The 72,089-nt window shown below is 37.2% G+C and overlaps 3 protein-coding genes, 1 long non-coding RNA gene, 6 other non-coding genes and 1 pseudogene across 14 annotated transcripts; all 11 read left to right on the forward strand.

Moving 5' to 3' along the window:
* The first annotated feature begins 12,990 nt into the window (after positions 1-12,990).
* On the forward strand, positions 12,991-17,061 carry LOC113289654. Of its 3 annotated transcripts, none has more exons than XM_026538980.1 (2): positions 12,991-13,676; positions 14,040-17,061. In XM_026538980.1, exon 2 carries the CDS (start codon positions 14,720-14,722, stop codon positions 15,758-15,760), a length of 1,041 nt encoding a protein of 346 aa, XP_026394765.1. In that variant the 5' UTR covers positions 12,991-13,676; positions 14,040-14,719; the 3' UTR covers positions 15,761-17,061. The 3 variants fall into 2 exon arrangements, with proteins under 3 accessions (XP_026394764.1, XP_026394765.1, XP_026394766.1); XM_026538979.1 differs by having other exon boundaries at positions 12,991-13,929.
* Positions 17,062-26,408: 9,347 nt separating this feature from the next.
* LOC113289656 lies at positions 26,409-30,657 on the forward strand. Its single transcript, XR_003331079.1, has 2 exons — positions 26,409-26,490; positions 30,136-30,657. It is a non-coding gene; the product is annotated as an uncharacterized LOC113289656 (long non-coding RNA).
* LOC113292229 lies at positions 26,938-27,027 on the forward strand. The gene has a single exon (XR_003331725.1). It is a non-coding gene; the product is annotated as a small nucleolar RNA Z223 (small nucleolar RNA).
* On the forward strand, positions 27,094-27,207 carry LOC113292238. Its single transcript, XR_003331733.1, has one exon. It is a non-coding gene; the product is annotated as a small nucleolar RNA Z278 (small nucleolar RNA).
* LOC113292291 lies at positions 27,625-27,701 on the forward strand (annotated as a pseudogene).
* Positions 27,949-28,096, forward strand: LOC113292286. The gene has a single exon (XR_003331770.1). It is a non-coding gene; the product is annotated as a small nucleolar RNA snoR2/U65 (small nucleolar RNA).
* LOC113292287 lies at positions 28,996-29,143 on the forward strand. Its single transcript, XR_003331771.1, has one exon. It is a non-coding gene; the product is annotated as a small nucleolar RNA snoR2/U65 (small nucleolar RNA).
* Positions 29,177-29,260, forward strand: LOC113292272. Its single transcript, XR_003331757.1, has one exon. It is a non-coding gene; the product is annotated as a small nucleolar RNA snoR77Y (small nucleolar RNA).
* On the forward strand, positions 30,008-30,098 carry LOC113291994. Its single transcript, XR_003331685.1, has one exon. It is a non-coding gene; the product is annotated as a small nucleolar RNA SNORD96 family (small nucleolar RNA).
* A 13,883-nt stretch (positions 30,658-44,540) lies between the features above and the next one.
* On the forward strand, positions 44,541-45,633 carry LOC113291615. Its single transcript, XM_026541129.1, has 2 exons — positions 44,541-44,547; positions 44,609-45,633. Exons 1-2 carry the CDS (start codon positions 44,541-44,543, stop codon positions 45,631-45,633), a joined length of 1,032 nt encoding a protein of 343 aa, XP_026396914.1.
* Positions 45,634-46,190: 557 nt separating this feature from the next.
* LOC113289657 (60S ribosomal protein L27) lies at positions 46,191-47,896 on the forward strand. 3 transcript variants are annotated; one of them, XM_026538984.1, is made up of 2 exons: positions 46,191-46,326; positions 47,184-47,896. In XM_026538984.1, the coding sequence occupies exon 2, from the start codon at positions 47,213-47,215 to the stop codon at positions 47,618-47,620; it is 408 nt and encodes a 135-aa protein (XP_026394769.1). In that variant the 5' UTR covers positions 46,191-46,326; positions 47,184-47,212; the 3' UTR covers positions 47,621-47,896. The 3 variants fall into 3 exon arrangements, with proteins under 3 accessions (XP_026394769.1, XP_026394767.1, XP_026394768.1); XM_026538982.1 differs by having other exon boundaries at positions 46,243-46,326; positions 47,179-47,896; XM_026538983.1 differs by having other exon boundaries at positions 46,256-46,326; positions 47,109-47,896.
* Positions 47,897-72,089: the final 24,193 nt, after the last annotated feature.

Raw genomic sequence — 72,089 nt, forward strand, 5'->3', positions numbered from 1 at the left:
TAAAGACCTCTAAGAACCGTTCTACCATGTCAGAAAATATGTTCAACATACAACGCTGAAAGGTCACAGGGGCATTACATAGCCCGAAAGGCATGCGTCTATACGCAAAGGTAACAAAGGGACAGGTAAAAGTGGTTTTCTCTTGGTCTTATGGGGCAATAACAACCTGAATATAACCGTAGTACCAATCTAAAAAGCAATAATGGATACGTCCAGCTAATCTCTCTAGCATTTGGTCGATGAAGGGAAGGGGAAAGTGGTCCTTCCTAGTGACCTTGTTCAATTTTCTATAGTCAATACAGACATGCCAACCCGTGGTCACCCGGGTTGGGATTAACTCATTATTCTCATTCTGGACTACAGTAATACCAGATTTCTTGGGAACAACCTGAACGGGGCTGACCCACTTACTGTCTGAAATGGGGTAGATAATGCCTGCATCTAACAGCTTAAGAACCTCGGTTCGAACTACTTCTTTCATATTAGGGTTCAGTCAACGTTGCATCTCCCTAGAAGGTTTGGTGTCACTCTCTAAATAGATATAATGCATACAATCAGTAGGACTTATACCCTTAATGTCTGCTATGGTCCATCCTAAAGCTTCCTTGTTATTTTGAAGGACGGTTACTAGCCTACTTTCCTGATCACTATCAAAGTCGGATGCTATAATCACAGGTAAAGTTTCAGATGGGCCTAAAAACACATACTTCAGGGTATCTAGTAATGGTTTAAGGTCCAACTTAGGAGGATCTTCTAAAGAAGGAACTAGGGTTGACTTAGAAACTGGTAGTGGTCTGAACTTAGGTTTCCATCCATTATTAGTGTCTAACAAAGGGGTTGAGTCTAACAAAGCATTCACCTCATTAATCACATTATCATCATCAAAATCAATCCCAAAGTGAGCTAGGCATTTCTCTAATGGATCTTCTGACAAGGTGTGTGGTAATGACTCCTCGACTAATGTTCCTATCATGTTCACCTCTTCTATGTTCGAGTCATCTAGTTCAGAGGGTATCTTACTAATATTAAAAATGTTCAGCTCAATAGTCATATTACCAAAAGACAAATTCATAATACCGTTTCGAAAATTGATGATCGTATTGGATGTAGCTAAAAACGGGCGACCAAAAATCACTGGTAACTTGTTCTCTGGGTCAGGGACAGGTTGGGTATCTAGGATAACAAAATCCACAGGATATATAAACTTGTCGACCTCTATAAGAACATCCTCGATCACACCACGAGGAATTTTAACGGACCTATCAGCTAACTGAAGTGCCATCTGGGTAGGTTTCATCTCACCAAGTCCTAGCTTAAGGTACACATGGTATGGAAGTAAGTTCACACTGGATCCTAAGTCAAGCAAAGCTTTCTCGACATGGTATTTACCTATTGTGCAAGAAATGGTAGGGGACCCTGGGTATTTATACTTAAGAGTAGTGGTATTCTGAATAATAGAACTCACATGACTATCTAGGAAGGCTTTCTTCTGGACATTAAGTTTTCGCTTTCGCGTACACATATCCTTAAGAAACTTGGCATAAGCGGGAATCTTCTTAATCACATCTAATAATGGAAGGTTGATAGTTACCTGCTTAAAAACCTCCAATATATTATTAAAGTTGGACTCCCTCTTAGTTGGAACTAGCAGCTGTGGGAATGGGGCTCTAGGAACAAATTCGGGCTCAATATGACCCTCATTGGTCTCTTTATAGACTCTATCAGTATCCTCGGTTTCTGGTTCAGAAGGGTGAACTACAGCATGTTCACTATCAGGCATGGAAACCTTGTTGTCTATCACTCTACCACTCCTAAGGGTTTTAATAGCATTTACATGTTCGGATGGTCTTTCACCTATTTCATTAATTCCTCTAGGGTTGGGTTGAGTTTGACTAGGAAACTTACCTCTTTCTCTTAAAGACTCATTTATTTGACTAACCTGGGTTTTGAACTCGGAAATAACCTGAGAGTTAGCCTGACCTATTCTCTTATTTTCTTCTAAACCTTGAGCGACAGATTGCTGAAACTGCACAATGTTACGAGCTAACAAAGCAAGAGACTCTTCTAAACTCATAATCTTCTTATCCGAAGGGTTCTGAAACTGTGCTGGAGCTGAAGGATTCTTAGTATAGCCAAAACCTGGGGGAACCTGAGAGTTACTAGACTGACCTTGATTCTGGCCCTTAGACAAAGAAAGGTTGGGATGGTTTCTCTAGACAGGGTTATAGGTTTCTGAATATGGGTCAAACTTCTGACGGTTATCGAATCTAGTGTTGTTATAAAGAGCATTGGCTTTCTCCTCAACAGTATGGCCTTCCCAAGAAGGCTCTATTCTACCACTATTACCACTAGAATGACCTAATTCTAAGGCTTCTAACCTTATGGCTATGGCTGGTATTTTAGCATCTGACTCATAACATGCTTCTACCCTATTGACATTTCCTCTACTTAGAAGAATTGTTTTTTGGGGTTCCCTACTATTTTCCTATTGTTGGGTGTTATCGACGATTTCATTCAAAAATGTCATCGCCTCATCAAGAGTTTTATTTTCAAACCCACCTGTGCATAAGGACTCAACCATGGTTGTTGATGAATAATCTAAACCCTCGTAGAGGATCTGAACTAACCTAACCATCTCTAAACCATGATGAGTACATTGAGATATTAAGTCATTGAACCTTTCTAAATACCTATATAAAGATTCTCCCTCTTGTTGAGCAAAAGTACAGATTTGTGTCCTAATAGACGATGTTTTGTGCCTTGGGAAAAACTTCTGTATAAAGGCAGATGTAAGTTGGTCATAGGTTTCAATTGACTAATAAGCCAAACTATACAGCCAAGATTTGGCTTTATCTTTTAAGGAAAAGGGGAATAACCTAAGTTTCAACACATCATCACTAAGGTTTTTAATTTTCAGAGTACTACAAACTTCTTCAAATTCCCTAACATGAAAATAGGGATTCTCATTCTCTTTTCCTAAAAAGATTGGGAGCATCTGTAAAGTCCCAGGTTTAAGTTCATAGTTTGCCTCGGTTTCAGCTAACTTGATATAAGACGGACGAAAGGTCCTAGTTTGGTTTAATAAAGCTTTCAAAGTTGCCATTTCTGGCACTACCGAAGGACTAGGAGTACGTTCTTCACTAATTGTCAAGTTTTCAAAGCTGAAATTTCCAAAGGTTGGGCTCTCTAAAGAAGAGTCTTTGAGCTCCCCGCCTTCACAAGAAGAACTACAAGGTTTATTACTAATCAAACGACCTAGAGTGTTTCTTTTCCAAGCCCGCTCTTTAATAACCTTGGGCATACACTAGAAAAACAAAAGAAAAAGAAAGAAATCCTAAAAAGAAGGGAAGTTCTATGGAAACACAAACAAGGCTGACTCCACCACAGCAAACCTACTGATTTCTAGCAAACAAAAAGCATGATGCCTTAACTTAGATTGTTTCTAGACCAGCTTCTAATCCTTCGAAAGAGAATTCGTTACAATTTAAGCAAACCCCTCTGGAATCAATCCGAGTTTAAGTAAGTTGAATCGAGACGAGGGAAGCTCAGTGGATCTTTGATACCCAAGGCCTCACCGGCGTTACAAGGCGGCTTATTCAACTCACAGAAACCATCATGAACTTTGAAGCATGCTTAAAAGAGTAACCAATATTTTTCGAATGACTTTCCTATTAAGCTCGTTACCCTATAGGTCTCGTTTTAGTCAAATTTTAGGCTTAGGTTCGCGTTTGGTTTTGTTTTCCTAAGGCGGGAAAGAAGGGAACGGTGATGAAATCCGAACCTTTATCTTGTATGGCCAGTCCTTTCCCTTTACTAGGAAATTAAAGCAGCCGTTTTCAAATCCTCAGCATATATGCAAACGAAGGAATACAGTAACTCGCTGACAGGGTATTCACGAGTGTTTCGACAAACTTACCTCCCGTACCAGACGGGGGATGAACCGTTGTAGTCGACTCGGGCCACGACTCCTATGTCATGTACGAACTCGAGGGGCCTAGGCGATATCGTAATCGCCGTCCTTCTCTCTAAACAATTGATATTTAAACTACCTTTCCGTGGGGTTTAAAAAAATAAATAAAGTCCCAAAGTCCACAGTCCAAAAATATAGTGCAAAAGAAAAATATAATCTAAAAAAAAAATTCTAAAAAAAAAAAGAAAAATGTCTCTCTCTATCTTTTTTTTTCTTTCGCTCTTTTCGCTTTGTCTTTAACTCCAAATCTTTAAGTATTCACCAAAAGTTTTGGCAAATTTTTCTTTTGCTCCAAATTCCAGAATCTGTAGTAAAAAGATAAAAATCCAAAAACGTAAAGTAGAACAAACAAATAAAAAAAAATAAAAAATAAAAGTAAATCTAAAAACTCCAGCTTAAAGACAAATCCCCGGCAGCGGCGCCAAAAATTGATGTGATTTTCAATGATGTTGTAGTAGTAGGTTCGTTGAGACTTGTGAAAGCAATAGATTTATGACTTAATTTTAAAACAAAGAAAATAAATGTTGATATGTTGTGAAAATTATGGAGAGGCTAGAGTTAGGATTTCACCATTCATCAATACTTACGTGGTTCTAAATTAATTTATATCATGCAATTTAAACAATTGATTCGATTCTAAAGTATTGCCAAAATCAGATTCCCAAAATATCAAATGTTAGTCGCAAGTATAACGCATCAAGAGTCTAAAACTAAACATGCATCATCAAGAGAAAACACATTTGATTAACAAGAGTCATTTAATTTATTTTTATCAATGCAATTAATCATATAAAAATATTGCATAAATTTATAAAATAAATATTACCACATAATTCTTGAAAGAATGGCTTCCTCCGTCGCCCCAAGGATTGGGTTTAGCTCATCATTAGGAAAACACGCTCAAAATTCATTTTTATTGCTCAAAGGTGGTGTACAAATGATGAAATGGGAGAGAAATCAATTAAAAACGGCTTTGTAACAGTTATAAGTGTTACAAACTGAACTGTTACAGGGAATGATAGAACCTAACTATCGTTGACACTGTAGCAAAACGACTGCCTCTGTGGGTCTATGTTCTTCGTGTTCTTCAGATTATGCCGCAGCAGAAAATATTTCTCTGCAGCTCTGATTTACGCACTGTTCTTCTGCAAACTCCCCAAACTCTCCATACCTCTCGACAATGTCCCAGGCCTCTATATATACTCAACAGATCCTCCAAATATCAACAATAACTCCAAAATCCTCCGCAATCACTCTCTGCAATTTTTCGAGATATTATTCCCTTATATTTTTCTTCTCTCCATTCTCATGCGTCTGGATATAGTTGGCACACTCCAATATAATTTATTCTTCATCCAAACACATAGTAGATGGATTATAGCAAACTCATGTCACACGCAGATACAGCAAGCGGCTCGGAAAATCCCGAAAATATTTTTTCTTTGTTTTACATGGAAATCTTCTTTTTGAGTTAATCCAAGTCATATACCTTCCCTATTTAGATGAAACAGGGTTATACTAATCCATATCACATGAAGAATCCGGACAAATCTCCTCCAATACCGAACCAGAAGTCTCGGGTTTTACGTGGAAATCTTCCACACGGCTAACCAACCCAATTCAGTTGATTCTGATGCTCATACCATGCCTGGTAATCTGATTTAAGCTATCCCAAATAGTTTCAACCATTGAATCTCCTTAATACACGCGCAAACCACTAACCCTAATTTTGTTCTTCCGCTGCAAAACTTTCCCGCCAAAACTTGGAATTTGAATGAAGAAGATGACCTCCCCCTAACAGAGATGAGGGCGCGTTTAGCAGGTGACGCCCTGGGGTGCAAATAGTGATTGATGTGCCCCTTAGTAATTGAGGTGACCCTTAACCAAAGTGAGAGTCCGCATAGCAAATGTCCTCCGGGTGCTTTAGACAACTTTTCGAGCCGATTTTTCCAAAAATGTTTATTCCCCAAAAATACCTACACACACATAAAACACCATAATAAATACAAAAATGAGCACTAACAATACAGAAATCGAGGACAACTTAGACACAAAATGTGTCTATCAGTCCCGGTCGAATGTACTCCTGATCATGATTTTTGGGTTCTCAGGGATCATGATATCGACAATATCATTGGTGGTAGATACTCAAATACTAAGACACGAGGTCAGCTTCAAAACCTATGCAACTTTGTATGCTACCTGTCTCAAGATGAGCCTAAAAATATTGATGAAGCTCTGAATGATCCTGCCTGGGTTAGTGTTATGCATGATGAGCTTAATCAATTCAAGCAATAAGAAGTTTGGAATCTTGTTTGTTGTCCATCCATTGTAAATATTATTGGTACCAAGTGGATATTCAAGAACAAGTCGGATGAATTTGGAACCGTGGTTCGAAATAAAGCAAGACTTTTTTCTCAAGGCTACTCACAGATTGAAGGAATATACTTTGACGAAACCTTCGCTCATGTTTCACGTCTTGAGTCCAGATATTTGCTATTAGGTCATGCTTGTTTTCTCTAGATTAAGCTATATCAAATGGATGTAAAATCCGCATTCTTGAATGGGTGCCTTAAGGAAGAGGTCTATGTAGCTCAACCTAAAGGATTTGAATGTCCAGAAAATCCCGATTATATCTTTAAGATCAATAAGGCATTATATGGATTAAAACAAGCTCCATGAGCAGGGTATGAAAATCTTAAAACTTCTCTTCTTATAAAAGGTTTTGTTAGAGGAGGTGCTGATAAGACGCTTTTTATAAAATAAAGTGGAAAGGATGTTTTAATGGCTCATATTTATGTAGATGACATCATCTATGGATCATTATCCAGGAAACTTTCTGAAGAATTCCAAACCTACTTCGGAAGGAATTCGAAATGATTATTGTTGGTGAATTAAAGTATTTTCTTAGGATTAAAAATTCAACAACATAAGGACGGAATTTATATTTCTCAAGAGAAATATCCCAAGGAACTTGTTAAAAAGTTTGGTCTAGAAAGTTCCACTCCATAGCTCATTCCCATGGCTATTAATGGGAAATTACGGCGAGACGAGAATGGTGTCAAAGTTGACCAAAAAAATTATAGATCCATTTTTGGTAATCTGTTATATCTTACGACAACTAGATCATACATTTTATTTACTGTTGGTTGTCATGCAAGATTTCAAGCAGAACCAAAAGAATTTCATCTTGTTGCTGTAAAAAGAAGCACCTTTGATACTAACACTAAATTTACTGCATATTATGATGCAGATTGGGAAGGTTGTGTATAAGATAATAAGAGTACATCAGGAGGACTGTTTCATGTGGGTTTAAATCTTGTAGCTAGCTTGGCATAACAAGAAACGAAACTCTCAGTCCTTGTCAACATGTGAAGCCGAATACATTGCTGCAGGTTCGTGTTCAACTTTTGTGGATGAAACAAATATTCACTGATTATGGAATAGATTCTGAAACTATGAAAATATTTTGTGATAACTCGAGTGCGATTCGAATTACTGAGAATCTTGTTGAGCACTTAAGAACAAAGCACATTTACATAAGATATCATTTTATAAGAGAACTCTTTGAGAATGGTATTGCCAAATTTGAGTTTTTTGCCTTTTGAATAATAATTGGATGATATTCTTACAAACCTTTAGATACCCGAACCTTTCAGAGTCTTCAACAAGTTATAAGTGTTGTTCTAGTTCATTAACTAAATCTAGTTATTGCCCCTGATCGTGTTCATATATATTTTGGGCAATCTAACTTGAGTTTAAATATCTTTCAATATATGAGATTTTGGTTTGTTATCTTGTACATCTTCCAACCAATATATTATATGAAACATGACATTGTGATGGTATTTTGCTCGGTGTTTAGTAAAAGGTGAAGCTTATTTTATGAGATTTGTTCTTTGCTATCATTATTTGGTGTTTAGAACATATATCTCATATTTTCTCATAGATTAAGCTCTTTCATTCTTGCAAAATAGAAGTAAACTATTTTGAGAATGTCAGTTTTTGATCTCTCCATGATTACACTTTTTTGTGAGTTGCTACAGGATTTCGTAAGATGTTCTTTAGGGATCGACTTACTTCCTTGATTGTGCCACCACCAGGAATAAGTGGTGAACTTTAATCTCTATGTTCATACATGGATAGAGAAGTTATAATTTTTATGTTGAGTCATATCGCACTAATTGTTCTATTGTTTGTAACTGAAGTAGAGATTAGTTTGTGTTGATGATTTTTCTTACGAAAATATTGTATCTTAGTGCCTCTAACATTGAGATCGCTATTTTTAACTTGTTTATTCGTAAATGGCGAGAGGAGAAAAAAAATATTGGATACAAATTTATTTTATTCGTAACTGGCGAATAAATTTAAAGTCCATGAAAATCTTTATCATGTGATTAGAGTAAAGGTCGTATTGTCGTTCTTTGGGGAATGACATAAATGGGGGAGAGTTCTTTTGAACTTGTGCTTAATGGTAATATCTTTGTGGAGAGTGCATATGTGGAATTGTAGGAGATGCTCGTGCCTTATGCCTCCTTGACGCAATCCGAGATTTTCGTTCAAATTGTATAAACTAAAGGTTGGTATGTATTCTCTAGTCTTGAAATTCTTTTGATTAATTCATGATTTCCCGATTTTTTAACTTTGCTAATTTTGTTGACGAAAAGGGGAAGAATTATTAAATAGTATCTTACTACATTACATATGGCTTTACTGAGCATCATGTAAGGGGGAGTGAATTATTATCTATAGATTTTACCTATTGTGCAAAAGTAGTATGTATTGACTAAGGGGAAGAACATATCACCGCAGTATTGCTTCAAAATTGTGGTGCAATTAAATTTTAAGGAAGGTAACAATACTATGTTTGTGTATAACGACTAATGAGTAGACTGTATTTACCTCATTCTATAAAATCTCTAACGAGTATTCTCATAAGTTGTTATCGCTACAGATCTTTAACAACAAAGTGCTGAACAAATATTAGAAAAACTTGAAGTACGAAGAATTCAAGACGTGTGTTGAAGAACCAAGGAAACCAAGAATAGTGGATTGAGTTAAAAGTTTATTTATTGTATCCACATGTATTGAATAGTTTGTTAGAGCATTGCTCGATTAAACCCATAAGTTTTTACATCTCAAGCTTGTTGTCAATGTTAGGTGATCAAAACTATTTCTTGATTTCTAGTCTACCAAGTCAAGTTTCGGATATGTTAGAATTGTAGTTGAGTATTAGATATCACCCTTGAAAACTGAAGATCGACGAAGACATTTGGAGAACTTTTTTGTCAAGTATCTAAAGATTGAACCATTCTATTTTACTCACTATACCATCATTCTATCTATTGAGACTATGTCGTATGATTTATGGTAGAATTACGAAGAAGATGTTTCAAGTCAAGCTTATCTTGTGAAAATTCTCGAAATATGTTTTAGTGATTAAATGTTCAAAAGTCCTTAACATTATTAGTTCTATGAATTTATTTTGTGGATCAATTGAAAATTGCTCATGCAAGTGATTATATTACTTGGGAATGTTTCAAACATCATAAGAGAGAAATATGGACTTACTTATATTTATACTCAGGGTATCTTGGAGAACTCTGTTTGCAAATCATAAATATCTCAGATATAGAAATACAGGAAGGTTGGCGAACCAGTTCGCAAACCACAAGTTCAGTTGGGAACATTTCACAAACTCGATTGGAGAATCATGGTGAACTGAATTTTATAAGTTGGATAAATAGATTCGCGAACCCAGTTCACGAATCGTGGTCAACCGAGTTCTGTAGTCTAGCAGGGTTAAAAAACCCGGTTCACGAACCGTAACATCCTGACTCGTGAACAAGCCCTACGGTTGGCAAACCATTGTACCAACTGTCCCGACAATGTCTAGCAGATGCTTAAAGACTTATTATTTTAATATGTTAATATTGCTGGACATCTCTTAAACACTTCTAAGACTTTATTGATTACTCAAACACTTATGTTTTTGTGTCACGATTAATTAATTAGGTATTTAAATGAATATCAAATAACTTTCAGTTCCTTGGCTAACTTGCCAAACCGAACAGTCATTATACACGGTTCCATAACCTAACCTATGTGTATAATCTTCTATTATATTTTGAAGACTTAAAGTGTTTGCTTGATTTATAAGCTAACCATGGCCTTTGAAAACTATAAATAGAGCATATATGTCGACTGGGAAAATCAATCCCTGACACTTTGTGTCGACTGTGATTTCTCGAGATAGATATCTAAAGACTAAGCTTAGTTGATCTTTTGAAAATTGTTCTTGAGAGGTGGTTAAGAATCTAGGATGCTTTTTGTGAGTCATAAGTTTCAGATTTGTGAGGTCTGCTAGCTTTTTCTATTACAAACAGATTTCCACACCTTGATATTTGATCTAAATGGAAATAAAAAAGGCTTAAATGTTAGAGGCAGAAAGGTATCAAAAGTCTTCACTTCGGCTAAAGCAAATCTTAGGCTGTAAAGGACGCCATCTAAGGGAATCAAGTGCATAGAATGTTGCAAGGTTTAAGAGATGTAAGGAGTGATGATAAATGAATCACTTGGAGGGTGGATTCGGTCTCAACTACATTCCATTACGAAGTCTGATAGTAGGCTAGTGTCTGTAGCGGCTTAATACAGTATGATGTTCAATCTGGACGAGGTCCCGGGATTTTTCTGCTATTGTAGCTTCATAGTTAAAAAAATTCATGTGTGTACTTATTACTTTTCCGCATCTTTTGATTGTTAAAAATACTACATGCGTTCATACTCCTATCAAAATGGAAGTTGGGCGTATCTGGTATCCCCTACATTATCAGTAGTTTTACTAAATAGATTATAATTATAATTAGACATGCCCGGCTCCGGCGACTTTTTCTGGCGACTGTAAACCAGAAAAATTCTCCAGATTCCTTCGGACCATACTTGTTTTCCATGATTTCCAGTTCGATTTTCTGTTTCCTCTTTGTTTCGTTTTCGTTATTGGTTTTCAATCTTTACGAAAATATTTTGTTTGCCCCTATTTTACTTTTCGTTTCTTTTTCGTTAGGGTTTCTTTTTCATTTTTAGGATTTTTCCGTATTATCATGCCTAGGAACACCAGGCTCTCTTCTTCTCGGTCTCAGAGTGACTCTTCTGGTGCCGCGCTTATAAAGTTGCAGATTGTTCATCGTCTTCCACCTCCGAGTCCTTGGGAGCTGGTTTTGACGGTCCTGTCATTGTCCATTTAAAGGTTTCGACGGCTGCTGTGATGGCGTCAATGGAAGGGGTATGTCAAGGGATCTTTCCTCAAACATTTGCACGACAAACACCTTTACAATGATAAAAACAGGGTTACTTGTAAAGATATCCACCGATTCAAGGATTTACCAGGCCTGGGAGAGGGTTCTTCGTCGCCTTCGTATGTGGCTTTGTGGAAAATGTATGCACTTGCATGCTTGGAGATAGCCCTGCAAAGGTAAGGGTGGTGCAGTTCACGGAGAGGTTATTGCTGGACCTGTGAATGATACAGATTCAGGCCTTGTTCATGGTTTGCTTAAACCATTGGACGTTGACGCACCTGCTGCTGTTTTGCCTGATGTCTCTGCGTGTAATATGACTATCGCAAGGGAAGGTGAATTCTCTTTAGAATTGATTCATTCGGCATTTTAGAGACAAGTCTTAACTGTCTCTTGCATTCCTAACCAATGCAGGCTTGCATTTTCGAGAACCCTTAAGTTCTGTCTCGACAAGGTACTGGCAAGTCCGGATAATATCTCTATCTGGGTTTGATTACTTCTTCTTACCATCGGCACATTGCAAGTTTACAGACCCAAGTGTTCTGCTGAGGAGAAATCAGGGATGGGAAGGAAGCTACAAGTCAAAGCTATTAATGAAGCTCTTGCGGACTGGAAGGATAATACTAGCTTCTATGCTCTAGTCCGTGGATTGATTCACAGCCCTGCCCCTTTACCGCGTAAACATCCGCCAAAGAAGAAGCAAGATACTGCCAATTTGAACGCGTGTAGGAAGAAAATGAGTTGTGGGCACTTTTCAACTGCAGTTCGGGTATTGTCTTCCAGTGGTGTTGCTCCTCGCAACGAATCCACCTTTGCTGAATTACAAGAGAAATATCCAACAGCCAACCCCCTTTTATTCCGTAGGAACCGGTTAGTGTGGACTCTATTGTGGTTGATTCTAGGGAGGTTCTTGGTGCCATCAAGAGTTTTCCTAAAGGAACTTCTTGCGGTCGAGACGGTTTGCGTGCACAACATATAATAAACGCATTGGGGGTGCTGCAACTGCATTAGCGGACGAGTTGGTGGCTTCAATTACAGGGGTTGTCAATGTATGGTTGGCAGGTAATTGTCCCAATGGCCTAACAGAGTTCATAACTAGTGCACCTCTTACACCATTATTGAAGCCGGGGGTGGTCTTAGGCCTATAGTTGTTGGTACCATTTGGCATAGATTGGTGTCTAAGATGGTTGCTTTCTCCGTTGGCAAGGCTACGACTTCTTACTTGAGAGATCATCAATTTGGTGTTGGTTTGCCCGTTGGTGGTGAGAGTATTTTACACGCTGTAAATAGCTTGCTAGAACTGAAGGGTCAATCGGTTAATTTGTCAATGCTACTTGTTGACTTTTTAAACGCCTTCAATATGGTAAGCCGATTTCATCTCATTAAGGAAGTTCGACTTTAATATCCAGGTATTTCTCGTTGGGTGGAATTTTGTTATAATAGGCCTGCTAGAATTTATTATGATCAATATATTGTCATATCCCTAGCCTAAGGGGAGGATGCCCCATATCCGATCTTGGTCCCTCTTTAGCCTTTTGTGTTAAATATCTGTTAGTAGTAATTAATTATAGACTAGTTAGTTAATTAGTGGTTAATTATTATTATAAGGGGTGTGTCGGATGTGACCACCTGGTCTCTTCGTAGCCGTTAGATCCTAGGTTAGAAGGAGTGAAGCTTTATAAGCTATGGAGTCTGTAAGATGAAGGTTTATGAAAAATATAATCAAGAGATCGATTTATCGATTTAGGCTTTGGTTCAGTGGAATCAAGGAGGTTACTCTGTATTAACGTAAGTCTCGATCCAATTTTGTTATTTTACAACCCAGTACATAACAATTGGTATCAGAGCAGCCACGATCCATGGGGATTTGAAGGCAAGGTTCGATTTTACTAATCAAATGTTTATGGAGTTGAATGCTCAATGGGATCGTGCAGCTGATCAAGATGAGAAGTGTGAGTTGTTGAAAGGGATTACCTCTCTATATCGGCAATTAAACTGGATATTCGCCCAAATGTATGGTATTGATTTGGTTGAAAAAGCTGATCCAGAAAAAGATAATAGAAGAACTGAGGAAATAGCTTCTTCAGTACCTACTCAACCACCACCTGAGGAACAGTTAGTTGAAGAAGATGTTACTGAAATCCAAGAAGTCAAATCAATCCCTCATGTTATTGAAGAGGAGAAGTTCGATTTGTCTGATGTTGTGAGTTCTTCATTCAAAGAAGTCGAATCAATTCCTGTTGGAGTTGAAGTCAAGAATGATTCGACCAAGAGTGTGAATTTACAACTTGAAGAAGTAACTGAAGCTGCAGTGAATAACTTCCCCAGGATAAGTCAGGTTGGATCTGGTGAAACAAGGTGTGAAGAAAATGAAACTTTGAAGGAGTTCGTCATTGGTAACAACAAAGTAATTAGTAAGAATCGTTCTGCTCTTCTTCCTGATTATACTCGGTTATTGTTTGATCGTGGAAAAGATTTCAAACTCATTAAACGTTTTTCTTACTTAGCTGGAATTTTATGAGTTTGGTTTTGATTCAATTACTTCATGATCCTCTGCATTATATGTTTGTTCGATTTTGATGATCAATGACAATGATAATTGTGTTCATGATCTGGTAACGAAACTTGGGTACCAATCAGCTTGGCCGTTTAGTGAATCAATTATAGGTATGTTGTGTAAAGGTGGTGTTACTAGTACTGCAGGGATGTTGTTTGATACAATTACTGAGAGTAAATATGTGAATTTAAGTGGTGGTGTGGTTGATTTTCTTTTGCAGCTCAAAATGGGCAGAGTATTTGATCATGGGAGAGATATCAAAGCGATGGAAGGATATTTTTGTATTGATAGTTTTTATGATTTCCATGATTATACGATTACTTCCTGCGAGCTTGTTCTTAATGGTCAGATTCATGGTCTGGTGTAATTGTTTGTATACCAACTAATGAGAATGATTGTAATAAGCTCCTGAGCATCAAAAGAAGTTGCAAGGAGTTCCGTGAAGGGAGAGAAGAGGTTAAGGATATATTGGTAATGGTGAATGATGCCGAGAGAATAATACATGAGTTACTAGAAGAAAGGTTGAATAGAAATGTCAACAACTCTATGCTACTTGTATGCAAACACTGTGAAGCTGGTGGTGCTTGTTGTTATCAGCTACTTAAGGGAACTGAATCGCCATCAAACAACTTGTATGCACAAGTGCTGATGTGCTTGAATTCAGTTGGAGTCTCACTTGATGGCGTTTATGATTTCTATGTCGATACAATTATCTTTTGTGATTTGTTGTTTTCGAATTGGATTGGGACTTTACTTACCAATCAAGGTGAGTATTGTGACTATACCCAGGTGTTTGATCAAATGAAGGAGATGTGGGGAGAAGCATTTTCTCTATTGAAGCAGAAGTATGAGCTGATAATTACTGCTAATTTTCATCTTAAATCAGTTTGAATTCCGTTGATGCAGTTGGGTAGTTGTGAAGCTATCAATGAGCTTATTCCAGCTGCCGAGGTCTTAAAACTGCAGTTTGTTGGTCTCTTCCATCATGATGTGCTAATGTTGGTGGACCTCTTGAGGTGGAAATTTAAATCGTTTTCAACTGAATTAATGAGTATGGGAACTTTTGGTGGATATACTTGGGTCTTCGCAGGACTGGCAGGAGGATTACATAGCTTGGTTGATGATAGATGTAGTGTATGGAGTTTTAGTTGGAGTTTGAATCGCTTATTATTGCATTCCAGGAGTGGTTTGTATACGAAGAGGGGAGGAAGGCATGAGAAATATGTGTATTGTGACTACTGTGAAGTTTTCATTTTAAGGTCTCAAGGTACACATCAAACTCCATTCGATACGTCAACTATATTCTATCATTGGTTCTATCAAGTACACTTTAGCTTCCATGTTTATCACATGCTGCAACCATGGGGAGATGGTGTTATTTGTTTGTATCATTTGCTTCATGAATCTCTTATCTTATCAAATAAGATATCCACCCAAGTGACTGAAGTCAGCAAAACAAAAGTGTCCACACATGTGTTCTATGGCAGTCTTATCATTCTGGACAAAGGTATACAGGTATTTCTTAACTTGGACCTAAGTGATCCTAATTTCTTCCTTTACGCACAAAATGAATGGTATTCTTATATTCTTCTGTGGAGATGGAATGATGGGGTCTGTGGTTACCTTCATTTTGATTATAATCGGCCAATATTTGATTGTGGGAAGGAGTTCAAATTCAGTATACAGAATTCCTACTCCGTTAAATGTGATTCCACAATTCGAGGTACTAATTGCAATGGAAGTGGTGAAAAGCTGCAACAAGTTTTTATTTTCTGTACTAAATTGATTGAGAAAATGACAAGGCAGAGTGGGTTTAGCAGAGCAAAGGAGCGGGTTGCTCAATGGTTGGTTAGAGATATCAATTTTCTCACGCCAATAGTTAAGGCTCAAAAGAGTTTAGTTACAGCCAGTTCAAACTCAATCCACAAACTACTGAATTGAGCATGTGTAATAGTTTACGGATTAGTTCATATAATTATGGATAATCTAACGGTTGGTGCTATTAGAATTTTTGAGGACCCAAATGAAGTGTTTGATCAAGCGCAGGATAGTCGAAGATGCAGTTTCAGTGGTGATTTAGGTTCCCTAATATGGCTGCTGAAATGTGGGATAACTATTTGTAAGAAAATTCTGTATGAAGAATCATTTAAGGTTGTAGCTGACCAACAAGAAGGTGATAGTTGTATGCTTGCAAGGGTAGTGGGACCCCGGTCAGTATTCACTATATTTCACATTCCGGATATGTTAAGAATAACAGCCTTGTTGAGTGGAAGTTCAGATTGGTTTCATCTGAGTTGTGTCAGATGCGAATTGTTAGTTGGGATTATAAAAGAAAAATGTTCTCGACAAGCTTATGGAGTAGCAGAAAGTGTGGTATTACTATATGGCTTGTGGCTGAGCTACCTGGAGCCCTTGGCCACATGAGTAGTTGTCGTTGGTTGGTTGATCGAGGTAAAATGCTTGAACCCAGGAATGGCGGGATAGGCACATCAAGATTTCTTGTGAAAGGGGTGAAGATAATATTCTTTCCCAAGGGAATGAAAGAATCTGACTTGGTTGTTACTGAAGTTGTTGTGCAGTTACCGGATACTTGCCTTGTTCTGAAGTGTCGTTATGAGTGCATACCAAGCTGGAAGTGGTGAAGTTTATGGCTGTGTTTGCTGGTGGGCATACAAGTTCAATCAACTTCCTAAATGGCAAGTAATCTATCTACAGGGAAAGGATGGCTTTATTGTAAGGTACAAGGCTTGAGAAGTTCCTTATGAAGAAGAAGGCATGGAGCAACATTTTCATATCATGGATTTTATTGCTTCCCAAGATGTAATTTTTGAGGATAGTGGGCCAAGTATTGCTATGAAAGTCTTCCACCTGCACCTGCCAAGATCATCGACGACAACCTTGCTACTCAGTTTTTCATCCTTGAGGACAAGGATATTTAAAAGGGGTAGGTATGTCATATCCCCATCCTAAGGGGAGGATGCCCCATATCCGATCTTGGTCTGTCTTTAGCCTTTTGTGTTAAATATCTGTTAGTAGTAATTAATTATAGACTAGTTAGTTAATTAGTGGTTAATGATTATTATAAGGGGTGTGTCGGATGTGACCACCTGGGCTCTTCGTAGCCGTTAGATCCTAGGTTAGAAGGAGTGAAGATTTATAGGCTATGGAGTCTGTAAGATGAAGGTTTATGAAAAATATAATCAAGAGATCGATTTATCGATTTAGGCTTTGGTTCAGCGGAATCAAGGAGGTTACTCTGTGTTAACGTAAGTCTCGATCCAATCTTGTTATTGTACAACCCAGTATATAACATATATCTTGCCTTCGACACTTGATGTTCAACAAGGGGATCCACTTGGTCCGCTGCTGTTTGCCTTGACTGTCCATCCACTCGTGAAAACTATTGCCTCTCAGTGCAAACTTGATTTACATGCATGGTACCTGAACGATGGAACTATTATTGGTGACACTCTTGAGGGTTGCTAAGGCTCTGAGGATTATAGAGTCTGAAGTCCCAGGCAAAGGTTTACATCTTAACATAAAGCAAATAGAGGTTTTTTGGCCGACGATCGATCCCAGAAGTTTCGATAATAATATTTTTCTTCAAGATAATGGCAGACCGTCTAATGGTGTTAAACTCTTGGGTGGAACGGTGAGTTTGGATTTGAATTTTATTAGTAACATGACACTGGCTAGAGTCCACAAGACTATCCAATTAATGTCCGCCATCAAAAAACTCAAAGACCCTCAGAGTGAGATGTTATTACTTCGCAACTGCACCGATGTGTCCAGACTATACTTTGCTATGCGCATTACCAACCCTGAAGCTTTACAACAAGCCTCCGAGCTTTTTGATAATTATTTGTTTCAGTACTTGAGACTTCTAGTCACTGATGATGGGGCAGGGTTTGGGCCTTTGCAACAGAGAATCGCTACTCCTCCCATCAAGGAAGGTGGCCTTGGCATTTACACTATGTCCGAGACCCATAACTATTGTTATTTGGCTTTTCAGAGTCAGACGGTTTCGGTCCAAAAGGTGATTCTTGGTAATTCATTATCTTCAGACAAAGGTTATGCTTATCAGTCGGCTTTACAGAACTTCATCCAGGTATGTGGTTTACCTTCTAACTATTGCGTTGATGATACTTCCCTCCCTTCTATGCACTCCCTGGCAGTCACTTATTTTGACGCAGTTAAGAAGCAAATCCCAAACCAATTTTCAATGTTTGCAAGAGTTTCAATTTTGTGGCAGTGTAACCGTGTTAAACACGCTCAAGATTATCTTTTGGAAGTACCCATTAGTTGCTTGAATCAATGCCTTGGACCAAGACAGTTTAGAGCCGTTGTTTGTTATCGTCTTGGTATTCCCTTGTTTGCCGAAGGTGGCTTATTCAAGCTGTAATAGACCCATGGATATTTTTGGTGATCACGCTCTTCATTGTGCTAAAGATGTTGGGATCAAGTTTCGACATGGCCTGGTACGTGATGTAGTGGTTGATATCCTTTTCAAGGCCGGTGTACCCGCTCGCAAAGAAGCCGCCTTGGTTTCTTGTCTGATGATAATAGAGACTTGCGCCCTGCTGACATTCTTGTTCTCAACTAGGATAATGTCCAAGATGTTTGTATGGATGTTACAGGAGTCTCGCCCTTCACAGATGACGGTGTTCGCTCTTTTGCCCCAGGCCAAGCTATTTCTAATGATGTTAGGCGTAAACATACCAAATATCTAGACCAATGTGTTTCACATGGTTATGGTTTGGGCGTCTTAGCCTTCACTACGTTAGGGGAACTTGGTGATGATACTTTGTTTTTTTAAGAGATTGAAGAATTGTCTAGTTAGTAATCATGTCAGTAGCGGTGTAGGTAAATTTCTTTTTTATAGACTAGGCGTTGCTATTCAGAAGGGGGTTGGTGCTCAGCTTGTTGCTAGGCTCCCAACCAAAGTTTTGTACGATCCCATTGATTAAATAAAAAAAATTTTGTGTATTTTACACTAAATTTAAAAATATGTCTATTTTTGTCATTAGCTACATCACCGACACGTTGAAATACCAATTTTCCAAACAAAATTTATATTCTGTTAATTTCACAATGTTTTCAAAATTTAGCTGACCAAACAATCTGTCGCTTTATTTTCAAAGAACATCACAACAACACACAACATAACATATCACTTTTCAAAAACCCACGTCAATTCCAAACTCGCCTTTATTTTCAAAGCACATCACAACAACATACAGTATAACATAAAATCACTTTTCAAAAACCCACGTCAATTACAAACTTGCCTTTAGTATCGTTCGATAGATAACTATCGCTCGCCTATGCAAATCAAAGAGGGAGTTTCCGAAATATTACTGTGATTAATCATCTCTTTTTTTCAGACCGCCTTTGTTAAGGATAACAATACTAATGAATATAACACTGTTCTGGAAAAAAAAAAAAAGGATTAGGTCAAGCGAAAGTCAACCCCTAAGTCAACTTAGTCAACCTTGATTTTCAATTTTTTTTTCTTTGACCTGATTTGGTTTTACTTGTTTTAATCGATCGATTTAATCCCTTACCTTCTATCTCTTGTATTAATTGTGATTTCTCGAGGGGTTTTCTTTTTGTTTTCTCTCTGTTTTTAATGCCTAATTTCATTATCCTATTGTAAATCTCTGGCTTTAATTCAGTCTTTTTCCTTTAATGGCAGGTTAATATTCTCATCCTTGTTGTCACGCATTGGTGCAACAGTTATGTCCCATCACATCATGGATTTTCTTCACAGTTGGCAATCTCAAAGTTGGCATCTTCAAAGTTGCCTTTTTATTGCAGTGGTGCAGGTGTTGTTCATCATTATCTCTTTACTTCATAGTTATCTGAATTAGGTTTATCAAATGAGTTATTCTATATCACCTTTATGGAAGTATGTCTACGTTGTTATCCATGGTTCTTCACAAGCTTTGATATCCTCAAATGTTTATGTGTTTTTGAATTTTTTAAACCTTATCATCTATACCTATCTTCATTACATCTTGACACCTCTTTGTGATCTCAAATTTAAAAGTCATACATATCTTCAGTTCTTCTTGACACCTCCGTCAGAATTTTCCTATAAAAAGCATATTACCAACTATCATTTCTTTCATACCCAACTCTGCTCTTACAATCTTTTTCACTTCTTCATTATGATGGCTAGACCTGTTATGAATAATATTACTCAGCGAATGGAAGATGTTTCAATCAGTGAAGAACCCCTTAGAAGAAGGGTGGTGATGCATTCTTATACTGCAATTTTAGCTGGAGTTAGAGATTGGAGGTATAGTCTTGCTGGTAAACTATATGCTCCTGGTACTATGACCTGGCAAGATGCTGAGCGTGCTGCTAAATTCATTTGGCCTCACTTAAAAAGACATTATCGATGGACGGTTCAGGTGCGTAATTTAGAACCTAATATATTTGTTATCGAATTTCAAGTTTCTGATGATAAAGAAGCAATTCTTTTTGGAGCTGCTTGGAATTTTGATGGTCATTTGATTGTGCTTAAAGATTGGAACCCAGCTATGGATTATCACCAACTTGATTTTTCAGTTTCTCCTTACTGGTTAGAGTACAAATACTTGTTACTTGAATTTACTTATGCTGATATCTTACGTATGATGGGTAACATTGCGGGTGAAGTTCGAGTTGTTGAGCCTGATGAAGTAAACCCTCATACTTCTTCTAAATATAGGGCTTTAGTTCTCATTAATGTTAACACTCCTCTCATTACTAGAATTACTGCAGCTAATGCTGGTGGTGTAACTAGATGGATTGGGTTCTTTTATGAGAAACAACCATATCATCTATGCTCTGAATGTAAGGTGCCAAATCATGAAGCAAATGATTGTGCTGACATGGATCATAAAAGGATGGAAATGGAAGGAACTGTTATAGGCTTTGGATTTGCCGAACTAATTTTGCTTCCCTAAAGAAACCCTCAACAGGAAGGTAAACCTTTTCTCCAACATGGCTCTCAAAGGCGTGGCAGGCATCTCAACCTAATGATCAAGAGCAACCTCGGCCTTTTGATAGGATGCATATTTTGATTTTCTCAGCTACTGACTATGGTTCTGAAGCTTCGTCATCTTACAACAATCGATCTCAACCTTCTACTTCAGTGATTCCGGTATCAACTCTATCAAGTGATGGTGCTAGTACTAATGGTGCTAGTACTAATGGTACTAGGAAAATATATCGATGTTGTCCTACCTTGGTGATATCTTATGAGCCTCAAGATACTGCTGCTGATTTTGAAAACAATATTATTACTACTCAAGATGATGAAACTGTCTCCGTGCAAGGTGATAATGATCAAGAAAATGTGTGGGACATTGCTGCTGCTAATGCTACTGCTGCTCAGAATCATACTGATGCATGGAAACAGGTGTTTATCTTCCTATTTCTTTATTTGTTATTTTCTGATTTTGTCTTTTCGAAGTTTTGTTTTTATCACTTTTTCCATAACTGCTTTTTTAATCCTACAAATATGAATATTTTTTTTTTGGAATTGTCAAGGTATAAGAAACCCTCACACTAGAGATTATCTGAAATTTTGCTTAAGTCACCATGATCCAGATATCTTCTTTTTGTCAGAAACTAAAACCCAACCTAACAATATGAGATTTTATCTTTCTAATACTAGATATCCTCATTATTGGTTTTATCCTGCTATTGGCATATCTGGTGGTATTGCTTTAGCCTAGAAAGATGGAGTAGATGTTGAAATTATGCATACTACTAGTGACACAATTCATGCTATAATCCATACTCATACTCATAACTCTGGCTTCTTAATTACTTTCATGTATGGTGCGCATAATGCAATTGATAACAATAATCAGTGGCAGTATCTTTTGGACATGCATAGTTTTGTTGATCTTCCTTGGGCTCTTTTTGGGGATTTGAATTTTACTATGTCCAACTCTGAAACTCATAGTCATGCTAGTCATACACATCATGCTAGTCATATTAGAAATTTTGTCCAACAGTTAGGACTTATTGATTTGGGTTATATGGGTTCAGATACCACTTGGTCTAATCACAGATCTGGCATTGATCATGTTGCTTCTAAACTAGATAGAGCACTTGTTAATCCTCAGTGGATTAATAGTTATAATGATGCTTATCTTCAACATCATGTTCCTATTGCATCTGATCATAGCCCCATCCTTTTACACACCATCCCTAGCTCAGTTAAGAATTCTCCTTTTAAATTATACAAATGCTGGTTAAGATTTCCTTCATGCATCGATACTATCACTCAAAGTTGGAATCAAATTTTTTTGGGTTCTCCTTCTTATCAATTTTCAAGCAAGTTAAAGTTTACTAGAACTCAACTACAACAATGGAAAAGGCTGAATTTTGGTAACATTGAAGCAACAATTCATAACATTCAGACTCAACTTCAGACGTGCTATGACAACAATGTTCCTTTTAATGAACTCGAGGTTCAACAGTTAAGTACTTCTCTGCAGAATTGGCTTTCAATACAAAGGGAATATTTCATGCAGCAGGCGGGTGACAAGTTTTTAGAAGCTGATAGGAATACTTCTTACTCTCACTCTTTGGCAAACTTCAATAAGAGGAGATCAAATATACAAGTTATTCAAGGCCCTCTTGGTATCTGGTATGACTCTCGAGCTGAAATTGAAGATGTGTTTCTTTCTCATTTTCGAAATATTATTGCAATTTCTAACCCTTCAGTTAATCAAGACATTATACAGCTGTTCCAACCTTGCATTTATGAAGATGGAAATTTGAAACTTTCTCGTCTTCCGGATGCTCAAGAGATTAAAGAAGATGTTTTTAGTATCATATCTTGGGCTTCTCCGGGGAATGACGGATTTCCAGCAGCCTTTTATCACCAATATTGGGATACGGTTAGTACTGAGGTAATCTCTATGGTCCATCATTTTTTTGCCAATAGACATATGCTCAAGGCAATTAATCACACTTACCAAGTCCTCATTCCTAAAGTACAGTATCCTCAAACCCCTGCAGACTACAAACCAATTAGTCTTTGTAACGTTAGCTATAAAATCATCTCAAAATTTTTAGCTAATCGTTTAAAACCTCTTCTGTCGAAAATTATTTCTCCAACTCAAACTGCATATGTTTCTGGTGGACACATTCATGATAATGTCGTCATTTCCCATGAGTTACTGCATACTATGAAGACGAAGAAAATAAAAAAAAGCTATTGTTGGCATGAAATTAGATATGTCGAAAGCATTCGACAGGGTTGAGTGGAATTTTTTGCTTTCTATTTTTCAACAGTTGGGATTTAATTCTGATTGGGTGGATATGATTCAGCAATGTGTTTCAACAACAAATATATCTCTTCTTATCAATGGTGTACCAAGTGCTTCATTTTTTCCTTCTCGAGGCATCCGTCAAGGTGACCCTTTGTCACCTTACTTGTTTCTTTTTGTCATGGAGGCTTTTTCTTGACTATTACAATCTAATATTGACTCTGGTTCTCTTGAAGGTCTCAAAATCAATAGACATTACCCTGTGATTAATCAACTCCTTTTCGCAGATGATTGTTTGTTACTCCTTTAGGAAAGCTCTGCTCAGATACTTCATCTTAAACATCTCTTTGAATTGTTTGGTCAAGTTTCAGGTCAGGTGATAAACATGCAGAAATCAACAATATTTTTTGGTAAGCATACTTCTAATTCTCAAAAAACAAGTATTTCTGGCATCCTCAATATGAATTTTATGGGTTTAGGTGAGAATTACTTGGGCATCCCCCTTTTATTACACAGATCTCGTCAGAAAAAACTGTCAAGGCATTTTAGACAATGTGACTCATCGTCTGCAAGGCTGGCACAATAAACAGTTAATCAGGCAGGAAGAACAATTCATGTGAACAATGTTCTTAGTTCCATGGGAATGTATCAGATGCAAGTTTTTAAAATTCCTGGCTCTACTATTCATCAAATGGATAAGATTCAGAGACAGTATTGGTGGAATAACTTTAATACTCAACATGCTTCTAATTTTATTTCTTGGTATAAGATGAAAGTTCCTAAAAGACGGGGAGGTTTGGGTTTAAAACATCTGACTAATTATAATGCAGCTTTTCTAGCCAAGATGGCCTGGAATTTGATTCACAATCAAGATGCTTTTTATGCCAGAATTTTAAAAGGTAAATACTTCCCTTATTTTGATCTTCAATATTCTCCACCGCCTGACACAAAGAATTCCAGTTGGTTGTGGCAAAGTTTATGTTATGGCCTGCAAATTATAATGGAAAATGCTAAGTGGCAAGTGGGTGATGGTTCAACTATTAACATTTGGACCTCAAACTGGATTCCTTCCATGTCTACTGCTCTTCAAGGTTGGGATGAATTACATCTTCATGACGTACAATGGGTTTCTCAATTGATTGATTTACCTGAAGCATAATGGAATATTAAACTTCTACACCAAATTTTTTACCCCTGACCAGGTAAATTCAATCTTAACTATTCCCATTCAACTAGATCAACCAGATTCTCTTATTTGGCCTTTCACATCAACGGGTATCTTTACCACTTCTTCAACTTACAAAATGCTCTGTGCTAAGGATTCTCCAAATGATATGTCACTAAACTTGTCTCAACAATTTTGGCTTAAATTTTGGAAACTCAAGATGTCGCATAAGTTTCAGATTTTCTTATGGAAAGGACTTCACAATGCTCTGCCAGTTAAAACCAGGTTGTTTCGTCATATGAATTCTTCTGATCAACAATGTGTCCTTTGTAACACTGGTGCTTCTGAAGATGTTGATCATATGCTTCTCCACTGTCCTTTTGCTAACCTATTTGGAGGAAATTTTTACCACAACATTACTCTTCTATAATGCAGCATTCAACACTTTTATTGTAGATCCAGAGTTGGGAATTACAAGATTCTCCTATAAACATATACAGTAACTCTAACTCTATTCATATTATTGTCTGCATCATGCACTTCATCTGGAAACATAGATGTAGAGTTATCTTTAGTAACTTAAATCCTAATCCAAACACTGTCATTCATCAAATAAGTTATTACATTTCTCTGCATCATCTAGATACTGCCACTGTTAACAGTCATTCAATAACTGCTTCAACTGTTCTGAATAATACTTGGCAGCCTCCTCCTATGAATGTTTATAAAGTTAATATCAATGCTTCCTTCAGCCCACACTCTTTATTGGATGGTATTGGCATTATAACAAGAAATCATGCAAGACAATATGTGGTGAGAAAAGGAGCAGTAAAAAGAGCTATCAATGTACATCAAGCTGAAGCTTGGGCTTTGCTGGAGGCTATGAACATGGCTACTACTTATAGTTGGACTCAGGTTATTTTTGAAACTGATAACTTGAATATCATCTGTTATTTACAACATAGTTATTCTCTTACTCCTTGGCATAGTCTTCCTATTTTGAGAAAATGTGCAAATATATGTAATGCAAATGCTGTGTGGTCTTGTAAGTTTGTCTATAGATGTGTAATAAAACTGTTGATGCCTTGGCAAAAGCTGCTAGGAAACATAACCTTTATGGGGAATGGTGGTTACGACGACCGATTATCTTAATTCCTCACTTAGAGAATGATGTAAGATTATCCTCCGTTTAATATATTAGCCTCTTTGTTGGGAAAAAAAAAAAGAAGAAAGAAAGAAGAAAAAAAAGATATCAAAGAGGGAGAAGAGAACTATTGACACTCACCCAATCCAACGGCTAGGGCTGTTCATGGTCGGTTTTGGTTCGGTTTCTTGCCAAACCAAAACCGAAACCAATACTATTGGTTTCTAAAAATCTAAACCAAACCAATCCATTAACCATTGGTTCGGTTTTCAAATGGTTCCAGTTGGTTTCGGTTTGTCCCAGTGGTTTTTGGTTAACCAATAATTATGTCAAACCAAAAAAAAAAATACACAAATTTATAGATAAAAAAATCGTAGTTGCCGATATTATTGGTTTACACAAATATACAGACAAAAAAAATAAAAAATATCAAGAATAGTTAAAGCTTACTCTAATTCTAGAGATCAAAAGAAGATATATAATATATCTTAATTTAGTTATTGACAAATAAAAAATAAGGAAGACGGGAAGAAAAAAGTCGAGTAGCAGCAGCTGTAGTTGGGGGTGGAGAAGGGAGGCGGCTGAGAGAAGGAGAAAGAGAAAGAGGGAGAGTATCATAATGAAATATTAGATTTAGGGTTTCTATTTTATCCTCTAAATCAATGGGTAGAATCTAATACTTGTGAATCGACGGTAGAAATTAAGTTTAAAAATTAATCGGTTTTCCAATGATTTTTGGTTCGGTTTTAGAGGTCAAACCAAGCCAAAACCAACACTATCGATTTTCCACTTTGTACACCGTAACCAATCCATTAATAAATGGTTCGATTTGGTTTCTTCCTAATTGGTCTGGTTTGGTCCGATTCCAACGGAAAACCGAAACCATGTTCAGCCCTACCAACGGCTGTTGATGCTAATGCCAAGATCGGAGATTAGCAGCACAAGGTGCAGGGCTAAATAAGTAAAGATAAAACCCTAGACATTTTCCAACAAAACATTAAACCCTAGAGATTTCCTCATCCCCTCTTCTCATATTAAACCAGCTTCTCCTTCAAACTATCTTATCTCTCTACTTTTGAGTTATCAGGTAAAATGGTTATCAGACCTCCTTGCCCTAATTTTTATTTTGCCTGTTGAAATTTATATTGTTAGGATTGCTATTTACATAAAATTGATGCTCCTAATGCTGGTTAAAAGAGGCAGCGTGATTTCAATTGATCGAATGATTCTCTTTCTTCTTCTATTGATTAACTAGCAAAAACCAACCTACAATCGGATCACTGACCGAGTGTATTCTCATCTTTATCTGTAGAATCCGCTCTTGTCTCGATCTGATTCACTTCTTCTATGTTTATATCAATGAGTTTTTAGAACATAAAACCAGACTTAGTCATGTGTGTTCTGCAGTTGAAAAATGGTTTGCACAGTTACAAGTCTGGGATATCAAAGCTGTGTTCGTCGTTGCAGGTGTGTTAGCTTTTCAATGCTCACATCTGCTCCATTCGGACTCCACATTTTTCATAAGCTAAATTGATTTCGGCAGTGATGATCATTACACAGCTTTATGCCAGTTTTGCTTCTGAAAATTCTTGATTGAGAGAGCTGAAATATATCTGAGCCTACTTAGATTTATAGATTTTTGTTGATTTTTGTAAGGATTTATGGTATGAATTAGATTGTTAATTGGGAAGCCTATGACGATGTTATCCAATTAATTGAGATGCAGTGGAACTGAGACCCTGTTCGCAGGGAGAACCCCTTGGGGAAACTGCATTCATATGACAATAGTGGATCTAACTGAGGCGTTATGTTACTTTTCTTATGGATCTAGATGCTGATTTATCCAAATGAAGAAACATGGAACACTGACAATAGTGTATTGCATGATTCTCCGTTTAGAAACCTGTTGAAGGAAGAATTAATCCAGACTTAGTCATGTGTTTTCTTCAATTAAAATATAACGGTTTACACAGTTACAAGTCTGGGATATCAAAATAGTGTTCGTTGTTGCAGGTGTGTTTTTGGCTTTTCTATGCTCGCATCTGCTCCATTCGGATTCCACATGTTTTATACCCATCATATACTCTTTTGTTGCAATTGTTAATTAGATTTAAACCAGAATAACAATCATGATCTTAACTTGGATTTGGTTTTCATTTACTGTTCTCAGTAATAAAACATCTTAGGGTTTATAGTTATGTGTTTCATTTGAGGTAAAAAATCCCAATGAGGAAGCGAACCCAAAAGATAGGAAGTGCCATATGACACTTAAACACACTTAAACACAGCAGTTGATTTGTTTCTTCCTATTAAACCAAGAAAGTTCTTTTTATGTTGTCTGATCTTGATTAGTTCAATCTCCTTAGATTAGTACTGGTGGTGGTGGTTGTTTCACCTCTTCTGCTGTGTGTGTGATTTGGAAAGGGAATCTGAGGGTACATATATATATATTGCTAACCTAGTAATGGATTTTTTTTCCTTTCTATTTTGGTACTCTGTATGTTGTGTAAAATTTGGTCCGAGCCACGTTTGTTGTGTAAAATTTGGTCCGAGCCACGTTGATGGTAGTTAATCGGCAATGACCATCAATGCTATGATTGGACCTATACAAATTCTATGTTTTGCATCCTGATAGGATTCTGTTTACTGATTTTAAACCATTCATTTACAGAGCCGTTTGTGCGATTACATTTTCTTTTTATTCTCTGAAGTACTGTTTCAATTGCCCCTGATGATCAATCTTTATATGGAATTACCGGTTGCCATTTCTTTGATGTTAACTTGTGCTGCTTGCTTCTTAATTCATTAGAGCTTATGGTTTCTCAATTTGTTACTTGTTCCTGATTCAATTGTTAAATGGTTCAAATCAAAGATGTTTATGTTCGAAGCCAATTTTTTGATTTTTAGTGAAGTAGTTGGTATTTGAAGTTACCGTAATTTTGATGTTTATATTCACCAGCTGAAGTGGCATTTTCTTCCCATTTTTAGGTGCCCTTTCTAGTTAATGTGACTTTCTTCTGTAATCATGATTGAGGATTATTGTAGACTAATTAGTTTTAGTCATACTTTTGATGGGGGAGGTTTTGGCAAAAATTCTCCCTTTCACAGATTGGAGCAAACCAGTTATGTTTGTAGAATCCTTTGTAAACGTCATACAAAAAGCTTGGAATGTTGACGGTTGAAAAATCTCCATTTTAGGCGGTCTCATATTCCATTGCCTTGGGGAGCTGCGTTGTGGCCATTACCTCTTGGGACTGGCCATGAGACATACATTTCTTTTGATCGAAGCTGCTACACATCCCCACTCCCTTCCACCATTAGGTGGCATTGATCTTAGCCCTTGATCCCTTGGATTGGGATTGGCAGGGGGGCCCTTTTGTGTGGCATCATACCACTATCTCCATGACACCTCATGGTGGAAATGGTTGGTGGTCATGTGTGGGGGAAGACTAGCATTTTCGTCTTTGGATCTTGTTTCTGCAAACAGTAGCAATTCAGACTATCTGGTTAAAGGTCTCTTGAGATTAGTACCAGCGGTGTTGGTTGTTTTCGTGACTTTCAAATATTGCAAATTTCTTTTTTTTCCTTTTTTGGTCCGAGCCACGTTGACGATAGTCAAAAAAGACAATGACCGTCAATGCTATGATTGGACCTATACAAATTTCATGTTAAACATCTTGATAGGAATCTGTACACTGATTTGCCATTTATTTACAGAGCCGTTTTGTGCGATTACATTTTCTTTTGAAGTTCATAGTTGTGTAGATTTGTTGACCGCCTGCGAGGATCAAAACTTATTTGGAATTACCGGCTGAGTTCTTTGATGTTAACCTTTGGCTGTTTTTCTGAGGCATTCTAAATCAAAGTTAAAAGTCTTTTTTGTATTAGGTCTGTTTGTTCTGTACATTTTATTTTTGATGGGGATAGTAAACGTACGAAATTAAGTTCTTGTCGGAGTTCCACAGTTGTTTGTACAGTCTCATATTCCATTACTTCTTGGGATTGACCAATTTTATAATTTATCATGTTTTGTTGTTTTTATAGTTGTCTTTATGTATGTAATGATGATAGGTTTGGAAAATTGCACCAAGTTAGATGAGAGGAAGGAAATACCTAGGGAATATTAGTTTTGTATTCTGTGTGTTTGTATTCACCGGCCATTCTTCTCATCTTTTTTGGGTGTGTTTCCTGTTCGTCCGAGTTTTTGCTTTTATTGATTGAGAAGGTTTTCATGTGACAAATGGTTTCTTAGTCACATGTGTTTGTATGCTTGTTCTTTTGTAATAATAATAATAATATTTGTGGTAAATCTTATATGACTTGTATCAATATTAGTTTGTCTTTTGATGACGGAGGTTTTGGCAAAAATTCTCTCTTTCATTGATTGGAGCAAACCAGTTATGTTTGTAAAATCCTCTGTAAACGTCACACACAAAGCTTGATATGTTGACGGTTGAAAAATCTCCATTTTGGGCGGTCTCATATTCCATTGCCTTGGGGAGCTGCGTTGTGGCCATTACCTCTTGGGACTGGCCATGAGACATATATTTCTTTTTTTGTTGATCTTCGTAACAAATAACGATCTTGATTTATGTTTTGCTACTGAGCCTATGAGGATATCTGATTTAAAGAACACCATCTTTCGGGACTGAATGGCTTAATGCCTTGGTGACAAATTCTGCAATTCTGAGGCTTATGCCAATTTTTGTTGCTGGTTATTTATTTCATGTAGTTGTAGCTTGTTGGTTACTTGTAAGATGCTGCCACTATACTTGAAGCTTCATGTGATTGTCTGGTGATTGGTCTGGAAACTATAGGGAGTCCAAGATCGTCACAAGGATATCAAGGGAAGCCAGCTAAACAGGTAGCCTTGCACTGGAAGAAGCTCTGATTTGGGCTGAGGATGGATATCAAGGCAAGTCGGCTAACTTGCACAAGGAGAAAATCACTTTCATCAGGGGAAAGAAGACCAGCGTTCACTGGCACTCTGGCAGAGGGGCAAACAATCTTGGAAGATCTTTTAATTTCTGGTCAAAACTATTTAGTTTCAAGTTCAGTAACTTTTTAATCTGAAATCAGTAACTTTTTAATCTGAAAAAATGTGAGGCAAACCAGGTTGCTGCTGTATTGGCCTCTCAAGCTCAATGCAACATCATCCTGTCAATTTGCCACTTTTTTGATTAGGCAAATCTCTCTTTTGATGCCAGAAACAATAATATACATTGTGCTCAGGCCACATTGCTATTACATTGACGCACTCCTTTTTCTGATCAGAATTCAAAGTGTCGACATTCAGACTTAACAGACCTTTATTTATAATATTTTACTTAGAGAGATGGCCCGAGTGGACTGTAACTCCATTACAAAACCATACTTAAAAGGAATCAACACTGGCTAATCAAGCATATATCTAAAGAGAAGGGTTGCAGGGAGTAGGGTACGTCAGATACTCTTCTCCTTTTATTTTCCAGTAAAGCGTCTCCAACTCTAATTGATCCTGCAAGTGCATAGAGTGTTTAGTTGTAATATTCACGTATATCAAATTCCTCGTGTTAAGCGAAAAACATTAGGATAAATCCTCAGAATCCATCTGATCAAGTGAACGTATGCACCTGAGTAAACTGATACTGTACAATTCTAAAATTCGTGTGTAAGATATCCAAGTTAAGTTAATGAGCTGATTATGCTCGGTTACTTATTACGTATCTCCATAATGGAGATACCGAGCTTTTCAGTTTATTGCAGAAACCTGCTGAAATTTGCATCCGCCTTTACATATGTATGAAAGGTCTGCTTTTAGCATCGGGTTCAACGTTATTTTGTTAACCCTGGATTTTAGCTTTGTTTTGTGATACGATCATCTCAATGCAGGCATTATTCCTGTGGGGTTTTTCTCATTATTAATTTGACTAATTTGGAAAAATGTTACTAATTTTTAAAAATTAGAAAGATCTTAACCTCTAATTTTTAAATATTAGTCAAAAAAGTTTGACCCGAAAACATTGTGAGAGCTCCCGAGATTTTGTCGTAAAAATGAAGCCGTATATATTTTAGATTCTAATTTTGTGTACATTTTCTAACCGTAGTTTAATTGGGGGCCTGAAAACCAATTAGGGCCTCCCACTAGAGGATAAAAAGGTCGCCCAAACATAATTTGAGTTGCCCCTTATCCAAAATTTTAGTAATGGTTAATCTACCTCTTATCTAATTAATTATAATCTTATTTAATTAATGTTAATTTTTTTTATTTAAGTTTTTATTAATATTAGTTATTACATAATTAACTAATTGGAAGCCTAACAAGCTAAGCTCCAAGCAGCGTACTACTACATAAGTTGAACAGGTTGTCGTGCTAGCCTACCAGCGAGCCTCATGAAGAACAAAGTCGAGGGAGCCGAAGCGGATAGTGTGGCTAATGTCGTCGCAAGGGGGCAAGCTAACTCTACCGTTTATGTCAAACTCTGTAATATTGCGCCATCTGTAATCTTACTTAATTAGAGTTTAATATATTTATTTTTCAAATTTTACGTTTGCAATTTTTTTTTCTTTTTTCAGCTCAGATTTGTATGGAAATTCGTCATGGCATTTTTTTAAATCAATGACGACTCTAAAGAGTCGTTAATGTTTTCAATGACGACTCTAAGTGTCGTTAATATTTTCAATGACTTCGAAGTGTCGTTATCGTTTCAATGACGACTCTACAGTAACGACACTTTAGAGTCGTCATTGAAAAGCATTAACGACTCTAAAGAGTCGCCATTAAAAATATTAACGATACATTAGAGTCGTCATTGAAAACATTAACGACTCGTGTCATCATAAAATTTAAAAAATATCATGACGACTTTTCATACAAATCTGAGCAGAAAAAAATTTTGCAAACGGAAAATTTGTAAAACAAAAAAAAAAGACTCTAATAACGACTCTTTAAAGTCGTCACTGATTTTAAATTTTTTTTAAAATAAGGGGTAAAATAATATTTTCACTTTATTATTGATGCGCCCCTAAATATTTTGGGGTGCAAATAAAATGGGTGAGGCCCCTAATTAGTTTCTAGGACCCCCAATTAAACGAGGTTTCTAACGAGTGTGTATGTGAAATCTTAATCTCATTTTTTAATTTAATTTTAGAATTACATAATAGTGATGGGATTTTTAGTACGCGTTGCCTTCTATTGACTACCTAACCAATCAAAGAAATATAATAAATTCACCTTTTTTTAATAATGATTGCTAAATGTGGATACCAATTTTGCTACGAATGATGCCAATCCAGAGATCCAATAGTTGGAATTGTGTTATTTTATATGGATTGATACTATCCGTAGTAAAACTGGTACCCTACTTTAACAATCATGTCTTCAAAGGTGTGTGCTCTGAAATAGATTCATGTAAACGAAAGTTCTATAGAGTTGGCTAATTGACAAATCTGGCATTAGAGGCAACTATGGGCTTGCCAGATTTGCAAACTCACTCGACAGATTGGATGTGTCTGTACGAGTATAGTGGATTCAAATTTAGCCTCTTGACGACAACATGAAAACCAATGGGTGGTATACACATGTCTCTCATCGAAGAGTCTACCAAGTGGCATATTCTCAGCCGCTTGGTAGAATTTCTGCCGCGACTAGGAAATTATTAAGTTTGCCGGTTTGCCAAGTGAATTTGCAAACTACACCTTATATGTACCTTAAGTCTCACACAATTTTTGTTTGTTCTCACTAATTTCACACTAATTTCCTATAGTATGGCATGTGCTTCCAAACCTTCTCAAAGTGACAATAAAACTAGTGGTTTTAAATTTCTTATAAAAGAAGAAGAATTAATTTACAGAAATTACGTACATTTTATACTAGATTTTTTCAGTGGTGCACAATAATAAGGATTCGTATTTTGGAAAAAAATCATGTAAAATTATGTAAGGATACATTAAATCTTAGAAGACGTGACATTACAGGGTTGTCAGGTTTTTCATACAACCAGTAAAGAAATGGTATGGCTTTTATTAACTTAACCATAAAACATTATATATCTAAATAATAATTTATTTTGAGATCGTGTTTATTTTTTTTCTTTTATGTCCATGTATATCAGCACTAATTTAGGATGGTTATCAGTTTAGATAACTGTAACAAAATTTTGTTTGACCGGGAGAGCGTGAATATGGAAAAAATATGTCAAAATAGTTATGTATGAAAAACAGTTTTTAGGATAGACACATGGCAATCTTACCATTTGTCACTCATGTCCTCATCCAAATTTGTCCCCCATCAAAAAAATTCTCTTATCTTATAAGAATTAGAATGGGGTTCCAACTGAAAAAGAATGAGGTCATTCCGATACAAAATGATGAAGTTACGAGTAAAATAACGAAAACTATAAAACATGCAGGAGGAAAATCGGCTAGGTCATGAGAAAAAACTTAGTCGATTCTGGGACTGTTTCAAACAAGTTACTACTTGGAATCAGATATGAAAGTTAGCCAATGAGCTAGTTATACTCTTGAGGACGCGAAATTGAATTCTAGCTTTAAGAAACACGGTCCCAGAAGGACTCCAAAAGGTTGACTTTAAAAAACGATATACGAAAACTTTCTAAAATAATCTGTGATATCTTCTAATTATTTTGACTATAATGGGGCAATAAGAGAAGCTAGCATAAGATATTAGGCATACAAGGTAAACCATACTAACTTATTGTTTTCATTTATTGTTATTTTTGTATATTTTTCCATGACTTGAAATCAATGAATAACTAGTTTTCAGTTGATCAAGGATGAGTTCAATGTTCTGAACATGAAACTTTGGTTATATAAGTATTTGGAGTTTCAATCATCTTGTCTCGTCTTTATTATATCTAATATGTATGGTTGATTTTTAGTTGAGTTAATTAGTGTTTGGGTCCTAGATTTTGGTACCATTTAGGGGTCGTAAATTTCTCCGTTATAATGTTTGGGTCGTAGACCCGTTAATCATAACGGTCTAATGATCAAACTGATAACTTTCGTTAGTGAATGGTGATGTCCTTCAAATTACATAGAGTTAAGCCTATACTCTCTTGAATCCATACAAGAATCAAAATGTAGCGCTTTGCTAATAAAAAGAGCCGCATTACTCACCCTCTCTAGGTACAAAAGAACAAACCCAAAAGCTATGTTTTTTAACAAATTTAAGAATTCTACTATCAGATACGAAGTAGTAAATGGGTTATGATATAATGGAGGAAGGATAAGTTTAGAAAAAGGAAAGATGGGTTTTATTTTGGTCAGTAAAGTTAGGATTTGCCATTGAAATTGTAAATGAACTGAAGAGATTAATCGAGTGTGGGATTAAATTGTCATAGTTATAGCAAGAAATTAGTAACGAAAAGGGGAGGTTTTGCTTCCCTTAAAATAGATTTCTTAATGATGATTTGTGGAAGTTATGGTGCCGATTAATGTCTTTTTAAGGCTTATGAATGATCAAAAATGTCTACTTTATTTCGGATATGATTTCGCAGGGAAATTGAGAGCAGCAGCAGATGATTCCTCGATGGATAACACCATTACCAGGTCCTTTCCACCAAGCGTTTGACAGAAGTCCCAACCAGTATTCTTTGTTTTTCTATACCATTAACAAACATTAACATTTTTGACTTTTTGACTGTTATGACTATCGGGTTTATGACCTAAACACTGTAACGGACAAACTTACGACCCAAAGACTAAAAGGTACCACAATCTACGACCCAAACACTAATTATCTCTTATAGTTTGTTTAGTTGTTATATATGGCACCTGTGACAACCATCAGCGGGCAACTTATGTACTATAGGTTTTCAAATAAAGGTGACTTGTGTGAAACATTTATCTGATTCTGTTAGCCCAAAAGTCCATGAGAAAAATATGTCAGATCTGAATAATCATAAGTAGCAACAACTTCCAAAATAACAATTGATTTTGGGTAATGACCCTTAAAGAGACCATCATAAGCAGTAGGGAATCTGTGTCACATCAAATGCATGCAATCAAATCTACCTAGCATTCTTGGAAATCCCCTTTCTGTTTTTTTTCCTGCGCTAGAATAAATCTAACATCTTCGCCATCAGGTTTTCTTATAAATTTTGACCAAAATGATTAATTAGTGTTTTTCAAAACAATGAGGAATTTGCAAATGTTTTTATTGAACCCATACGAATTTAATCATCAGTGACATGCAGCGGACATCTATAACATAAAATCATAAGATTTGCAATCGTTTTTTATTGAATATTATATCCTCGAATGTGTTATACATCATATTGAAAATTAAAATTTAGGTTGTACTTGAAAATTTTCTCCAATAATCTTTTGAACCAAGTGCGGTAGCAGTTGGAATTGACGCTGGAAATCTGTCATATACATGGACCCTTATCTTTGGGTGCTAGCAGTAGAAAAGTAGTTATTGGTTAATTAATGGATGAGTTTTTTCCATCTAGAGGTAAGGTAAACGTTTTGATTAGTTATAAAAGGAATGATGTACTATCTTGGTTGGTCTATGAAATGATAAAATAAAGTTGAGGTTGTCTTCTTTGAGAAAGAGGCAGAGTATGTTTGTTTGTGAATATGGTTTTCCTTTATCTCTTGTTCAGTTGGTCATCAAGAGCAGGTTCATATCCCACCATGACTGGTCCTTCAATAAAAAAAGTAAAGAATCACACTAAAGAAATAAAGTCATTGATAACTAAGCTCACAAAAGAATAAGCAGAAAATATTTCTTGTGAAATTGAGGTGTGTTTGGCTTCAACGAAGAGACAGTGGGCGGCGGACTCTTTCAGGGAAGAAGGGTCCTAAGAATGGAAGATGTCGTACACTTGAGTGACAAAGGAAAGAGTGAGAGATTATACGTTAGACACTGTACACAATCTTCTTATTCAAAACTCAAGCAAACAAAATGCCTTGATAGGTCAACTTATTGGAAGCACATCCATAGAAAACACCACGAAGGAACTCCTTGTTCAAAATACAACAACCTCCTCCTCTTTTGTCAGTAAGTACGTACCAAAAGACGAAGTTAAGAATTTTGGAACACCTTTTTTTTTATCATCATCATCACTAGAAGGAGATTTGGGATTTTAAATATATAATAGTTCCAACTACAATTCTCACAAACCCTTAAAATTGGATTTCCCAAGGTTTAATGGAGAAATCCCATATGACGTATTCATAAGTCTGAGAGGTTTTTCTCTCTGAAAAACATAGAAGAACCAGAGAAAGTGGTTACAACTTTCTGTATCTGCAAGGGAAAGCAAATGCTTCCATTTCATGGTTTCATTTCTATTTAGCTTTTTGCACTCGTTTTGAGGATTTAGCAAGCGATAATTATGTGGGATATTCAATAAGTTGACTCAAATCTCCATTGTGGAAGATTATTGTTAAAAGTTTGCAACCCTCAAGGCTATCATGCTCAGTAAAAACCCTCACCTCATAGAATCTTATTTTGTGTTAAGTATCATTATTCATGCCCACCACACTAGCTGAAGCATTTCACTTACCTAAATTACAAGAGCTTACTGTGGATGATAAGAAAGTATAAATTTAGTTACAAACATCACTTACCTAAATTACAAGAGGGATGGATAATTGAGTCCGAATTATGCCGAATATGTACTTGTTATCTATCTTTCAAGATATAATTTCTATAAGAATGAGTCTCATAATCGATCACTGTTATTATGGATATCCTGGTGAAACCACATAATATGCTAGCTGAAACTCTAGTTATCCTCCTTAAACAATAATAATTAATCTTTATAAGGAGTTACCTAGTAAAAATACCCTTAAAGAATTTTTTATCGTTCCCAAACTCCAGCAACCACAATGATGAAATATGGTTGGCCTGGTATTTCCATGTATCAGCAACCACAATGATGAAACGTGTTTGGCCTGGTATTTTCATGTATCAGCAACCACAATGATCAAATATGTTGGCCTGGTATTTCTATATACCAACAACACTTATTATGCTGGCCTGGTATTTCTATATGTCAGCAACACTTATTATGCTGACCTGATATCTCTATATATCAGCAACACTTATTATGTTGGTCTGGTATCTCCATATATATCAGCAGCATAGAATTATTTCACAGCCGAGGTCACAATGGGCAGACAAGTTTTAATTTGCTCTTCAATTAATGCATGGTGAAGCGAGTCGACGTCAGCATACTAATGCCACCTAAGATTGGTCAAGAGTGACTCTATTATTGTTAGCATAATAATGGAAGAATATCACCTCCATGACCACGTGTGAATGAAGTGCAAATGAAGAAAAAGGAAAGATTAACATATCTTGTCCTTACATAAGTTCTCTTGCTATATATATATATATATATATAAAGAATCTGAAGGAATGTTTGAGACCAAATGACGTCATTTGTGCAAATACAGTTAAGGTGGGCCCATCACATGCAAGAAAATATCATGCTTTTTAAATGAAATTAATTCATTTCCTTGGTGGTTTCATATACTATGGAAAGTGGAGATTCGCTGATACTTTACAATGTTTCGTCATATTATGACACGCGGCACAATATTATTGGGCGGATTGTATTTCATGACATGTTGCAGACTTCTATTGGGAGGTGATGTGGCGACGACGTGGATTCATCTGTGGGCTATATTTATGTGTTGTTTCAAAATGAAAATGGGGGGGTCGGCCACAGTGCCGCAACTAGAGAAGGGTTTTGAAGTTTTGTTTTCTATTCTTCGTTTTTATTAGCTATAGTTTGATTTATTTATATTGATTTATGGTTTTTTGAGAAAACCATGTATAGTTAATCCATGTTAGGGTGAACGGATGAAGTTGTAGGTGATTTATTTTATGAACTTAATGATAATGTTTGTGATTCTCTTTCAATGTTTCACCTTCTAACTATATTTTTCATGTTTTATGCCATGTATACTCCATAGTTAGATTAGTAGAAGAACTCATTGAACCTTAAAAGTTTAAATGATTCTAAGGGAAATGATAAACATAAAGGAAAGAAGGAATAAACTTATATACCTTTGATGGTTTTGTCTTTTGGATGAATTGAAGTATATCTGTCAAGCAACTAGAACTCCATTGCAGTTTGTCGACTTACCTTACCTTTCGTTTGTACTTGAAACACTCTTTGAGATTATGACCTTCAAAGGTACAATAAGAACATGTTCGGTTGGGGAGGGATTCATGAGCATCACCTGTTCCTGCAGACAGACATGATACCAGAATTTTTATTAGTGAGTGAAAAATCCATTATATCCTCTAAAGAAGTTGATGACATGTCGCAAGGAGATTTTTCTTGGGATTTCCTATGGATAGTTTATAATTTTTTATTTTTTTGAACTTTGATTTTTTTGTCATCTGGTCACTCACTGACCGGATGCATATATCGTTCCCCCCCCCCTCATACGGTCATTTGTTGACCGTTTTTAGTAGAATAAAAACAAAAAGTATGGGGGTCCCAATTTGTGGATGCATATATAGGTTTCCACAATGAAATAAATCTCCATAAAGTTATAATCATCCCTATTTATATGGATTTTTTTGAAGTTGTGGATGTTTTAAGTACTAGTCTACATCTGAGCACTGCCTATCACCCGTAAATAAACGAATTATCATGGTTGATGGTTGCCGTTGTTTGGAATAGACGGTTACCATTTGCATAATGGTGTGGTATAATTCAAACTATCATACCAGCTTGCACATGACCCCATCAAAGACAATCCATAGGTATAACCTACCTCATCTGGCTTTTCTACCTGCAGTTACTACTTTAGTTGCAGATGTAGAAGACTATGTCAAGGAAAGAGATCAAGTACTTAGTATACTCAAAGAATCTTTGCATAATTCTAAAGGGAGAACAAAATACTTTTCTGACATGAAAATGATCAAGAAAATTTTCAGTCTAGGTGAATAGGTTTATATCAAATCCAATCATATAGGCAAATTTCAGTAGCATCGAGAAGGAATCTCAAGTTATTAGCAAGGTACTATGGACTATTCAACGTGATAGATAAGATTGGATCAACGACATACAAACTCCAAATCCCTGCGCAATCCAAAATCCACCCAGTTTTCATGTTTCACAGCTCAAGAAGAAAGTGAAAGCTGCAGTAAACACTACTCCGCATTTACTACTAATGGACCAACATTAATGACAAATCATAATTAAACCATTTTATTTCTTAAGAGAAGAGAGAGGGTCGTCTGTCGCAACAATTTTTCAGTTTCCTATATTTTGACACAATGGTCCAACCCAGCTCCGAAAGACAATACCCGGGAGGACACCAATAAATATTAGATCTCACTTCTTAAACTTTTATCCTTGATGACAATGATCTCTTTAGGAGAGAGCATAATGTCATATTCATGTTCATCCCTTATCTAAATAAATGAGTGTTAATTGGTAGGCTCAGAAACCTACGATAATAATACTGCAAGTGCACAACGTCTAACTAGTAGACAATGGAAAGTACAGGTCGTTCCCACGAGGAGTGTGAAATACTCTACCAACTAATACCAAAAAAACTAAGTAATCAAATATGATGCTTTTGAGAGTTTTCAGAAATTCTGACAAAATGATAGAAAAATAATAAAAATGTAACCAAAGATGTGAAAGTGTTAAGGTTTCGGGAATCCGTTGTAGGAAAGTTATTTGTATTCAATCACAAAAATCTCTAATTTACTCATGTAAAATAGCAAACCTAGCTACTAGTACACGGAAGATATTTCATTAAGAATCGTTGACAAGAATTATCATTTACAAAATGGTAGTTTGTTGTCACCTTAATGTAAAATTCTTAAGCACTAGATATACATGGCATAAATAGTCAAATGAAATTCATAATTCAATTATTTCAAAGGTTCAATGAGTTCTTCTACTAATCTAACTATGGACTATACATGGCATAGAACATGAAAAATATAGCTAGAAGGTGAAACATTGAAAGAGAATCACAAACATTATCATTAAATTCATAAAATAAATCACCTACAACTTCATCCGTTCACCCTAACATGGATTAGCTATACATGGTTTTCTCAAAAAACCATAAATCAATATAAATAAATCAAACTCTAGCTAATAAAAACGAAGAATAAAAAAAAAAACTTCAAAACACTTCTCTAGTTGCGGCACTGTGGCCGACCCCTCCCTCCCCCCCCCATTTTCATTTTGAAACAACACATAAATATAGCCCATAGATGAACCCACGCCGTCGCCACATCACCTCCCAATAGAAGTCTGCCACATGTCATGAAATACAATCCGCCCAATAATACTGTGCCGCGTGTCATAATATGACAAAATATTGTAAAGTACCAGCGAATATCCACTTTCCATGGTATATGAAACCACCAAGGAAATGAATTAATTTCATTTAAAAAGCATGATATTTTCTTGCATGTGATGGGCCCACCTTAACTGTATTTGCACAAATGACGTCATTTGGTCTCAAGCATTCCTTCAGATTCTTTATATATATATATAGCAAGAGAACTTATGTAAGGACAAGATATGTTAATCTTTCCCTTTTCTTCATTTGCACTTCATTCACACGTGGTCATGGAGGTGATATTCTTCCATTATTATGCTAACAATAATAGAGTCACTCTTGACCAATCTTAGGTGGCATTAGTATGCTGACGTCAACTCGCTTCACCATGCATTATTTGAAGAGCAAATTAAAACTTGTCTGCCCATTGTGACCTCGGCTGTGAAATAATTCTATGCTGCTGATATATATGGAGATACCAGACCAACATAATAAGTGCTGCTGATATATAGAGATACCAGGCCAGCATAATAAGTGTTGCTGATATATAGAAATACCAGGCCAGCATAATAAGTGCTGCTGGTATATAGAAATACCAGGCCAACATATTTGATCATTGTGGTTGCTGATACATGGAAATACCAGGACAAACACGTTTCATCATTGTGGTTGCTGATACATGGAAATACCAGGCCAACCATATTTCATCATTGTGGTTGCTGGTATATGGAAATACCAGGCCAACCACATTTTGCAATTTTCGTCGCAAACACCATTAAGTCTCACATTTTGCTGTTTATTCGCCGGATGATCGAATTCACTTGTATTTTCTACAAAAGCAACTAAAATATTATTAGCAACTAAAATATTATATCCTAGCTAATATAAATATGGGTATAAAATGTAGCATTTACATGCTTATCAACACCCCCACACTTATATTTTGCCAGTCCTCGAGCAAAACAGAGATATTATGCAGTAGATTTTTTTTTTTAAAGAAAAATCCTAACAAAAGCGGCACTCCCCCACACTTAAACATTACATTGTCCTCAATGTAACTGAGTCATCCAATGTAGAAATTAAGGTGGGAAATTCTAAAATACATATGCAAAAACTAAAGAACTAAAAATAAAAGATAGAGTGCAGGGAACAAATCTGATGGGTTGACTCCCATGAAGCGAAATGTATTTGTTTCCCGACTTGCCAGTAGAACGTTCTCAAACAATGTGGGGTTGGTACCCCAAGGTAAGCTGCAAATTATATATATAAAGCCTGAAGAGTTGGGGATCAACCCAACTAATCTGATTAGTTGAAAACATGAACCTACACTAAGAAAGATTAGTACCCAGAGAGATAAAACTGGATTCAATCTTATTTAAAGCATAATTCGAACCTTTAATATGAAGTAAATCAGGTTCGCAGATGATTACTAAAGATTGTCTAAAGAATTGAATAGTTATTGTACTCCCTAAATCTGGTTCTAAGTCCGCGGAAATAACTTCCACGACTGATATTTTTTCAAATTCACTCGCTAAACAAGGCCTCAATGGAGCAATAATATCACGACTCTAAGACCCATTATCATCTAAAACAGTTTCATTATGAATATCATCAAGACGAAAAAATTCAGAACTTAATGGCTTATGGGTCAAGGTAGGAGCATTCTTGACTGATTGAACTAATCGAGATTCGGACAGAACTAGAGGTTCTAGTTTGGGCTTCCATTTATTAGTGTCTAGCAGTGGTGTGGAGTCAAATAAGGCATTGACTTCACAAATAACACTATCATCATCAAAATCATACCCAAAATGATCTAAGCAAACCTCTAATGGATCTTCCAAGTGTCTCTTGTAAATGTTTTGTGAGTGCATACTTTCTTTTCGCCCACACTTCAAACTAAAGTACCTAAAAAAAAATCAAACAAACTGCATAAAAAGAACTAAAAGAAATCTAAAAGAAAAATAAAAATAAATTATGTACAAAAATTAAAAATAAGCTATATACGCTGATATCAACTAGTGAGTATTTTGCTACCACTCCCCGGCAGCGGCGCCAAAAACTTGGTAGGCTCGGAAACCTACAATAATAATACTGCAAGTGCACAACGTCTAACTAGTAGACAATGGCAAGTACAGGTCGTTCCTACGAGGAGTGTGAAATACTCTACCAACTAATACCAAAAAAACTAAGTAATCAAATATGATGCTTTTGAGAGTTTTCAGAAATTCGGACAAAATGATAGCAAAATAATAAAAATGTAACCAAAGATGTGAAAGTGTTAAGGTTTCGGGAATCCGTTGTAGGAAAGTTATTTGTATTCAATCACAAAAATCTTTAATTTACTCATGTAAAATAGCAAACCCAGCTACTAGTACACGGAAGATATTTCATTAAGAATCGTTGACAAGAATTATCATTTTCAAAATGGTAGTTTGTTGTCACCTTAATGTAAAATTCTTAAGCACTAGATATACATGGCATAAATAGTCAAATGAAATTCATAATTCAATTACTCCAAATTTTCAATGAGTTCTTATACTAATCTAACTATGGACTATACATGGCATAGAACATGAAAATTATAGCTAGAAGGTGAAACATTGAAAGAGAATCACAAACATTATCATTTAAGTTCAATTGGTAGAAACTTTATTCAAAAACATAAAATAAATCACCTACAACTTCATCTGTTCACCCTAACATGGATTAGCTAGAGATGGTTTTCTCAAAAAACCATAAATCAATATAAATAAATCAAACTCTAGCTAATAAAAATGAAGAATAGAAATACCAGGCCAACATAATAAGTGTTGCTGATATATAGAAATACCATGCCAACATATTTGATCATTGTGGTTGCTGACACATGGAAATACAAGGCCAACCTCATATCATCATTGTGGTTGCTGATACATGGAAATACCAGGCCAACCACGTTTCATCATTGTGATTGCTGATATATGGAAATACCAGGCCAACCACATTTCATCATTGTGGTTGCCGATATATGGAAATACCAAGCAAACCACATTTTACAATTTTCGTCCGAAACACCATTAAGTCTCACATTTTGCTGTTTATTCGTCGGATGATCGAATTCACTTGTACTTTCTACAAAAGCACTAAAATAGTATTAGCAACTAAAATATTGTATCCTAGCTAATATAAATACGGGTATAAAATGTAGCATTTACATGCTTATCATTAATAGTAGAGAAATTCTTGTTGGTTGATTAGTGGATAAGTTAGTTGTTAATCACGATTAGGTAGTTGTCAGTCATTAATGACTGAGATGAGTTTGTGTTATTTCGAGGTAGGGAAAAAATCTTGAATAGTTTCAAAAAGAATGATGTACTGTGTTGGTTGGCTTATGAAATGAGAAAGTAAAGTCGAGGTTGTGTTCTTTGAAAAAGAGATAGAGTTTGTTTGTTTGTGAATAGGGTTTTCCTTTATCTCTTGTTCTTGTAGGAACACAATCTTGAACAAAGTACGAACATCCAGGATGAAAATAATCGTGCATCAGCTTCTTTTAATAAAATTCACACCCTTGAAATGTCCATCTGCTTGAGAATATGTTTTAGCTTTTTGAATGGGTAGTTATGAGTCCTGGATGTTGTGATTGCAACATAGTGATTCTCTTTTTTCATCCTCATCCGACTCATCATCAAATTGACGGAGTATATGCAAATATCTTAGTTGTTTTAATTGATCAATATTCAATACTCATTTCCATCTTCTCGTCAGAAAAATCAAAATAAGAATCTACTGATTATAAATTAAATTTATATTTGAGATATTTAATTTAGAAAGAGGTGGAAATTTCTATAAATTGACTTATGTAAGGCAGAATCTATTGGAGTAATAATGGGGGGTGAAAACGACCAAAAACCGTGGTCTAAACTCAAATGTTTGTTCTCTCTCCTTAAAAGCAGGGGATGTGGGATGGGATTTTGAAAGGGAAGTAAATATCAATGGAAGAATTATTAATTCAGTTGTTTGGAAGAATCTGTGGAGAACTGGTGCAGCTCGTAGGGTTAAACTATTTATTTGGAAGTGTATAAGGGAAATTAACCAAACAAGAGATAAGCTAGCTTTATACAATGCAGAGCAAGAATTACAATGTGGATGCTGTGGTGCTGAATCTGAAACAATTGAACATCTGTTATTGGAGTGCAGACATGCTAGAGTTGTGTGGAGAGGAGTAAACATCAACATTGATGCTGTAAGAAGTAACTGCACAAGTGTGTCAGAATGGTGCACAAGTTGGTTCTCTCCAGATAGTAGTTCTGATGAAATATGGTTATACACCTTAATGATTGGTGCTTGGATCATCTGGAAAGAAAGATGTGATGCAATCTTTCAGGGAGTATCCTTAAACCCTCTTAATTCTGTACACAAAATAAATTATCACTTGCATTCTCATCTGAAGTCGCATAATATTGCATCTGAACTTACACACTGTTCTCTTTCACATCAACCTCCTACACCAAGCATTATTAATATCAATGTAGATGCATATTTTGACAATACTACTAAGAAAATGGGTACTGGACTAATCATTCGTGATGAAACAGGGGCATGTGGAGGGATTAAAGGGAGATTCGCAAATGGAACATTAAACCCAGAAGAAAGAGAATGTATGGCAATTCGGGAAGCAAAGGAGAAATCTTTCACCATAATTCATATAAAAGCAGATGCCAAACTTGTCATTCAATCGATCACTGGCACTATTTCTTTAATTCAGTGGGAAAATAGGAATTTGCTAAAAGAGATAAAACATTTATCTTCTTTTTTTAGTTTATGCAATTTTACTTTCGTTAGCAGAAATGACAATCAAGTAACAGATGAAGTTACTAAATCAGTTAGAACTTCTGAAAGAGATGTTGAACTCTATGATAATTACAGTGCCAATGGTTGTAGCCTTCTGGCAAAAGACTTCAATGTTGCTACACAATAATAAATGAATTTATCCTTTATCAAAAAAAAAGGGCAAAGATTTGATCTCGCTAAAAAAATAAAATAAAAAATAAATGAGGATGCGTTCCTCGCTTATCCTGTTTTTATGTCAACAATACAACACCTTGGGACGAGAATCCCATCCTCGCCTATACACAAATCCCCTCCCTTACCACTATCGAAGGTACACCGTGATCTTGGTGTGAGAAAAAAAAAGATGGTGGACCCCATCTTTTACCCCACCCCCTGTAAATCTCCCACAGAACTGCCCTAATAGCCCTCGGATTTCTTCACGGTGCACATTGCGGTACACACGTTCGGTGTGCGTATCATCTCAGTACCACTATATTATCATCCCTTGCTTACGTGTCACAACTGTTGATCTCACCATACTGCTGCTCCACTAGACTCAGACCGACAAGGATGTGAGACCCCCCTACCTCCAGGTGCATTTTTCCATAGTGGACAAGCCCATTTGCCCATCACGTGGCCTCTAAAATTTAGTTTTGACAAGTCTGGACTTGCCCTTACCGAGTGAACGAAGAAAAAGATGAGGTTAAAACAGGTAATTAAAACAAAAACCCTAGGCTCAAAATCTCTACATCATCACACTCTTCGTATATAAAACCTCTTTCTTCTCCTGCCGCGGCTGCATCGTTCCCTTCCTCAGTCGGATCTCGTTCAACACAGAGAGGTAATCTCCAAAACTCTTAACCCTAATTTAATTTTTCTTTTTACGCATGTTTGTATGATTTGCTGGACAAGCGGCATCAAGATACATATATAGTGATGATTGAATGCTTCCTGAGACCAGCAACATCAATCTAATGTTGTTTACTAGTATCAATCATTTACCATGGCGTATCCTCGTTATTTCATTTACCACGAATCCGCTCTTGTCTCGATTTGATACATTTTTTAGGGTTTTATAATTGTAAGTTTTAAGGGTTTTGATGATGCTGGTGATGTGGTGTAAAGAATAAGGGTTTAATTAGTTTCTTTACATCTCCCATAACCAGCTATAGTTAAATGGTTTACCCAGTCTTAGCCCCATATTCGGATAATACTGTGTACCAGTGTTGCCCCTGTTATGGATGGGAAACTATTTTTTCCGTTTATGCTTTTGATTTTCATGATTTAGCTAAATGAATGGTTTTAGGTGATTTTTATAGACATTAACCAGACTTAGTCATGTGCTTCTCCATTTAATTATATAGTTTGCACAGTTACAAGTCTGGGATATCACTTAGTGTTCGTCGTTGCAAGTGTGTTTTGGCCTGTTAATGCTCACATCTGCTCCATTCGGACCGCACATTTCAACTTTGATTTTTTAGCTTTTTACTAGGCTTAGTTATGTGCTTGTAATTGGTTGTTCATTTACCTGATTCAGTTCAGGTTAGCGTGTTTTGTGATTATTGTATGTTGCATTAATTATGAAGTTCTTTCCTGAACATGAATTTTATGTATCCCTGGCAGAGTATATTCAGCTGATCATTTAGAAGATAGCGATTCTTTCCTGAACATGTATTTTATGTATCCGTGGCAGAGTAGATTCAGCAGAACCTTAGGAGGTAGCGACAATGGTTAAGTTTTTGAAGCCAAACAAAGCTGTGGTAGTGCTACAAGGACGCTTTGCTGGGCGTAAGGCTGTTATCATTCGTGCTTTCGATGAGGGAACACGTGAGCGTCCATATGGTCATTGCTTAGTTGCAGGGATTAACAAGTACCCCAAGAAGGTAATTCGCAAGGATTCAGCCAAGAAGACTGCGAAGAAATCAAGAGTGAAGGCTTTCATCAAGCTTGTGAACTATAACCACATCATGCCTACACGTTACACCCTTGATGTCGATCTCAAGGATGTTGTCACTCCAGATGTTCTTACTTCCCGTGACAAGAAGGTTACAGCTGCTAAAGAGACAAAGGCTCGTTTGGAGGAGAGGTTCAAGACCGGGAAAAACAGGTGGTTCTTCACCAAGCTCAGGTTCTGAGGCTCTGTGAAAGAGTTTCATTGTTATCTTTTTGAGTAGTTATCATTGGCTGAGTTTCAGTTTTCTTTTTTGACCGTAATTGCATTAAAGATAATACAGGGATTTAAGGTTTTGACTCTGAACTTTTAAATGACTAGTTTATGGCATTGTCTGGTTTTAGATTCCAAAACATATGTGGTTTGTTAGTTCCTCAAGTGGCATTTATGATACTGTTAGCCAGAACCAACTAACTTGTTATAGTTTATTACATAGTATTATGCTCAATTTGTTCTAGTACATGAGGCCTTGCACATATCAGTTGATGAAGCTGTGAATTTAAGCAAGAACCTTGAATTCTAGGAGTGCTGATGCAGCTTAAATGCTGCACGCGTGCTGATGATGATGAATCTGTTAGCCATTATTACATTGTAAATTTCTTTTCTATTTGTTGTTGATTGTTGATCAAAGCTCTGTTCCGTCACTATGACAAACAATATTTCTTATCTTCTCTCTGTATTTCGAGTTTCTTTCATGAACTACCTTACCACTACGCAGGAAACGTCCTTTCATGAACTACCTTACTACTACGCAGGAAATGTCCGCATCAACATGCAAAATGATTTTCCTGGAGAAACCAAAAAATGGCGATCTCTTTTGATGAACTCAGCTTTCTGCTCGTTTTGATTCTGGTGATCAAATCAGTGTAGAAGTGTGCTATTTTGAACTTTCCGTGTAAGGAGAGTTTTCATTAGCCATTTTTCTTCTTAAACTTTTTCTGTTTCTTAATTTTTTTATTCATGTCTTCTTCCACTACGATTCTTCTTAAATCAAAATCATTTGATCTCTCTTGGATTCCTAAAGGAAAAATAGAGTACTTAACGTTTTGGAGAGATTCAAAGGAGTGAGTAATTGGATTTTGGTACCTAAGAAAGTTGTTTCTTGGATTCATGAGGTAACTTTGGAAGCCATTAAGTTGTTTTCTGCAAAACCTCTCAAATGGACTCGTAGATTCGATCAGGTTGTGTTACTGATAGAGATGAAATCAAATTATTATGGGTATTTCCTTAAAGTTTCAAGGTTTGATCCGGAAACTGATTCCAGACAAAGATTCATTTGCATCCCGTCAGGGTTTGAAGCTGCAATTTGGAAATCTTTTTGGGCCTCGATGTTCTAATGCTCATAAGCTAGATTTCAAGATGTGGGATAGTGAGTTTCCAGAGCTGGATAATTTGCATCAATGGCAGATAAAATCAATAGGAGAATTTGGAATTGCGGTGAAGATTCTTAACTTTCATTCTTGCTGGAATAAAATCTCTATAGGTTTGATGAAGAAATTCAATTGGTCTGGTAAATTGAATCTACGGTGTATCAACGACAAGCTTACTTTTTTCGACGCAAGATCAAAAGAGGTATTCGATTATTTCAGTGAAGAGAAGATTTTATATATTGGTAAATGATAAGTTTCTTTGAGTCATTGTACTTCTGGAGATGCACATATCACCAAATACAAAAGCTTGGATAAAGAACATTGGTTAGGGGTCCATGGTCTACCATTACATTTGTGGAATTCACGTTCTTTTCATGCTATTGTTTCTTCCTGAGGGAAACTTGTTGACAACCATACTACTACTCTTAAATTTGACAAATTGAATTGTTGCAAACTAAAAGTCTTGACTGATCTCAGTAAAATCCTTGTGGTCGTGAATTTTCAGGTCATTGGTTGAGCATCGAGTGGCTTCAAGAGCGATTGGATGAAAATCAGAAATCTCATCATGATCATCATAGGATCAAATCAGTGGTGGTCAGGAAGGAGGAAAATCAGTGCAATATATCCGCAGGGTCAACATCTCCATTCCATAATTCAAGTCCGGCGGATTCGTTTTCCGTTTCCTGCAAGGAAAAACTATCACCGGAAAATATCAAATTCTTCTTTTGCTACAAATTCGGCGGTAAAGAAGTTAAATATGGTTTGGAGGAAAGTTGCTGCTAAACAGTTAGGGGTAACCTAACCAGACCTAATGAACCAACTTCAGAGCCTTGTGGTGAAATATCTATCCCATGGGTCACGGTTCGTAAGAAAAAATCGGGTACATGTGTCGGGTCGTGATATGGGCCAGATGGGGGGAGTGTTACCTATGGGTATTAGCTCTACCATTTTGATGGGAACTCCTTCCCATGACCCGAACCATTTTAGTTTGTTGGATCAAGATATGGGCCAGATGAGAGGTGGGTGTGGGGTTGTGTGTGTGTGTGTGTGTGGGGGGGGGGGGGGGGGGGGGGGGGGGGGGTTGGGTTCAATAAGAATAGTGTGGGGTTCGATGCTTTTAATTCGATGTCGCAATATATTAACCCAACATCAACTCAGGATGAATCTTCTATTAATCCATTGGTTGAAAATCAAGCTGCTTATAACTCGAGGATATCCATTACAAACACATCTCTATCTAGCTCAGAGCTCTTACCTGCAGTGAACTCACAAATATTTAATAGAGATTTGAGTGAAAAAATTGATGCCCAGTTAAGTTTCGATAAGAGATTGGGTATCTCGACTGATCATCCAAACATGCTCATTATCAGAGATTCAACACCGGTGATGGATATGGAAATTCCTTTGAGAGAAGATGATGATGGATTGGGAGATCTTCAACCAGATGAAGATATTGATAATCATCCTTTGCAGAATAATGATGAACAAATTGAAGCAGTTCAACGTGCATTTGCATCAGAAAATTTGGAGTTGGATTCAGCTTTTAATCCTATTGCTTCTAGGGATTATGTAGAGGTTAATGGATCATAAGATTATGAGTTGGAACATAAGGGGTTTGGGTAATGATTCAAAAACAAATGCAATCCACAATGCAATTTTGAAAAATAACCCAACTATTTGTACAATTCAAGGATCCAAAACTGAGAGGGTGGATGATAATCTAATTCGATCTCTTTGGAGGAGTAATAAGTGTAATTACATTTACTTAGCTTCAGAAGGGGCTTCAGGAGGGATAATTTTCACGTGGAAAGAAGGCATTATTCACATGGAAGATCATTTGTTAGGAGCTTTTTCAGTGTCTATCAAATTCAGAAATGCTTCTGATAATTTTGTTTGGTTGTTACTTCTGTTTATGGAGCTTCAGATTCAGGGTACTATAATCAATTCTGGCAAGAATTATGGGATATTCGAATTCTCTTTGATGATGCTTGGTTAATTGGGGGAGATTTTAATGCTATTTTATTGCTGATAATAGAAACATTCCTAGTGGTGTTATGGGAAATAGAAGATCTTTTAGAGCTTTTGTTAACAGATTCTCATTAATTGATTTACCAATGGCTGGAGGGAGATTCACCTGGACTAATTCTCAACAACAACCTCTGCTTATCAGCTTAGATAGATTTCTCTTATCTCCACATTTTAATGAACACTGCCCTGCACCTATCCAGATGAAACTTAGAAGACCAATATCAGACCATACACCTATTTTATTATGTTGTAATTCAGGTGATAAGATTAAGTCCCCCTTTAGGTTGGATAATTTCATACTTCTTCATCCTGAGTTTCTCAATAACCCCAAAATTTTGTGGGATTCTTTAGTTTTTACTGGGAAACCTAGTTTCATTTTTGCTAAGAAACTTCAGGCATTAAAACCCTTCATTAAAGCTTGGCAAAGAAACACTTTTGGCAATCTTCATTCTCAGGTTGATAACTTAGAACTTACTATTGATGTTCTGGATTCTCTTGAAGAAGTGATGGGTCTTTCTGATGATGAGATTGTGGAAAGAGAACAATCCAAACAACAACATTCTTCTATTGCAATGAATATAGCTAGAAAAGCAAATCAGAGAGCAAAAGAAAAATGAGATAAATAGGGGGAAATCAATTCTGCTTATTTGCATCAGTTAGCTAGTTTCAAATATAAATACAACAGTATTTTTTGTCTTTTAGTGGATGATGCTCTAACTTATGTTAAGAAGCAGATTGCTACAGAAGCAAAAAACGTTTCTCCTCTTTATTCACTGAAAAACATAAAATAAGACCAGGGTTTGATCATCTTATTATGCTTTCAATCTCAGTTGGAGATAATATTAATCTGGAGAAGCCATTTTCTAAAGAAGTTCAATCTGTTATCAATCATTTTGGTGCCAACAAAAGTCCAGGCCCAGATGGATTTACTGTGGAATTTTATAAATGTGCTTGGAGTGTGATTAAAAAGAACTTAATTTTGGTAGTGAAGGAATTTGAGGCTACTTGTATGCTGGATTGGAAGATTAATTGCACTAATTTGACTCTCATTCCCAAGTGCAATGGATCTGTGTCTCTGCATAACTTTAGACCTATCAGTTTAATTGGTAGTGTTTATAAAATAATCTCAAAATTGCTTGCTGAGAGAATGAAATTAGTGCTTCCATCTATAATATCTTATTTTCAAGGGGCTTTCATCCATGGGAGGCAGATTCAAGATAACATTCTTATTGCTTTTGAACTTATTGACTCAAAATTGAGGCAGCATGATACAAGTTTAATTTGAAAAGTAGACTTTGAGAAGCCTTTGATAATGTAAATTGGAACTGTGTGGATATTACTCTTGCAAGGTTTGGATTTGGTATGAAATGGAGATCATGGAATAAATGGTGCATTTCTACCCCAAGATTTGATGTTTTATTAAAGGGAGAATCTACTGAAATATTTAAGAGTCAAAAAGGTATCAGGCAAGGTGATCCAATATCACCTTTCTTATTTATTTCAGTAGCTGAGATACTCTTTTTATTGATCAGAAAAGATGCAAATGAGGGTCTTATTGTTGGATATTATGTCTCTCAACAAGGTACTCTAATAACTCATCTTCAATTTGCTGATGACTTAATGTTTTTCTCAAAGATGAGGAATCTCAAATTCAAAATATGAGAAATATTTTAATGGGTATTGAGATTATTTCTGGTCTTAAGGTAAATTACAGAAAGAGTACTATTGTGGGCTTAGGTCAATTACATAATGCAGAGAGCTGTGCTGACATTTTTGGTTGTTCTGTTCTCAACTACCAATGAATTAATCAGGTATTCCACTTGGTAGTAAGTCCAAGAACAGAATCATTTGGAATGATATCATTCATAGGCTTCAACAAAAACTTTCTAGCTGGAAAAGAAGATATTTATCTAAAGGCCAAAGGGTGATAATGATTCAAAGTGTGCTCTCTAGTCTTACAAACTATTATTTGACAATGTTTCAAATCCATGTCTCTGTTTCTAAAGAAATTGAGATAATTATGAGGAATTTCCTTTGGGTATCAAATAATTATACTAAAAAGAGGAGTTGGGTCTCTTGGTCAAGAACTACCTTGACAAAAAGTAGAGGAGGTATTGGTATTAAGAAGCTACAATTGATGAATAAGGCATTACACTCTAAATGTATATGGAGATATGGTTCATAGAAATATGCTTTGTGGAGGAGAAATATAAATCAAAAGTTTGGAGGTGCAGTGATGCTTTCTTACCTTCTCTGACAAAGGACTTTATTTGTCACAGTGTGTGGTCTAGAATCTTGAAAACTAGAGAGTTTGTTAAATCTGGTACTGTATTGAATATTGGTTCTGGTGTGTGTATGTATTTCTGGGATGATGTGTGAATTGGGGAATTCCCTTTGAAACAATTATTTCCTACTCTCTTTCATATTGCTAGGCAGAAAAATGCTATGGTAAGTGAACTTATTTCAAATGAAGGTGCTTGGATTTGAAACTTCTCTAGAAATTTAAATGATCAGGATATGTTGGAGGTGGCTAACCTACTACAAATTATTGGTGATCTTTCTCGGTTTGTGAATGAGGATTCAAGACAGTGGCGCTATGGAGAAGATTTTTCTGTGGCCAATGCATATGCTGCTCTTGAAACTGGTGGTTTGTTGACTTTCCCAGACAAACAACTGTGGAACTCTAATGTGCCATTAAAGGTTTCGTTTCTCGTCTGGACTTTGTGCTTTAGTGGTGCTCCCACTTTTTATTACTTATATAATGCCGGGCTTGTGCAAGATCCAAAATGTGCTTTCTGTGATGATTGTTTGGAGACAAATGAACACTTATTTCTGCACTGTAAGTTTGTCTTTGATATCTGGTCTTATTTTCTCAAAAGCTTTGATATCAATTGGGTGCTTTCTAGAAATGTGAAGATTAACCTGTGGCAATGGGGTGATAAGTGTCGGAGGAGATCTAGAAACAGAAAAAAGAAAATCTGGAGTATCTTGCTTTTTACCATTTGGTGGTGTGTCTGGACTGAAAGAAATGCAAGAGTTCATAATAATATGAAGAAGGATTTGGATTAACTGATTACAGATGTAAAATGTTTGATGTTTAACTGGGGTATGAAGTCTCAATTATTTTCTGGTTTCAGTTGTCTACTTTGCTATGTAATTGGAATGCAGTGATGCACACTTCCATGTAATTTTGTTATCTTGTGTCACTGTTCTGGTGACATATAAATTCTTTTAATCTAATTTTCCTTTTAAGTCAAAAAAAACATGCAAAATGATATTGAAAAAAAACAAGAAACAAAGGACTTGTTATTCATCATAAGGCTTTCTCCCAAGCCTCTAACCTTGTCACTCTTAATGTTCTGGGGAAGATTACCATTACAGACACACGTTTGGGTTTATTAAAGTCTTAAAGAATAGCTTTCATGTCGTTCATAATCCTCCTCTTATCGATCACTATAATCACTTTCAGACGAAGTAGCAGACCCATCTCCAGAATCACTACTTCCATCATCATCCTCACTACTTTCTTCATCAGTCTCTTCATCACTTAGCGGTTCTCCATCAACATCGATGCCCTCCATTGTATTTCCATCAGAATCTACATTTAGTCTTTCTTGCATTGTCCTGGTAAAAATGGGACGGTTCGACTTTTCAACCAAATACCTTCTGTAAAGAGCATTATCATTCCTTAACTCCTCTCTCTTTTGCATCCTCTGCAGCAAGACTGTTCTCAGATGATCCAGTCTCCTCCATGTGGTACTCATAACCATCATTTGACTCCTCAGAATCACTCTCATTTTTGCTACGTCTCTTTCTCTAGACGTAATCATCATCACTGTCTTCTCTTTCTCTTTCAACCCTTGCACAATTTTTTTCCTTCCATAATGCAAATTCTTGAGCATTTTCCTCTATTTTCTTCTCATAGTCAGTTAAACGACCTCGCATATCAATTCCCCCCTGAAGAACCTCCTTAAAATTCTCCAATTCTATGGCATCAAGCCTTAATATATTCCTCTTCACAAATCCAAGAGTTCTTGATGGTTTAGTACCATCAGGAGCGTTATTCCTTAAATTTGTCATTAACCTTTAATCTTCTTACTCTCTCTAATTTTTTTTTTCTCTTTGTAGGTGGTGGATTTTCGACAAGGGTTAAAATCGTAAAACCATAATTATACATGCTCCTGATCCAGCAATCAGATGAGTACTGAGGCTCATGTCTATCATTGAAGCATGAAAGCTCGTGCCATGAAATCTCTGATTGAGAACATTATCTCTCAGAGTATATGTAGATGTGTAGCCTCTCATCTGAGGAAACGACACATCTCATGAATACTGAGCAATTTCAGTAATTACTTCTATATAGAATCAAAAGATTGGACGGCTCCTAGACAGCTTGCCTGCTAGTATAGAGCAATAACGTCTTCAGGATGCAACAAGGTTTTCCCTGACTATATAAAGGAGATATGACGTTTCAACAAGCTCATATTTCTCAATTCTCAGATAATTAATGCTCCTAGACAGCATGCCTGCTAGTATAGAGCCATCAGTTAATTATCTCTAATCGTTAACTGAATATTCAGCAATATTGTACGATTCTTCGTAATATTTAGTCACTTCAATTTGATGTTCTTCCCAGCAGAATTCCACGGGTTAGTGATAAATATTCAACGTGCGGGCATCTGAGCGGCTATCGAGTAAGCCCCAACTAAAACGGTGCAAGTGTACTCAACAATAATGCACAAACGAGCATTCCAAAACACAAAGGAACGATGAACTTATGCAAAATGGAATGAAAAATAATAATAATAAAATATTAGCAAAGGCGCTAGGTGACTGGGATCACCGGCCGTCCAGTCATGCCATGACCAGTCCCACACTTAATTTCATATTTTATCATTTTTTATTATTTTCCCCGATCTCATGAAAGTCTTTTCATTTGAGAAACTCTCCTTCGTCTCAAGGAAACTTCCTAACTCATGGTGTTTCCTCATGTCAAAGAAATAATATAAATAAGAAAAGGAGTCGTGGGACCGAGCTTGCTAGCCGGCCGGCCATTCCCTAGCCGTGGCCGGTCCCACACTTCATGGTTCCTTATTATTTTATTATTTCCCTCATCTCATTAAAATTCCCTGATTTCATGATATTTCTCTAAACTCATGAAAATTATGTAAAATTAGGGAGAAAACACACGTGACCGGGCTCATTGGCCGGCCGGCCATGCCCTAGCCATGGCCGGTCCCACACGCTCTTGTCTCATTATTTTAATATTATTTGTTTCCCTCATCCCATGGAAACTCCTTCACTTCAAGGAAACTCCCTAGTTTCAGCAAACTCCTTGAATTCATGAAATTTCCCTCAAGTCATGAAAATAATATAAAATTATGGAAACTCGTGGGACCGGGCCCTAGCCAAACGGTCATGCCCTAGCCGGTCCCACACACCCCTTATTTTTTTTTTTATGTTTCCCTCATCTCATGGAAACTCCTTGGTTTCAACAAATTCCTTGGTTTCAACAAACTCCTTGATTTTATGATATTTCCCTAAAATCATGAAAAATATTATAAAATTAGGAACAGTGCATTGGGACCGGGATCTTTGGCCGTCCGGCCATGCCTTGGCCATATCCGGTCCCACATTTCATGATTCCTTCATTATTTTATTATTTATTCCTTCATCTCACGAAGTTTTCCTGGTTTCAGCAAAAATCCTTGATTTCTTCATATTTTCTCAAAATGTTGCTCAAACGCACACCGGAAAATATCGAAACTCTCAGGACTGAGACACATGGATATTATGGTGACGCGGGCATGTCTCCTTGATCGACCAAGGCTGGCCCTGAGGTTTGCAAAGAGCCGGTCCCACGTGTTTTAACAATTTTGACCTAATTTGCTCAATTGCTTATATTGAGTCCAAACTCTTCTCAAACAACTTGGAGTTTGCTCAAACGACCATCAGCTGGTCCCATGACCACCAAGTGTCGGTATCATGCCCCTTTGGTCGGTCCCTCATCTCTCCATAATCAGGTTTTACTATCTGATGCTCACACGATTATTATTTTAATAAAGGATTAAACCAGCATTTAATCATCTTTTCACCAACTGGTCTTCAGGAGACTTTGGTATTTTGCTCGTATGGGCGTTACATGGTCGACTCGTCATCCCATGTATCCGGTCCCTCTTTCACTGTGGTTGATTTTCAATAAATCATCAATTGATCAAAATTAGGGTTTCGAATCCAGAGCTCTGCAAAAACATAATTTTGAGCAGATTCAAACATTAATAATTTTACGTTGATTCCTTGATCAACACATTAATAATTATGCTCGGCCTAGCTGCCAGTCTCTTAAATTAATATTTTATTTTATCTGGTCCTGACACCAACAATTCGTCAAACGAGCAACACTTTCTCATACGAGTAATATTTGCTCAAACTAAGGAATATTGGTTCAACTATCAATATTCAATGATTCAGCAACATTTGCTCACCTTAAGTTATCAACATTTATTCGACAATATACCTTTGTCTCAGCAGAAATGTTCGATTCATGTGTCTCGGAACATTCACAAATCACGTTCGACTCAGCAATACAAGGACTCATCATCCCATAAAGTCAGCAACTGACTCCACAATCACGAGATGTCAATTACGTCACATGGGGGGATATTAACTAGGGTTTTGGTCTGGCGGTCTACGACACGTGTGTTCATACACACGATGAGAATGTGAGCAAGTCGTGCAATCAGTTGAAGGAGTTAGCAAAGTAGTGGATGTAAAATCAACCAAGTCTCCGCACGATGAGCAACTGGTTTTGACACGATTTCCCACTTCCCCACTCTTTGACTTCAACAACTGTCACACTTCATGGGGTCAAGGTGTTTACAATTCCAGCAATATAAATAAGTCTCTGAATCCTGATTGAAACAAACAATAATTTCTCGACAAGTTCAAACAGACAATATTTCGTCTACACGAACTCATCGTCTGAGCAATCACTCTCAACTGAGTAAAATTCAATCATTCAGAACTTTCTTACGCAGAATACACAACGCACCTACAATCTCGATCATCATTGATGTCACACATTTCTCAGCTTCCCTCCTACAGATCAACCCATCCTCTCTTGTGATCGAATTGACTCTGGAATGGCCATTTTCTTGTTTTTGGCCGGAGTCCTACAGATTGATATCTCGAACTTAAAGCACTCCCTTCTTGCAGTGCATCTGTGTGAGGTTGAGCATTTGTTCGGTTCAAGGAGTCTCCTCCGCACGGTCATCTTCTCAATTCCGTAAAAACCTGCAAATCATTTTCCCCATCTACAGATTGGCGACCACAGTGGGAGATCATTCTCTCGGTTGCAATCTCAATTCTCACAAAGATGGATGGTCTTAGGTCTGGGTTAGTTACATGTTCCAACCCAAACGACGCTAGCACTAGCAACAATAACACTGAGGATATCCCGGAACCATTCCGGCCTCTAACACTGACGATGGTAATGTTATTCTTCCTAACGCTAACATGGAAGGTCATCCCCTGTTCGGCCGACACCCTGAGGAAGTCAGGGGGAATCCACCACCTACCATGCTGATCTCATCAAGGTGCAAGAGACTCTTGCAAAGAATCAAACTGACATGGCTGCAACACAAAAGGAGCTATTCAATTATCTCAAGACTCTCACTGACAAGATGTCAGAGAAGACTCAAGGAAAAGGAAAAGAAAAGGAAACATCCTCAGATGTTGATCCTGAAGTAGTTCCAATTCACACAGTGGATGACAGCTAAGTCTGCAAAGCTGCAGACGATCCATCAACGAAGGAATCATCAAATTTCATTACTCGGGAAGATTTGGAACGCCTCTTGGAGAACCATGGAAAAGACAAGACATCGCATATCCATCGTCACCAGCCTCCATACCCTGCTTCTACGCAAAGGATTCCTCTTCCAAAAGGGTATATCTCTCCAACCTTCACTTTATATGGCAGAACAGGCAATGCTCGGGAGCATGTTTCTTGGTTCCTGGAATCCTTAGGTGAACATGAGCACAACCATGTTGTTCGCCTCAAAGAATTTTCAAAATCCTTGAAAGGTAGGGCATACACCTGGTACAACAAAATCACACCAGGAACTATCAACAATTGGGGAGAAATGATTATCGCCTTCTACAGAAAGTACTTCTTTGTGTCAGAGCAAGTTACTCTCTCTGATCTTGGAAGAATGTTTCAGAAGAACAATGAACATCCCAATGACTACGTCAAAAGATTCAGTGTCCAGGCCCTGGACTGTCATGATCCAAACGTCATGGAGAAATAACTTGTAGACTTGTGTATCAACGGCATGATCCCGGTCTACAGAGATTTGTTAGAAAATATTCGTTTCCATACTTTCTCAGAGCTTCATGAAGCGGCGAAGAGATCGGAAACTACTGCACCCGTTTTACTGGAAAGAACAAAGGCTACAAAGGCTGGAGAACCGCGAGACGCTCGAGGTAGCAGACGTCTGATCAACAAGAAGTACAACCTCTAGACTTCCATAAACGCTGTCGCAGAAGGGAGCAAACGGAAAGCCGAACCACCACGCAAGCATACATCAGCTCCTTCAAAAGCACAAAGGAAGGATATGCAAGATGCACAAGCCCCTGACCAGCGCACAATGGCTCATGATCAAGATACACCTGACTTTCCCCTTTCCATTGAAGAGGTGATTGAACTCCTGGATGCTTGGATCCAAGATGGTGCTATCATGTTGCCATATGTTAAGAAAGAACCAACTGAAGAAGACATGGAAAGTCCTCGTTACTGCCGCTTCCACAGGTTCGTCAATCATCCCACAAGTGATTGCAGAGTCTTGAAGCGCATATTCATGGAAAAGGTTGAATCGAGAGAGATTAACTTGGGAACTGAAGGAGTACACAGAGAACCTCTCCCAGTCAGGACTTTCTCCATCTCTGAAAAACCAGTTAAAGAAGCAGTTCGTCATTGACCGAGAATGTCTGTGAATTGCTCTATCTGTTAAAGGCGCAGAGGGGAGAAATGTTCATGGATCTGAACCACATAGTGTCTGGGAAACGTCTACTGATTCCAGAAGCACCTCCTGAACCTCCAACCACTGACAAGGAAATGTATGACTGGGGACTGCTCACCACAATGCATATTAAGGGAAATGAATTCAAGAGAGCATTTTTTGATGTTGGCACTGCCAACAACATCATTCCTTTGAAAACTCCCAGATCCGCTGGCATTACTCGACAAGAAGCTACACATGCTCTTATGTCAATCAGAGATCACGAAGGGACACTCAGAGATGCATACGACCACATCACCCTCAAAGTCAGAGAAAATTCGGTCTGCACTGAGACCAAGTTTTATATAATCCGGGAAGATCCAGGATATGACATGATTCTTGGACGACCTTGGATTCATACCGGAAAGGAGACTCTAATGCCTTCGATTGAAGAAATCTCCGACTCATAAGAAATAGAAGATACTCCATCATTCGAGCATCTGGAGGAAGTTAAAGCCTTGGTGGAATTAGCACAGAAACCTGGAGAAAGTGCACACTCTTTCATCAAAAGGTTCCGTACTCAGGCAAGTCTGATTCCTCTTCATGCGCCTATACTACCAATGTTTAATTATGTTGCTCTGGTTCGAGGACTTCTTCCCACTGACAACTTAGCTGTCACAATGTGTTATGAATGGATAACCTCGCCACGACAATATTACACCAAGTGGTTGAATACAGATTTTCTTCAAACCGAGCATTCTATCAAAAGATTTATTGCTGAAGACATGGCAAAGCATGACAGACAGTACGCTGGATACTCCCCTCTGCACGAGTGTCCATATGTGCCACAACCATGGAATCCCATCACACGAGGAATTCCGAATCAGCATAAGATATTCAAGGCGCGGACAACCAAGCCTAACAAATTCAAGGAAGGAGATTTAGTTCTAAAGGCAACTAAGCGTGATCTCCATTCTGCAAGAATCTCCAATTGGGAAGGACTTTTCATGGTTGCAAGATCCATAACTGGAGGCTACTATAAAGTGATCAACACAGATGGCAGGACCATGCCGGTGATCCATGAGAATTGGCTTAAGGCATTTGACACCTGAAATTATTGGGCATTTGAGGTACTGGGCGTTTGAGCATTCATGACGTCTGGGATTTGGCATTTAGGATTTTCTTTCATTGTATTTCAATTTCTCCAAAATATCTGCAATGCTTGCATTCAGTATTTGAATTCAACAATTTATCAAAATTCAGTTTATTTTACTTAAAGAAAATCTCTATCAAATCCAAAAGAAAATCCTCAATCATATACCAACCCAAAAACAATCAATATCAAAACCATAATAAAACCTCAAATCTCTCAGAAGTTCAGAAGTTCAAGAGATTATAAAAAGAAATCAAAGAAAGTCAGCAAAGAAAGACTTTTACTCCTCAACATCCTTCAAGATTTGCAAAGCCGCCTTCTCCAGGTTCAGCGCCTCAGTCAGCTTAGCAATCTTTTCCTTCTTCTCCATCATAGGATTATTGGGAAAGGGTATGTTATTCTCACGAGATTCCTTAATAGCATTTATTTTCTTACGAAGCCACTTCACTTTGAAGCCAAGTCTTTCAGAATTCTCCAAGTTGAACTCCCAATCAAAGAGTACATCTGGAGTCACAGTGTTTCTGGCCCTGGCGTATATATCACTTACAACACGTAAGATGACACTTACTTGCATTTTTAAAGCATAAGCACGTCCAGATCTCTAGTAACTATGATGTGACCAAACTTCCTCCATATCTTCTCGTACAAGCCTGCATATCCAATAGGAACGCTGAATCCACCAACTAGTTCATGATATGGGAGTGATGCATCAAATGGAGGATCAAAATAAACTCTCGCACTTGGATATTCATGCATCACTATACGGTTCTCAATTACCGGAGCAACTTCTACGGTCATGGTAGCATTTTCTTCAGTCTCCTCTACTTGTGGCTCGGTTTCTTCTACTACTGGAGTAGCCACAATCGAGGTTTCCATAACTTCAGTAACAACCCTCTCATGGATTTGAAGTGCAGGGATGGTTGTCTCTTCATCAATAACTCCAGGGCTGCTCGCGTTATCATTATTGATTTCAGTATCCTCAACTTCGGTATTTGGTACCTAATACGGAGATTACATGAGGTTAGAGCAATCTAGGGGTTATTTGGTTTTTGGTACTTAGTTTTTGACCTAAACCTGGGTTTGGTCTAACATTTGTACAGGATTTGTGTTTGGTCTAAAGACCAACGTTAACTTGTGTTGACCGTTATTGACCTGATTTTAATTAAATTTATAAGTAATTAAATTTAGAAAATAAAATAAATTATTTATGTTTACAAGTCTACCCCTGATGTGGCCTAACATCTAACGACTATGATGTATCCATCAAACCTACGGTCATGATTTAATACATCCACTTGATTTAACACATCCAAATGCAAGAGAATCACCCTAACTTTCTACTCATTCTTATTCTACCGTCATTACAGATCGAGATCCGAGACCAAATTCTTCCATATGCTGCCAGAAATTAACACCGGCAGAGCTTCGGGTCACCATGGATGGTCGAGATGGGGTTATAACAAGGGTTGTTGGCAAATGATGAAACTGGATTATAAGCTAACAAGAAGATGAGATAAACACTAACGATGGGGACTTATTTACAACCGATTTGAGAGTTGGAAAGGGGATCTGATGAAGATGAATCTCAATAAGACAAAGAGGAAAATGGGTAATTGATGCTTCCTGTTGAGAAATTGGTTGAAGATCATTACCAAATCTAGCAGGAATCAGTTTGAATCGAGAAATTCAGAAAATCAAGATCGAGTTTCTGCTGTGAGGGTGATTTAGGTCAGAAATTGAGGAGATGCTCGTGCGATCTGTTGTTGATGGTAAGAAAAAACAGAAGATTAAAGTTAGGGTTCGAGTAAAATTGAACTGTTTTGTCAGAAAAGAAGGAGGATTCGAATGATGTTATTGTTGATTAAAAATAATGGAGAGATGGGTTTGAGATTCTAGAAAAGGTTGAAGGCTCTGCTGATTTGAATTGATGATTGACAAAAATCAATTTAGGAGATGGTGGTTGTGTTTTCTGCCATGTATGGAACATAGAAGAAATTAATTGGGGTTTGAGTTGTTTGAACTGGTAATTGGTGAAATTGAGACTACGATGCTTGTGGATGTAGTGATGTTGAAATGGTCTTACTGTTGATGGAGTTGAAGTTATTGCTGGCGATGGTGGAGTGAAATGTGCAGCTACATATGGTACCATGAGTATGGTACATAGGATTGCAGGGGAGAGTGAGTGTTTGAACTGAAGTTGCATGCACTGTATGTGTTACAGATTCCTTGAAATCAATTACAGACGGGAGGTTGTGCTGCTGCTCAACTGGTGTTGATGCCGGAATCGGCAGAAGAGTGGTGTTCTTGGTGTCACAAAGAAACAAGGAAAGGGAAGAGATGGTATTATTTGAATTAATCAAAGGTATAATTATAAACTCGTATTTTTCACTTTATAAAATTAATTAAGATTTGGTTTTACACGGTCAACGTGGGTCAACGTTGGTCTTTAGACCAAATGCAAAGCCTGGACAAATGTTAGACCAAACCCAGATTTAGGTCAAAAAGTAAGTACCAAAAACCAAATAACCCGCAATCTAGACATGGAAACCAAATAGGATCATAAACTACAGCATACAAGCAGTCCAACATCGTCAAGGTTCATCACTATGCACTCAAGACGCGAGCAAATAGTGTGAAAGTCATAAAAAGACACTTCACGGTAAGCTCATCTGAAGAGATTTTACTATGCCCTGTACAAGATGACGAACTGGGAGAAATCTAAAAGGAATCCGAGGATAAGTTATATACCATTCTCTTCGTATGGATATTCTCTACATTATATCAAAATTTCATAACAATCCGATGAACGAGCAAGGAGATATGGTCAAAACATTGGACAACATACAGTCTGAAAAAGTTCTGAAAGTCTCCTGGAAGTTTACTGTTTCTCCTTTTTTAGGTCCTAAACATGCCCAAAACTTAAAAATATTCTTTGAAAAGCTTGGAAATTTCCCGGGCTTGAATATGCATATGCAGACTGTGAAAATCTGACTTAAGATGAATATTGTATGGCATTTTTGCTAAAAGACTGAGTTCTGAATTTTCTGGCGGCGTATTTCAGCAAAGTTTTTCGTACATGCACATGGATTCTCGTTCACTCATTCATAAATCAACAATTTCATGTGTCTATGAATAAAATCCAAGGGAAATACTTACTTGGGTGGTCTCTGAAACGTTCAAAGGATCGGAATTGCCCGTGTCAACATGAAGAGTCTCATTACTTCAATTCGGTTTTGAGCCTTAGGAATTTCCTTTATCTCTATCCTCCGAGGATAAACGGGTATCAGCACTCTCCACTTCCATGTCAGCATCCTCCTGGACATATTTTCAAACAATTAGCATTTTACATACAAAACATCATATTTGGCTATGTGGAAAAGTACTCACATCATTCTCTTCTTCAACACTCATGTCAGAAACCGTCTGCCCAGCAACAGAGAATTGAAGACCATCAATACTTGATGGAGCAAAGTTCTGTAACCAAATAACAAATTTTGGTTTACAATCCTAGTAATACGGATAGGAAAAAGTCACGGCGGAAAAGTATTGACAACTCACTAAAGAAACAACTGGGGACTTTATGGTGTTAGGCAACAACTTACAATTCTTGTTCCTGCCTTCTCCACCGTGAATGACTGTTTCTGCTTCTGAGAAGTTTACTTCGATTCGAGGTCTCACAGCACGACCATCCTGCAAAAGAAAATTGATGCGACAATCAAAAGCAATTATTTTAATCTTATGAAGAATATGCAAAAGATACCTACTGGTGAACATCCTGGAGATTCCTTTCGCTTATCACCGCCAGAGATATGTTTCAATCTTGGTCTAGAAGCAATCATATCAGCAGAAGGAGGCTCTTTCACTAAAGGTTGGCCAACCATTACAAAATCATGTAAACGCTCAAGCTACTGATCCCAGAAATCTATGTAACCTGGAGTTACATATGCTATTCGTTCAGAACAAGGAAACCAGTAAGAACCTCCTTCCACATGTGTGCGATCTAAAGAGGTCTTAAGTTGTTCCACTGATGGTTTCCTTCTTCGAAAAGTTGGAACGCATTGATCTATAGACGAGCTGCTCTATCGATGTTGTATTCCTCTACTGAAAAGTCTCCATATATTGCTGATATCAAGTGACCTGGAGTACAACTCAACATGAAGGATCTTTCACCATCGTTCAATTCAACACCAGATTTCAAAGTCATACTTTCTTCAGTATTGAATGTTTTCAACTGAGAAACATAAGAAGGAATTAGCACCCAGGGGCGGAAATAAAACTCAGATTCATTGTCTAACACATCGATGAGACATGTCTTGGATTGAGGTTGCTTTGTGGACCAGCGCATAATCCTGGCATTATCCTTCTCAGGAAAAATACGACGAGAATCAGTAGCGTTCAGCCCTTGCAAGATATTACGAGGAATAAGTGCATAATTCTTGAAGCGCTCCCACATCAAGGCCTGGAGAAACATCGTATTGGTGTAGCATTCAATCTTCATATAGCCATTCGAAACCAAGGAGTCCAGGTTAGAGTACAAAGAACCCAAGAATAGACTACCTATGGGAAGTTGTTCACCTTGAGCCATTTTAATGGCAAAAGGAATTGCAAATGGCTTTAGCAAAGTTACGATGTCTTCAAACACGTCCCTGGACAACCATAAACATAAGAAAGCAGCAATAGATAACATACCTTTAGGTTCATCAAGAGGGGTATCTCGTGGCCACCAGTGTGTTAACCAGTGGGCGTAACAACCTTTGCCAGATGCCTTATTAATTCTCTCCATCTCAACTGTCAAAATGTTGGAAACTACTGTCTCCTCTGTTGAAAGCTCTTCAGGGAAGTTACCCGTGATGGGGAGATGCAACAAAGCAACTACATCCTCCAAAGTAATGGTAAACTCTACCCATCTGCATATGAAGGTATGAGTTGGAATGCACCAACGAGCAAGTAGATCCACAATACCTCGCACATCATGGAAAATGAATAAATCTCCAGGTGCTTGGATAGCGTTGGTTACCTGTGCTCTATCCAACATGGCTCTAACACGAGGAAAACCTAGCATATGTCTCGCCCACCCAGAGAATTTTTCTAAAGGTCGTCGAGAAAGCTTGAATTCTATAATCGACGCAAGAAAAAGTCCTCGTTCAAGACAAAATCGAATAACTGCTCGAGGAGTCACTAATTTCTTCTGAACAACCTTTCTGGGATTTATCAGAAGGCGAAATGCTGGAGATTGAAGACGTTTTTCGGTTCCATGCTGAACTGCGAAAAATGCATCATCTATGTTTGAAACATTTTTGAGACCAGGAGTTTCTTCTTCTTCTTCACCAGCAGAAGTCTCATCCATACATGTGTCATCTCTGGAGGCATCATTTTCCTGGGAGTCAGACATCTTTTCGAAGTAGCTGTAATGTGCGCAAACATTATTTCAGAATATTTTCATACAAGACCTTCGACAATATGATGGAGCTATACACTCTTACGACAAAATATTCATGCAAGCATCTACAAAAATGGTAATCCTTAACTCTTACCTCTTTACAATTCCACTAACAGTAGTGATTATGATACGAGATCTATCACTTCAAAACCTTGCTCGTTTCTTCGAATCTACAAAAGACGAACAAAACTCAAGTTTTCATAAAATCACGAACACTTCCATCATGCGAGAATTCACCACGGAATTATGAAAACTAAAATTCATCATAAATAATTGTTTACTTCTGATCATTACACAAAACTCAAGTTTTGATTTTTGATATATATACTTAAAAACGTGATTTACTCACGTAAATAAATAAAAAAAAAATTGACGTGAGAAAGGCTCACGTAAATAAAAAATCCGTGGATATTCCGCGGTTTCATAAAAAATATCTTTTCCTTTGTATGAGCATTTTTCTTTGAAACAAAGGTTTATTTCGATTTTGTGAAAAGGTCACACCTTTTAAGATAAAGTTTTGGTTTCCATGAAAGCTCATACACAAAATTTTATCACTGGACACAGGTCTATTTCAAAATAAAAATCTCTCTCAAGCTAGGGATTATTGCTAGTCTCTTGAACTAATGATCGAACGAACATACATTTAATAAAATAAGGGTTTTCTACAAAACTCACACTCATATATACACATATATATAATTTTAGCATGAACAACTCATGAACAAATCCCCAAAATTCTGAGAAAAAATAATTGGCGTACCTGTCGGCGCCGGAGTTGGTCGGAATTTGGCTGGCGGTAGATGGCGACGGTCGGCTCCGGCGTACAAAAAAAAATAATTATCTGCTCGGACGTGAGGATGAAGAAGGGATGAAGGTGGTGGTCGGTCGTGGGAAGAAATAAAAAAAAAGGGGATTAATTCCCTTTTATATCAAACTTTATTTCCAAAACCTAATTTCACAAGGATTTCCTTATTGGGCCCGGCCCCTGAATCCTAAACCGACCAAGGTTCCACCATCAAATCAGCGGTTCTACACCAATTCATGCTCATTAGACGATGCTTTATCATGTGACTGGGATCTCCGTTCAATCCGTGGTTCGCTCGAGCGATCAAAAATCCGGTAACATCTTATCTTACGACTAAGTTCAATTACTTATTTCGTTCATAACTGGAAAATCACCATTCGGTGCTGACTGAGGAACATGACTGTCCCTCACGAAGCAGGGGACTTAATGTAGATGGTGGATTTTCGACAAGGTTTAAAATCGTAAAACCATAATTATACATGCTCCTGATCCAGCAATCAGATGAGTATTGAGGCTCATGTCTCTCATTGAAGCATGAAAGCTCATGCCATGAAATCTCTGACTGAGAATACTGTCTCTCAGGGTGTATGTAGATGTGTAGTCTCTCAGCTGAGGCAACAACACATCTCATGAATGCTGAGCAATATCAGTAATTATTTCTATATAGAATCGAAAGATTGGACGGCTCCTAGACAGCTTGCCTGCTAGTATAGAGAAATAACGTCTGCAGGATGCAACAAGGTTTTCCCTGACTATATAAAGGAGATATGACGTTTCAACAAGCTCATATTTCTCAATTCTCAGATAATTAATGCTCCTACACAGCATGCCTGCTAGTATAGAGCCATCAATTAATTATCTCTAATCGTCAACTGAATATTCAACAATATTCTATGATTCTTCGTAATATTTCGTCACTTCAATTTGAGGTTCTTCCCAGAAGAATTCCACGGGTTAGTTATAAATAATCAACGTGCGGGCATCTGAGCGGCTATCGAGTAAGCCCCAACTAAAACGGTGCAAGTGTACTCAGCAATAATGCAGAAACGAGCACCTAAATGCACAAACGAGCATTCCAAAACACAAAGGAAGGATGAACCTATGCAAAATGGGATGAAAATAATAATAAAATATTGGCAAAGGCGCTAAGGGACTGGGCTCACCGGCCGGCCAGTTACGCCGTGGCCAGTCCCACGCCTAATTTCATATTTTGTCATGTTTTATTATTTTCCCTGATCTCATGAAAGTATTTTTATTTGAGCAAATCTCCTTCGTCTCAAGGAAACTCCTTAATCTCATGGCGTTTCCTCATGTCAAAGAAATAATAAAATAAGGAAATGAGTCGTGGGACCGAGCTTGCTAGCAGGCCGGCCATGCCCTAACCGTGGCTGGTCCCACACTTCATGGTTCCTTATTATTTTATTATTTCCCTAATCTCATGAAAATTCCCTGATTTCATGATATCTCCCTAAACTCATGAAAATTATGTAAAATTAGGGAGAAAACGCACGGGACCGGGCTCATTGGCCGGCCGGCCATGCCCTAGACGAGGCCGGTCCCACACGCTCTTGTCTCATTATTTTAATATTATTTGTTTCCCTCATCCCATGGAAACTCCTTCACTTCAAGGAAACTCCCTAGTTTCAGCAAACTCCTTGAATTCATGAAATTTTCCTCAAGTCATGAAAATAATATAAAATTATGGAAACTCGTGGGACCGGGCTCTAGCCGGTCCCACACTGCCTTATTTTATTATTATTATTTTTTATGTTTCCCTCATCTCATGGAAACTCCTTGGTTTCAACGAATTCCTTGGTTTCAACAAACTTCTTGATTTTATGATATTTTCCTAAAATCATGAAAAATATTATAAAATTAGGAAAAGTGCCTTGGGACCGGGCTCTTTGGCCGGCCGACCATGCCTTGGACATAACCGGTCCCATACTTCATGATTCCTTCATTATTTTATTATTTATTCCTTCATCTCATGAAGTTTTCCTGGTTTCAGCAAAAATCCCTGATTTCTTCATATTTTCTCAAAATGTTGCTCAAACGCACACCGGAAAATATCGAAACTCTCAGGACTGAGACATGGAAATTATGGTGACGCGGGTATGTCTCCTTGACCGACCAAGGCTGGCCCTGAGGCTTGCAAAGAGCCGGTCCCATATGTTTTAACAATTTTGACCTAATTTGCTCAATTGCTCATATTGGGTCCAAACTCTTCTCAAAAAACTTGGAGTTTGCTCAAACGACCATCAGCTGGTCCCATGACAACCAAGGGCTGGTATGATGCCCCTTTGGTCGATCCCTCATCTCTCCATAATCAGGTTTTACTATCTGAGCACTATTTTAATAAAGGATTAAACCAGCATTTAATTATCTTTTCACCAACTGGTCTTCAGGAGACTTTGGTATTTTGCTCATCTGAGCGTCTGGGCGTTACATGGTCGACTCGTCAACCCATGTAGCTGGTCCCTCCTTCACTGTGGTTGATTTTCAATAAATCATCAATTGATCAAAATTAGGGTTTCGAATCTAGAGCTCTGCAAAAACATAATTTTGAGCAGATTCAAACATTAATAATTTTACGTTGATCCCGTGATCAACACTTTAATAATTATGCTCGGCCTAGCTGCCAATATCTTAAATTAATATTTTATTTTATCTGGTCCTGATACCAACAATTCATCAAACGAGCAACACTTGATCATACAAGCAATATTTGCTCAAACTAAGGAATATTGGTTCAACTATCAATATTCAACGATTCAACAACATTTGCTCACCTTAAGTTATCAACATTTATTCGACAATATACCTTTGTCTCAGCAGAAATGTTCGATTCATGAGTCTCGGACCATTTTCAAATCACGTTCGACTCAGCAATACAAGGACTCATCGTCCCATAAAGTCAGCAACTGACTCCACAATCACGAGATGTCAATCACGTTACATGGGGGGATATTAACTAGGGTTTTGGTCTGCCGCTCTACTGCACGTGTGTTCATACACACGATGAGAATGTGCGAAAGTCGTGGAATCAGTTGAAGGAGTTAGCAAAGTAGTGGATGGAAAATCAACCAAGTCTCCGCTCGATGAGCAGATGGTTTTAACACGATTTCCCACTTCCCCACTCTTTGACTTCAATAACTATCACACTTCATGGGATCAAGGTGTTTACAATTCCAGCAATATAAATAAGTCTCTGAATCCTGATTAAAACAGACAAGAATTTCTCGACAAGTTCACACAGATAATCTTTCATCTACAGGAACTCATCGTCTGAGCAATCACTCTCAACTGAGTAAAATTCAATCCTCTCTTGTGACTGAATTGGCTCTGGAACGGCCATTGTCTTGGTTTAGGTCGGAGTCCTACAGATTGATCTCTCGAGCTTAAAGCACTCTCTTCTTGCAGTGGATTTGTGTGAGGTTGAGCATTTGTTTGGTTCAAGGAGTCTCCTCCGCACGGTCATCTCCTCAATTCCGTAAAAACCTGCAAATCGTTTTCCCCCATCTACACTCTTTTAAACCATGTTTGTTTTCTCCTGACTCATCTGAGTCGTCTGGATCTGAGTCCTATGGATCCGAGTGAAATCACCGACTCATCTGGATCTGACTCAATATGTTTTTTTTGAGTCAGATCTGACTCAACTACTCAAAAATATGTGAGTCAGTGGTTTGGTCCCATGAGTCAGGGGTATTTTGTTACCTGACTCAAATGGGTCTGAGTCAGAGCTGACTCAAAATAGAAAACAAACAGTCTGACTGCTGACTCGGTGGGAGTCAGGGGTTGACTCAGACATAGATGCCGAATCAGCTGCAAACAAACAAGGTGTTAGTCTTTTCTTCGGTGGATTACAAATTATCTCTCTAATTTCTATTAATCCCCCAAATGAAGCCATAGACATTTAAGGAGTTCAACGAAATGTCCCGTCCTTGGCTATTCACGCCCATTCAAAGCTAGGCGCATCGTGCACATTTCCTCAAGAACCATCATTACTCCTCAAAATTACCCATTCAAAGTGCATTCCTAGATGTTTCAGCTAACCTAAACCTTAGCCAAGGGACCATTAAAAGGGGTGTATGCATGTCACCTAATTCTAACGAGCACTTATGGGCACTAATTAAAATTTGTGATAAGGTCAGGCTCCGACAACGCCTGTTAGGGGCATCATTGTTAGCCGGATTACGCGGGCTAGGTTGCATTTATCCCACTTTTCCTACATACCCAAATTCATTAAACTCAACACCCTTCATTCAATAATTATTTACCGTGCTAATTCTGAACGTTTTACCTGTGAAAAAAACCTACATCAAAATCTCATTACCTTAAATATCTCTCTACCCAAAATAAACGTTAACTATCTAAATTTTACCACTATAATCCACAGGATTTAATGGCATTTGGAGGCTTGTATTTCTTAGTCATTCTACTTGGACGAAACTACAAGAGTTATTATTGTTCAACAACCATCCCCTTTTGGCCAAACGTCAACTATCGAAATTTTACCACTATAATCCACGGGATTTGGGATTTGGAGGATTGTATTTCTTAGTAATTCTACTTGGACTAAACTATAAGAGTGATTATTGTTCAACAACCATCCCCTTTTGGCAAAAGAAGTACTTGGTCTACGTCATGTGGATTTCATGCAATGTCAGCATCATCTAATATTTCTGGCAATATTTACTCACTCGAATCCTTCTTTACCGTCTGACTGTCTTTTTAAGATACTCTCCCCAGCCTCAATCTCACGTCAGTTCTAAACATAACAAAAGAATATTGGACCACATTTACTACCAAGAAGTAGGAAATATTTCACCAAATTACCTCCACATCTTGTCTAACAAAAACA

Source organism: Papaver somniferum, chromosome 6 (genome assembly GCF_003573695.1).
Source record: "Papaver somniferum cultivar HN1 chromosome 6, ASM357369v1, whole genome shotgun sequence".
Classification (NCBI taxonomy): Eukaryota; Viridiplantae; Streptophyta; class Magnoliopsida; order Ranunculales; family Papaveraceae; genus Papaver; species Papaver somniferum.

Bases quoted from the DNA above. Each gene is read 5' to 3' on its own strand.
- LOC113289654 (XM_026538979.1), top strand. From the start codon at position 14,720: ATGCAGTTGGGTAGTTGTGAAGCTATCAATGAGCTTATTCCAGCTGCC.
- LOC113289657 (XM_026538984.1), top strand. From the start codon at position 47,213: ATGGTTAAGTTTTTGAAGCCAAACAAAGCTGTGGTAGTGCTACAAGGA.